The sequence below is a fragment of the Cupressus sempervirens genome, chromosome 4 (assembly GCF_028749045.1).
Source record: "Cupressus sempervirens isolate cs-2001-9-10 chromosome 4, ASM2874904v1, whole genome shotgun sequence".
NCBI lineage: Eukaryota > Viridiplantae > Streptophyta > Pinopsida > Cupressales > Cupressaceae > Cupressus > Cupressus sempervirens.
The window spans coordinates 247980466-248052554 of record NC_143121.1 but is presented as its reverse complement, the minus strand read 5'-3'; positions in this window follow the sequence as shown (position 1 = coordinate 248052554).

Sequence of the window (72089 nt, the reverse complement as noted above, 5' to 3'; positions counted from 1 at the left end):
TAGATCATACTTTAGTCCTTCAACCTAATAAGCATTGTCACATCTAAGTTCATTGGTTAATGAGATTCAACCTTTTCCCTTTATGCAACAAGGTTCATTGTTTCCAAATCTCACACTACCACCATCATAATATTCTATGTCTTCAAACTTTATTTTTTCTACAGTTATATGATGCAAGAAGCCACTATCAATAATCCATGTATCATTTTTTCTAACATGAGAGATAAGTTATATTTTATCTCCATCATTAGATTCATTTTTTACAACAATATATACCATTTCATCTTCACTATTCTCAGAATCTTTAGAGATAAAACAAGATTTCTTACCTTTGTCCTTGTTGTCCTTATAGTTCTTTAATTCCTTCTTGCCTTTGAACTTATCACTTTTCTTTTCTTCTTTGCTTTCTTTGTTGAGAGATTTTGCAATGATGTGACCAACTTCTTCATAAGAAAAATATATTAGAGAAATCTTACATTTGTACTTTCCTTTACCTTTAGAATATTTCCTTACAAGTAGGGCTTCAACAAATTCAAGATCATTGTCTAATATTTCTTCCTTTTTTTCACTTTTTGATTGATTGGCTTTTGATTTCTTACCCCTTTTGAGTGAAATCTTGACTTCAAATGCAAACTCAATACCTTGAGAGCTAGGGACATAGCCATAGTTATCCAACTCTAAAGTTTTCAATCTTCCAGTTAGAGCATCCAAAGTTATATTTCTATTTGGATCACATCTCATATCTTGAATAATAGACACTCTAATTGTATAGATAGGAAGAAGGGTTCTAAGTACCTTGCTTACAACTATTTTTTTTATCAATGTCTCCTCGAGATATTTTGATTGCACTCACACTTGATTTAATTTGCCTAACCTATTTTGCAAAATTTACATATTCTCTCATCTTCATTTGATCAAATTATCTTCTGAGACTTTTGGCTTTAGCTCTTCTTACATTATCAATTCCTCCATATATGGCTTTTAGTGTTATCCACATATCATAAGTTATAGTTCAACTTTTGGCTTCATCAAATTCAGAATAATTAAGAGTAGAAGCAATGTCAATCATCATGATGTTATGATTTTTATTTTCAACAATTTCTTCAACTAATAATATTCCAGTAGGTGTCTTGTATTCACTATTAAGATATTTAGAACTTGAATCACTGATAGTTTCCAAATGTAACCTCATAAGTCTTTGCCATGCTACAAAGTTGTCTCTGTTCAACTTGAAAATCTCTCTTCTATAAGACATCTTGATCTTTACCTTAGGTCCTTAAAACCTTCTTTGTAAGCACCAAAATCTCTAATACCAATCATTGGAAATGCAAGAATAGTAACCGAGAGGGGAGGGGTGAATCAGTTACCACAAAAATAAATCTCAGATCCCTTATATGTCAATACAAATCAAAACTCTGTGTAAACTAAACTTTGTTGTAACTCAGCAAACAAACAGGCACTCAATTTACACTAACAAATATTGTAACTTAGTAAATACTAAAATAACTCAACAAATCCTTAACATGAAAATATTAAGATATTATCGATGGTTAATCTTAGTTTAACTTAGTTGCATACACATAAAAGAAATAGCATGAACACAATTGACACCAAGATTTAATGTGAAAACCCAATTTGGGAAAAGCCACCAATTGCAACTAGTTATCGATCTTCACTCTTCTAAAGTGAGCCCTATTAGGAGCCAACCCTATTAAAGGTTACAAAACACACTGTTAGATGTGACCCCATTATAAGATTTAATCACCCTATTAGGAGTGGCCTTGTTAAAGGTCTTTAGACACTTCAATAGGAATGCCACCTTGTTAGAGAATTTACAAATAGATGTTAAGAAAACTCTATTAAGAGATTTAGATCACTAATACAATGGTTAGAAAGTAACAATTAGATGACCTAATTTTTGATGTAAGTGAATTTCTAATTATAGATCTCATTTTTGGCTTGTATACTTGATCCTTCTCGATCCAATGTATCATTGCAGCTCAACAAGTATATTTTTCGTATCCTTCTAATTCACCTCCTCTTAAGTATTATCAAATTTTTAATTATGTTCCACCCATTCAATCCTCAATTTGACCTTATATTTATGTCTTACAAGTTTTTCATGTCAGATTGAATACAACTAAGAATAATTAATATTTAAATCTTCTCAGTTGGCTAGTACCGACAAATAGATCAATTGAACTCAATATGTCAAGACAAGAAAATTCTTCATTTTCTGACCTTGCTTAGTAGATACTAACTCAAAGTGATTTTCTTATGTTAACCAAGTGAACTCAGTTAACACTACATATTCATAAAGTTCCTTTGGTAACCAAGTGAGCTCAGTTAACACTCATCTTCTACAAACTTTCCTTTGTAGCTCAAGTGAACTTGGTAGACACTATCTTCTAAACTAGGAAAACTCTGGAATGCTTTGTAGACATAGAAAACTATCTTCAATGCCCAAGTGAGCTCGACATACGCTAACTGGAAATGATATAAATTTTTGGTAACATTAAAGATAATACACAATTAATAAATTATTTCCAACAAGATATAGAAAATGATGTTGGGATTGTAGCTAGATTTCAAGTTGATCCTAAAGAGTATCATTATGTAGTAGTAAAGAGGATATTTAAATATTCCAAAGAAACATCTAATTATAGAATTCAGTATGATAGATCAAGTGATTTCACTTTGTGTGCATATACTAATGCATATTAAGAAAACAATATAGATGATAGAAAGAGCATGAGTGGTAGAGCATTCTTTCTTGGATGAAGATTGGTTTCTTGGCTAAGCATAAAACAAGACTATATTTCACAGAGTACAACTAAGATAGAGTATGTCATAGCAGCAAATAACTATAATCACATTATGTGGATAAAGCATATGTTAAAGGATATTGGGATTGAATTTATATAAGAACCTGTTATCATTTACTATGATAATAAAAGTATAGTGAGTGCATCTAAGAATCTTGTATTGCATTCTAAGAAAAAACATATATCTATTAAATACCATGTCATGATAGAGAAGACAGTAGAAAAGGAGATCAAATTGGAGTATGTAAGTACTAAATATCAACTTGCAGATATCTATACGAAGCCTTTACCTAAAGATACATTTGAGTACTTGAGAGGTGTGATTGGAGTTATGCCCCTACCTACTTCTAAGTAGATGATGTAGAGAGTGCATTAGTCTAGTGGTACAAAGCATTATTGTTAGATTGGACTAAATGTTGATGCTTCCCATATGGAGAAGTATCTATTTGGTAATGAGTCATTAAGGACTCTTGGTATTTGGAATTTGGATATTGAACGATATCTTTGGACACTTGAACTAATTGAAGAGTTGGTGAAGTACATGTAACAATTGGTATGTAATATTGAGGCATTTTGACATTGATGTCAATGGGGGAGAATTTACATGAAAAACATCTCCTAAGAAATGGGGGAGAAGAACTCATAAATCTCTTTAGGGAGATTTACAAAGATTCATGTAAGAAAGAAAAAATATGCACTTGATGTGCATTTGATGTATTGTGAATTGTTTAGTGTAAAGTGAACAATTTACATCTATCTAGAAGAAGGATATGTAACTTTTGTGTTGAGATTTTTTAGCATGTGGACAATTGATGCTAGTTCTAGACTCTAGAGGATAGAAACATCAATAGCAATGTATAGTTTGGTATTATTGGACCTAAGATATTTTTCATCTATTTTTCCATCAATTCCAAAGGGGGATATTGTTAGCATGAGTTTTGATGATACTACATTGGGGGAGTATCTTAAGCATTGGAGAGTATTGACATGTTGCATTCATGACTATGTTTGTCATTAATATCAACATAGCATTATTTCTATAAAGATTGGGAGAACACCAATCAAAGATCTTATCGGTATGTGCAAAGGTTTGATTGTATGGTGATGTACAGTGAAGGACATGTTCTAGATTATGACTTGATGACGTGGTTAAGTGTGGAGAGTCTAAGTCAATGGTGTAAGATAGTTGTACCTAATTCATTGAGAGTAGTACAAAAATAGAGTATGGGAGAACAACATTCTTATGTTTGATTGCTATTTTACATCTGAGATTCAATGAAGAAGTGTGTAGTCACATATTGAAAGAGGACAATCATATAATGATGTTAGTAAGTGTGCAAGCCCTACTATCACACATGTGAAGTTTTGTATAGATTTTGATTCAATAATGCTATTGTAATTGTAATTAGTTAATTATCTTATTATAATTAATTGGGAAAGCCTCAAGGTCTACTCAAGAAATTATTATGAAGATGTGGTATAAAGGAAAGTTATTTTCCTTGTTTGTTTTGTGTGAAGTATAGATGTTGTATCAAGTAGAAGTGCAAAGTGTGAAAAAGGAAAAGAGTGCTTATTGAATGCAAGTAATAAATTCAAGGGATTATTGGATGCAAATTGTGTGATTTGGTTACAAGGCCTGAAGGAGTAGAAGTTTGGTTAATACGAAAAAGATAGAGGAAGGAAGTAAATTTTATTTCTATTATTCTGCAAAGAATAATATAGAGATCATTTGGAGAGTGGGTTCATTTGTCTTAATGTTGAAGTTGTTTGGGCAGTCAATCCAGTTGTCTTCCACAACTCTTAATAGGGCTGGAATCTCCTAACAGGGATTGTAAGTCCCCTTAAAGGGACTCATATGTACTAAATGTTGTAATAGACTCCTAATAGGGCCTATCTTCTAACAAGAAATATTTGTATTAGTACATCATCTTGTGGGTACCATCCCTGCTAGGGTTTCCCTAGTTAACACATCTAGTGTTAATTGTGTATGAGTATCTTGTTGTGGTTTTAGTTTATATTTCTCATATAGTTAAAGTTTAATAAGGTTAATAATTGTGAGATTAGTTGGATAACTGATTCACCCCCCTCTTAGTTATATTATTGGACTATATATTCTATCATAAAATGCCCTACCATCATTATGTAAGGCATGAAAAAAAGTAACAAATTTCCATACATTGCATATAGAAGAAAAAAAATGGGAACCACTCAATTTAACTTCTTAAAGAAAAATAATATGAGGTTTCCACTTGGCAAGTAAATCTTTCATTCTAGACATATGTTCAGTGAGGGACATCCCTTTAACATTCCAAGAAAAAACTTTGCAATTCACAATTAAGAAGCTATAGGGAGATTTTCTCTTGCTTGTAAAATATCAAAGCGATTACCAAGGGTGATGGACTACTCCAAAATTCTTGAATCATTTGAATTAGAAGGAGGAGATTTAGATATTTTTCTTGAAGAAGAAGGGGAATACATGGAACATCACTATAAGGAATGAGAGTTTGGATGAACAAATGGTTCAAAAAAGCCTTGAGAAGAATTGAATCTCCTATTCCGTGCCTGAGGCTCATAAGGATCTTTCCTCATCCTTGCTATCTTCCAACCATGTAGGTCCATGGAATTCTTATTTGAAGGAAAAACATCCATGGCCTCCTTATTTGAATATTTCAAAATAGGGTGGCATACGTTGGCTTTGTGATGAAACAAAAGTCAAAGATTTGGATGAGGGTTGCTAAGGGGGATGTCTAGGAAGAGATGAGGATATGGTAGATTTGGAGGATTGAAAAGCCTTATTTTACTAGATTGGAAAATCTCTAATCATATTCCCATCTTGTTAGCAACAAAAAGGAATTAGGCCTATTTAAATAGACTATTGGTTGATAAAATTCAAACCTGAGGATAATTAGCTTAATATTTTTAGGCATATGGTTATTCAATAATTTATAACACAAGCCTAGGAATGATCCATTAAATTAGAAAAATTATTTGAGTTGTTCTTACACCAGACATCTTTTCCAAGTTATGACACAATATTATTTAGAACGGGCTAAAAAGAAAGGTCTAAAATGGAATTTCAACCCACATTAGATACTGTGATATCGAGAGACCTTCCAAATGGAAATTTAAAGTCCATGCTTGGAGATAGAATATTTGGCCACATATTACCTAGGTGTCATGTAGGATCTTGGTTGAAAAGTTCTTAAAGAACCAATTAAATGAAATAAAATGTATCCTAGCAGTAATTGTTTTTGTTCAGAGGTGACTCATGAATTTCTACTTGCACAAGTTGAAATTGGGAAAATCTTACTTGTTACATTCTGTTCTTCACTTTCACGCGTGAAGGTTTTCAAATCTCATTAATATGCAAAATGACACCACCTTCAATAGTAAAATATGCGCCATCGATCCTGAAGATCTTACAAGTTGAAGCTGTGAATATGATGACTTCAAAATCCACTAGACAAGCTGGTCAAAATAACCCAATCATAATTAGCCATGTGTGCAATTCCTCTTTTAGTTGGTGCTTCTTGCTTCTAAGAAATGCAAATGTGCAAGAGCTGTAGATCTGAATTGAATCAATGACCTAAGTTTGTCCCGTGTGTCAAGCTTGCGCATTCCCACATTTCTTATCTTGCGAGCATCTTCATAAAGCGAAAATGCACCGGCTATTAAATTGACTAAGATCAATGGTCGAGAAAGATCTGTGTAAGCTCATAAGGTAGGACTTGATATCACTAGGGACACATGTCTTTACGATGCATTCTCACTTTCCTTAATCTCCCTACATGTTGATAAATCAGGCCATCGCCCTTCATCAATCTAAAGAAGATAAACAATTGATGGAAAACTCTTCAATAACCATTGCATTGTTCCTTTATCACAAAATACATGGCATTTCAAAATGGCATGAGTTGGTCAATTGTGATACATTTCCACAACCTATTTACTCACATTATTAAAAACATATTGAGATTCCTTAATGTAGGCTAATGCTAGCCCTGGATGCTGGCTTAAATCGATGGTGATTCAAGATTTCTATATTTGGCAGCCCACTAAAATGATCCTAACCAATGAGGAATCACCTTTTAATGCACGTACTCTTACAAACCTAACTGCGACATTCAAAACTTGCACGCCCATGACATCGTCACCTCCATGCTTGGTCACACTGCGCCACACATCACAAGGTGGCATTCCCACAATGTTTATCTGTTGTGCATCTTGAAAATGTGGGTATGCTTCATCCATCGATCTCTCACAAATCGACGATGTTCATAACTTGTCCTCTTCATTCGTAAAAATACCCCTTGTGTCTTCACAAGGGACAGATGTCACTTATGCGCTTGCCCACTTTGTTTAAACCATGCTCATCTTCATCTTGTGGGCAAACGACATCCGTTGATCTACCCAAGATCAATGGTTAATTAACCTTTGAATTATTTTAGACCCACGTAATCAAACTATGCTATGTGCCCTCTTTGTGCTTCCTCACATTTTTTAATGGCCTCACATCTTGAAAATGCGGGAATATAGGGTCTGTCGATCTCAACAAGATCAATGATCATTGAGACTTGCATGGTAAGTTTGAAATGAAACTCTTTTAGATTTAAAACCATGTAAACCATGATTACCTTAAACTTAAAACAGATTTAACAAAACATTATTTCATACTTGCCTAAGGTTTAAAAGGCATGCCCTAAGTAAGAATTTGAGAAGGGGCTAAAGGATTTCAAAAGATGTGGTAAATTTGCATAAAGTAATAGGTTCTTGACTGGATTCTGCATATTAATTGGGGTAGAAAGCAGATTTAGGATTAGTTCAAAATAAGACTTTGTCAGATCACTTAGAATGACAATTCATCATCATGGAACGTTTAGGCAAAATGAATGAAAGATGTCAGAAACATTGAACACCTTAAGGGTTTTAAAGGTACAGTTGATTACACAAGCATTTATGGGGCTTGATTTATCAAATTTTGAAATGGGACTAAAAATGAAGCAGATAATTTTTCATCCCAACAATACCAAAGCCTATAACCAAATTCATTAATGCCATATCCAACAAATTCACATTTCTTTGACTTTTCTTCCAGCTTGGTACTATTTTTAGAATTTATATGAGCAAATTCTTCACAACCAAAGGTTTTGAGAAAAGAATAACTCACCTTCTTACTAGTCCATGCTTCTTCTAGAATACCACAACCAAAAGGAGTAGAGGGTCCTCTATTAATCAAATATACACTATTTTTGATAGTCTCTTCCCACATGTTTAAGGGCAACCTTGCATGTAACCTAATGCTTCTTGCATACTCCATTATAGTCCTATTCATGCATTCAACCACTCCATTTTCCTATGGAGTCCTTGGAATAGTTTTCTATCTACAAATACCATTAGTGGAGAAATATTCTTCAAATTCATGACTACAATACTCACCACCATTATTAGATTTGAGACATTTTAATCTTTTACCAGTCTCATTTTTAACAAAGCATTTCAACTTCTTAAAAGTTTGAAATACATTAGATTTATGTCTAAGGAAATAAACCCATACTTTTCTAGTTGCATCATCAATAAATGTAACATAATAATGAGAGCCACCAAGGGAAGATACATGAGCTGGTCCTAGTCCTCATTTGTCATAGTTGCATAATCTTTAGTGTTTCCTCCCATTGACTTCCATAAATCCTTTTGATAGAGATAGTCCTCCATTTGCATCTTCCATAACTAAAAGTTCTGCCCATTGAACTTGTCAACCCTCAACTTAACCTGATCTACCATCACTCTCACTCAACCATGAGACTCCCTCTCAACCATGAGACCTTCCTACAGAGGATTGCTAAAAAAAATGAGGATAGTCTAGCTAAAAAAAAATTGACCATCTAGCTTTGATACCACTTGTCAGGATTAACGTCATACATAAATAACAGTTACATGCAAATATGAAAAATATCAGAAAATAATAGATCAAACATAAGAGAACACAAGATACTAAGATTTAACATGGTTCACCCAATCCTAGGGCTACGTCTAACAACAATAGGTCCAATATTATTATTATCTAGTGATTACAACCTTATTACAATTTGTAATCCCTTACAACTCAAAAACACCGCAAGAAGAAATTTTTACATCACATATTATGAAAATCCCTAACCCTACGCCTTTTTATACAAGCTTTTTGTTGCTTAAAAAATTAGGTCTAAAATTATAGAAAATTAGTAGCTGACAGCTTTTACAATATAAGGTCATTTTTTGCTTCATTCGTAAACCCCCACTGGGGCATTACCCCTTGATCCCACACTTACTATGACAGGGAGCACACTTGGGGTGTTGTCCCCCCACATAAATAATCTGAGGGAAACAACACTGAATAAACCTTTGAGTTTGATTATGCTCCTTATCACAACATCATGCCCATTCACATCTTTGTTGATTCCCAATAGTGGATGCATAAATAAAGGTGGTTGAATTAGAGTGGAATCTAGAAGCCTCCTCTATTTTGTCCCAATATTACATACCATGGGGCTTGTTGGCTAGCCATAATTAATTTTTGTAGAGAATGTGTTTCTTGGACTTATAAATCATGAGGAAGTCTTATCCATTATTGAATTGTTCATTTTTTATGCTTCCCTTAGCTCTCTTTTCTAAAATTCCTTAAATTATTCATAAGTGACCTTCCTAAGAGGCTTAATGTACTCCTCCCCTCCATCACTAACTTCTATCTTCAAGAAATCATAATAATATGTTTGTGTGTCTTTTTCCTTAGGCCTTAGATATAATGGTTCCAATTCCTTCACTACTTAGTATGGTCTAGCCTCATTCTCTCTGGTGATCTCATTTTGAACGCAATCCATAAATGCTTTGAGTTGAATATCCCCTACACATATTAAGGGATTTTATTCCTTTTCATCCATAAAAATTAGATTATGAATGTATAGTTCACACAAAAAATCTCTAATGGTTGTAGAAGATTGTTGAAATGCATAATAGAGTTCATGAGTGTTTAAAGAAGATTTAAGGCCCTAAACAATCCAAGTCATCTCATAATTCAACATTTATTCTTTAAGAAACATAGAAAAACTTATGTTGGAGACCTACACTGAGGAAGCTCAGGAACTAATGTAGTCAAGTAGGAAACCTTATCTTTTAAAATCATAATCTTGTCCTCTTAATCCAACAATTATCCCTGCTGATTATTAATAATTTTTTGCATTTTCTTCTTTTCTTCCATCCGCATAGTCTTTTTTGTTAAAAAATGTTGGTAAAGACTTAGTCCTTCTTCTAATGGCATGAAAATTTATGGTGGAGGCATTGGTCCCTTATTATTCATATCTACCCACCTAGAACCATCATCATTATATGTGTCATCATTTTTGGGCTTCTCTATTTTTGGATTAGCAATAAAATCTCCTTTGCATAATATTGTCTCTCTCTAGATTAATATCTATTGGTTGTTGAAATGGAGGTTCTTATTCCATTTTTTTGTGACCTCCACTGACGTTTCCAAGCCTTCATTAAACATCTTCTCCACAACTTATTCAACAATATTTACATTAATAGCAAGGAAATATTCATCAAGATTTTACATATCATTATTTGAAGGTTTTTCTTGTTCATTACTAGAAACAAAAATGGAATCATTATCATACTCATACACAATTTGATGTATTTGTTTGCTTTGTTTGAAAAATAAATTTATCATGATCCAAATCAAGATCTTTCGAGGACTAACTAGGATCCTATGACATATTTTCTAAACCTTTTCCCAATTCTTAATTCTTACCGTGTTTAGTGATTTCTTCATTAATTTTAGAAATATCTACTTGAGTAACTTCATCAACAAGATTTTCTTTGGGAAAAGCCCTTTAATGATTAACTTACTTTTCCTCGCAAGTGTTTTAATTTTAGATACCTTTTTCTTCTTCTTCAAAGATTCTCCTTTAGCATAAGTTGCAGGAGTCCCTTTTTAGAATTTCTCTCTTTTAACAAAAAATAATGGCATGATATTTTTACCCTCAACATCCCCTAACTCTTTTGTTTGATTTGGGTTACTTTCTTCTAATTCTTGAATTGCTTCTTTTCCACCCTTATAGAAGACATGATTTTTACACTAGTCTATGATTAAGGTGAGGTGGGGTTCTCTTTAGTAACATTTTTTTCTTTTCCTTTCCTTTTAGCAAGAACTAATGGTAGTTTCTCCACCATCTTCTTCTTTTTCTGACTAGATGACCTAGGGCTTCTTGAGGAATCAATAGATATAGTTTGTTCTACTAGTTTTTTGGTACCAATTGATGTAACAACCCTTCTTCCTACTCCTAAAAACCTAGGTCCTCCCCTTATTGGAAATAATTTACTCATTAATAGAAAATCATCCCATGAAAAAGTAGAACCCTAACTTAAGGCCCTCTCAACTATCAATTTGATTATACAATGGTTTGAGACTAAATTTGGCTTACCTTCTTGCACAAATGAATCTCATTTCTACAATAGACTAAATGAGAAATACAAAATATTGACTAGTTTGTTGTCATGCTTCAGACAACTAAGAAGCTTGAAATGAGTACCATGTAACTATTGATACCTTCCCTCATAGGTAGTGCACTTCTATTAGAAAATATAATTGGAACTATTATTAAATTATCATTGATGTCAAACTTTATTGGTAAAATAATTTTCTATTTGATTAGAGTACCATATCAAGATGATTGATGAAGAGGATTTGGGAAGGACATAACAAAAAGACCTAGAGGAAAGGTTAAGTTATGAGGAACTACAATGGGCACTTGATTAGTTATTCTTTGACAAGATAATGTGATTGTTTAATCATAAGAAAAGTAAAGAAGATAGTTACAATGAAGCCTACAAGAAGTGATCAAAGGATGACCAAATGCAAAGGCTTGAACAAGAAAAAGAGAAAAAAATTTAAGAACTTGAAGTTTATTCAAAGTGATGCTAGAGAAACAATATAAGCCAAGAAAATATAGTGTCCATCAAGCAACTGTATTACTCAAGTGATAGTAAATATATCAAACATAAACATTAGTAGTAACTAAGTAATCTAGTGATGACCAAGTGTTAGAAAAGAGTATTGGCTGAGGAACAACATTTGACCAATTATGAGGAAATAATGATTTCTAGCCCACACAATTTATTTATTGGGATATATAAAGCACGTTGAAGATAATGATGGATGACTTAGAGCATTTAAATCAAGGGAAAATCTGTTTGAGCATTTCTATGCAATAATTCAAGCATAAGTTAGGAGAAGTTTGTAGAAGAGAAAAGAGGAAGGCTTCAATGAAGCTAACCAAACCCTAAGATCTATGGTGATTTTTAAGAGACAAAAGATCAAAATTACCTATTTAAGGAGGTCTAAGGGATAACCTAATAAGGTTGGATTAGTTGTTGATTCCGTTGATTGGAAAACTTGAGTAGGAAGCTAAGAAGAGTTTTGAAAAGGTGAAGAGTGATTAATTGAAGGGTTTTCAAGCATATCAAAGATAAAGATGAAAATGGAGGCTAGTCAGTGGATTAGCATATGAACCAAACTATGATCTATATTTTCAAAGGGAGTTCAATTTATCAAATCAAACCTGTTATTACTTTCTAACCATTGTATCAATTTTGAAATCTTTTAACCAAGGTTGACCTAATAGTCATGTATAAATCCTTTAATCAAGGTGAAATTTTACTAGTAGTTTTTCCTAAATTAGGTTTCCACTTCAAATCCTAGTGTTATACTTGTGTGGATTTCATTTGAGGTGTTTTAATGTTAATGATTTACATTGTGGAAGTTTGTTACTATTAGGAATATGGACTGCAAGTTTATGTTATTGATTGTTTTCTATAGAGACCAAGCTATTGAATGTTTAGATCTAAAGTATTTGAAGTGATTAAAACTTTAATTGGTACATATGGAATTGAGGATTATTTATTTATTCCCCCTCTTAGTTATTCTAAATAATTTTAACAACTGGTATCAAAGAATTAGTGCTTGTAGGGAAAAGTTTGAAGGTACTTGAAGGTAAAGATCAAGATGTACAAAAAGGAGGTGCCAAATTTGAACAAAGAGAAATTCCCTTCATGATAGAGTTTGATGAAGTTGCATCTAGAAAGAATTGGAGATGGTGCAATACACTATGTGGAACATGCATATGTGACAATACCAAGTCCTATGATAGTTTCGTAGATGAAAGAGAATCAAGAACACAACCAAGCTATGTTGGAGATTGCATCAGCCCTAAGCTATGCCAAGTTTTATGACATAGAGGAGTGAAAAAATACTAAGAAAATGTGAGATACATTGCAAACCATCTATGGAAGAGACAAAAATGTTTTAAGATAAAATTTAGAAAGCTTGAGATGCATATTTGATGAAATGAGAATGATAGAAGGAGAAAATACTGTGCAATATTATGGAAGAAGTGAAGAGGTGATAATTACTATAAGAGGATTATAAAGAAATATTGATGATGAAACTATGATAATTTCTATAAGGTGGTCATTTATATATTATTAGAATTTCTACAAGAACTGAGATGTAACCCTAGTAACAATCTAACTTTGGAAGGTGTAGTTGGTAGGCTTACTTCTTTTGAATTGTGAAATTTTAATAATTTCACTCCCACTTCTATTCAATCTTCTTTTAAACCACAATTGGTTATTAGTAAGAAAGGAAAAGGAAAGTGTGTGAATAGTCACAATGATGTTTCTAATGATGAGCTTGAAGTACTGATGGCTAGAAGACTTCCAAGAGGTAGAGGAAAATACAAAGGTAAACTTCCTATAATATATTTTACATGTAACAAAGTTGGTCATATTACTACAAGATGTCCTAATAGAGAAGACAAGGATGAGAAAAGGGAAATAAAGTACAAAGGTAGAAGAGATGATCGAGATAATAGAAGAAACAAGAATGATAAAGACAATAGTAAGCAATCTTGTTATATTGCTGAAGAAGAAAATGATAGTGAGTTTGATAGTAATGATGAAGAAATTGTCTATGTTTCTATGAAATTTGTTTTCAATAAAGATGATAAAACTACATTAATTTCATATGTGAGTAAAGGTGATAGATGGATAATTGATAGTGGTTGTTTAAATCACATGACTAGTGATAAAAGTAAGAGTTTTAAACCATGGAACCATACAAAGGTAGTTATGTTAAGTTTGGTAATGATGCACCATGTCTTGCGAAAGGTAAAGGATCAATATAGTTGATTGATAAGATCAAGTGTGACAATGTTAAATGGGTTGAAGGACTTAACTATAATTTCTTGAGTGTTTCATAGTTGAAAAAATTAGGATATAGAGTTAAACTTCATCATAGAAAGGCCAAGATAGTTGATACTACTAGTGAATTGATTGTTAGTGGAGATCAAACAAGAGGTAACTTGTTCTATCAAGATTTATCTGATGAAATATGTTTGTTTGCACAAAACGAAGATATATGGTTATGGCATAAGAGATTATGTCATGTAAACTTTGATAATTTGGTAAGCATTAGTAAGATAAAAAGAGTTTCAGAGAATTACCAAGATTGAAGAAACCTAATAAATCTATGTGTATATAATGTCAATTGGGTAAAATGACAAAGTTTAGTTTTAAGAGAAAAACCTATGCATCTAATGATATTTTTGAATTGGTTCATACTAACTTTTTTGGACCTATTGGAGTGCAAAGCTATTGTAGAGATAAATACTTTATTCTATTTGTTGATGATTAGTTTAGAATGATTATTGTAATATTTCTTAAAGAAAGATTTGATTATTTTCAGTTGTTTAAGTGGTATTTGGCTAGAATTAAAAAGGAAAACATGTAAGAGTTTTAAGTCCTTGAGATTTGATAGAGGAGGAGAGTTTATATCTAATGAATTCAAAATATTTTACAATGATAGAGGAATCAAAAGGTAGATGTCAACACCTAGTGTTAGTATTAACCTTAGACAAAAATAACAATTACATGCAAATATAACTAATATCATGAAATAATAGATCACGCATAAGAGAACACAAGCCACCAAGATTTAACATGGTTCACCCAATCCTTGGGCTATGTACATTGACAACAAGTCCAATATTATTATGATCTAGTCATTACAACCTAATTACAATCTATAATCCCTTATAGCTCAATACTACCGTAAGAACCAATTTTTGCATCACACATTATGAAAAACCCTATCCCTAATCCTTTTTATACAATCTTTTTTTTCTTACAAAATTAGGGCTAGAATAATAGAAAAATTGTAGTTGACACCTTTTACAATATAAGGTTTTTTTTGGCTTCACCCAAAAACCCCCACAGGGGCATTGCCTCTCAACCTCACCTTGTACTGCAAGTCAACCAAATAAACCTTTATAAGGTCATCTTGTAGGTTGTTTTAGGTATGCGATTTGGATTATTTTATTGTATGCGAAATCCTATTGGAGTTTTGTGTTATTTGTCATTTCGAAAGTGAAAGATCTTCCCTACTTGGCTTACCAGTTTCGATGCTATTGAACCCCACCCTATTCCATCCTCTATACTACTTGTTTGGATCTAACAAGTCCAAGTGCCAACTTTGTCTGCAATATAATATTGAGAATTGTCTACAATTTATTACATCTCTATATGAGGCTTACTTTTGGTATCTGGTGAATATTTGGCATTAAGCATCTTCCTTCCTTGTGGCCTTCACCTTCCTTTCCATTGCCTTTAGATTCCTCTTGCATGACCTCAAGTTCCATTCAACTTGGCCCTTGGCTCCCTCCGACGTGGCCTTGAATACCTCTAGCACAGTTTCCCTTTGGTGGTTTCTCTTAGGCACTTGTTCCTCAAGTGGTTTCCCTTGGGTGGTTTCCTTTGGGCACTTGTTCGTTAGGTGGTTTCCCTTAGGCACTTGTTCCTTGAGTGGTTTTCCTTAGGTGGTTTCCCTTAGGCACTTGTCCCTCAAGTGGTTTCCCTTAGGTGGTTTCTCTCAGGTGGTTTCCATTAGTTACCCACTCTCAAGTGTGTCATTAGGAACAATACAATGGTATTAGAGCTGGTGATCTTGCCAACCTGTCAAGTATTGAGTTTAGATCATAGTACCAAGTGATGCATTGGTTGAGACATTGAAGATAATCAAGAAAGATTGGGTGATTGGTGGATGGGAGAGAGACATATCTCTGAAGGATTATATAGAATTATGAATGAAGTATCTATCATCTTAGCACAATAAACTCTTCAACAATGGTCTAAATTAGGAGATTGATAAGTGGCTAGAGGATGAAGTCATGCAAGCATAAGAGGAAAATGAAGAGTCATATGAGGACTAACATGAATCTATTGCTATGCCTAAAAGTGGAAAGCACCTGAAACTCAAGATGACAGAAATGATGAAGATTTTTGCACTAATTTCATCACACCAACACTCATAGATCACATTGATGAAAATTTGAGCCATATTGGTGATCCTTAGAAGGAGCAAGCTCTACCAACAATTGTTCAAATTCATGGAGATGCTACAGATGATTCCTTCCAAGAGAATCCATAATTGGTTGCCTCTAAACCAAATAAATGTTCAAGTCTGATTAGCCTCCACATCACAACACCTAGGACCCCTCCCCAAAATGGAATAGTTGAAAGGAGGAACAAATCAATCATAGATTTTGCTAAAACATTGATGATGGTGAAGAATGTGTCACATAAATACTAGAGAGAATATGTAAGTACAATAGTCTATACTTTGAATTGAGTACAACTCAAGAAAGGTACACATGTTACACCCTTTGAGTTATGGTATGATAATGCATCTAATGTGAAGTATTTTAAAGTTTTTCAAAGAAAATGTTATATACTAAAAGATAATAGAAATGAAGAACTTGATGCTGAAAGTGATGAAGGCATATTCTTAGGATATTCCACAAGAGTGAAGTTTATATGTGTTTGAACTCTAACACTAACAAGTTGTGGTAAGTGCAAATGTGAAAGTTGATGAACATGCAGAAAGAAATGAAGTTGAATGTAAGCCAGAACCTAAAGACTACAACACATTGATATATGTCAATGAAGGTGTTCCCTATACCTTACCTATGGAAGAGAATAAAACTATCAAGAAACAACAACCAGTGAATGTTTAGTTGTAGCAAAAGGCTATTGAGAAACATGCGCTATATATGTGAAATATCAATAGATTAATGTTGAGATACATGAAGTATATATTGAACATAAGGAAGACAATGTCAAGAAAACATAACCAAAAGTAGAGACACGAAAAGAACTTGAAATCAATTTTCAACTTGAACATGTACAAGAAGAAAGAAGAAAGGAACCTATACTAGAAAAGTATGTGAGAAGATACCATGAACCTAAACAAAATATTGGAAACAAAGAATTTGGAGTTATGACAAGGAAAATACTTAAAATTGGTACATGTTTACTTTGTGAATTTGGTCCCAAACCAATGAAAGATGCTTTGAAGAATGAAGATTGGATTCAAGCAATGAATGAAGAAATTGAATAGATAGAGAAGAAAAAAACATAGTCACCGATATGTAGACTTAAGGACACAAATGTTATTGGAACAAAATGGGTATTCAGGAACAAGATGAATTAGAAAGGATAAGTCACAAGGAATATGGCTAGATTTATATGCAAAGGATATGTACAAAAAGAAGGTATTTACTATGGGGAAACATTTTCCCTAGTTGTAAGATTACAAGGAGTTAGAACACTAATTGTCTATTATGCTTATAAAGGATTTAAAATATACCAAATGGATGTCAAATTTGCATTTAGAAATGGAATACTAGAAGAAGAGGTTTGTGTAGAAAAACTAAAAGGATTTGTGGATCCTAGTAAGAAGAAGATGGTATGTAAACTATCCAAAGATCTATATTGATTGTAACAAGCCCCTAAAGAATAGTATGAAAGGTTGCATAATTATTTAGTAAAGATTAGATTTTCAAGAAATAATGATTATAGTAATATTTTCTTGAAGACTAAAGGTGGCAAAAAAATATTATTAGCTGAATATGTATTGATGATATAATATTTGGAGGACAAGATGTATTGTGTAAATCATTTGTAGATGCAAAGCATAAGGAATTTGAAATATGTATTTTTGGTAAGATCAAATTCTTTTTTGATTTACAAAAATGCCAAATGAAGCAAGGTATCTACATTACTAAATTTAAATACATTAAGCAAATACTAAAATTTTTTGGGATGGAAGGCTCAAGACCAGTCAACACACCTATGGCTATAGGATACAAGCTATCTAAGAATTATTATTCTACTATTGTGAACCACACATTGTATAGATTAATAATTGGAAAGTAATAATATGTTGTTTACAATAGAACTAAAATTGCCCTAGCAAGTGGAATTGTTGCAATATTTTTTGTAAACCCTAAAGAGAATCACATGATGGCAGTGAAAAGGATATTGAGATATCTTAAAGGAACATAAGACCATGGTCTATATTACAAGAAGAATTACAAGTTTGAATAGATAGTGTAAATTGATATGGATTGGGAAGGTAATGATGATAGAAAGCATACAAGTGGTGGATCTTTTTTTCTAGGAAAGAGACTAGTCTCATAACCAAGTTAGCCAACAAAATGGTGACTCTATTGGGGATGTATTGAATCTCTCTAATAGGAAAACATTGAGATTATGAAAAGAGATTAAATATAGAAAGAAAGGCATGAGTTTTATTCCTATGATAGTGAGGTTGTGATGTTTGTTCCATTTCCTTGTTGAAGATTCATGTGTACTAGTATTGTCTTATTCATGGCAATAGTTTTTTGAAAGTTGGATGAAAATTGTGTGCTACAACCATTGTAATTTTATGATCAATCAATTCAACTAGGTAATGTTTCAAAGTGTTGTAAAATTTAGAGTCAAGAATGATCACAATCATTTCTCTTCTCCAAGTGTGTAAATATTCATAAGTGGTTTGATGGTCTTCAAGTTTCTACAAATTGAAAGTCTGGTTTAGATTTATCAAGTTATCAACTGTGTTTCTTAAATCTTTCTCACAAGTGTGAGTGGTGACTCTAAAAGATCTTTGTACCCATTCCTAATTGATTTCATATTGAATTTTTAAAGACTTTTAGAACTTTGTGGGAAAATCTAAAACTTTTGATAGTAGTTCTTGGAAAAGAAAGTTATAAGTGCTTAATTTACATGTTTCAATGTTGTATGCATCTGTTGTTTTATGAAGTTGAAGTGTTATAAATAAAACCACAATAGTGATTTCTTTGCCCTCTTTAAGAAGATGGCTTTTGTACACATTTTTTATGAGTGGTGTGAAGAAGTTCATGTCTACACCCATGCAAAATTAACAGATCTAGTTGTAGCATCAACACTTGAAGGTATTTTATTTTTCATAAAAATTAAGTGATAAAAATGGTTGCCTCTATTCGGTGATTTTCAGCATTAAGGGAAGAGGTACAAGTTTTATTTCAAAATGGAGTCAAATTTCATATCTGAAAATGGTTGTTTATCAAGATATGAAGGTGTTTGTGAAGATATTGTAGCATAAGAAAGGAACTACGCGATCATGTTATCATTTTCATAAGGAATGAAATAGGAGATTTTTAAAGTCTAAATGTTATTAAAAACTACCTCAAGTTTAAATCATCACTTATGAATCTTTATGTTTCCTTTAGACCTAAGGAGGCTTTGTGACATGTTATTTTCCTAAATTTTTTCATTCCTAATTCAGTTAAGTAGTCAACAAGATTGAGGATAGAAAGGGTTATTCACATTGAAGAATCCTTCAAGAAAATTGAGAGTTATAATTTGATTGACAATGAATGTTATGCTGAGTATTCTAATGATGAATATGAATCTGTTGAAAATAATAGTGAATGTGATGAATCCATAGATAATGATAATTGCTCTTCTGACTATGAAGAAAAGGATTCAAGTTTCGTAGTCAGCATGAGAAAGATAGATATATGACCAAAAATGAATCATGTGATAGTATGTATGGGAGTGAAGAAAACTCTAGCAGTAGTAGGGATAACTCTTCTTATCATGAAAATGATTATGGTGATGTACCTAGTGTTGAGGTATTGTGTAGAGAACATGAAACAAGTTGTGGTAAGGATTGCAATTTTTTATATTTTTCTACTAATGATATTATTTTTATAAGTATTTTATAACTTTTGAATTATTGTAATAGCCAAGGTGAACATACTTGTGATGAAGACTACCTGAATGCTGATGAAATTTTAGTCCTATTGGCTCGTGACTTTGAAAGGTATGCAAATATTTTTAAGGATGCTCTAGTTTTCCCTTGTCATGTTTTTTCCCAAGATGAAGTCCTTTCCCCAAAGTTTGATGTTGAAAGTAATACAAAATGAGAATACTATGTGTCAATTTTTGGAGATGTATATGATAGTAGTTCAAATGCCAATACACATGATGGCTTATATGATGTGGAAAATTTTGCTAAGGGGAGATTTAATATTGATTCAAATTCTTCTCATGTTGATGATGTTACAATAATTTTTGATTGTTCGTGTAATGAAAAGGAAAGAGTTGAATGTTATGATTTTGATTCTAAGGTTTTCTTTTGTGTTGATGAGTCTCGAGATGATAAGTTTGATAGATTCAAAGTTCATTCCAATAAGTTTTTGGGAAAGGACAATGACAGTAATCAACATGTTGTATGTGAACACTTTCATGGTAAGTTTTGAAACTTGGTAGCTAATGTGTGGTTTGAAGAATGTGAAGGAGTTGTAGAATATATTAATCTGATCAAATGATAAACAAGATTGCAAACAAGGAGTAATTATATTTCATGTACCCTTCATATCCGATTACACAAGTTGAGTTTCAAATTGATGACATATGTAACTCCTTCAATCAAGTAGAGTTTGAAGCCTTTGTGTTTCCATTGGATAGCATGCATAAGTCTTTTGATGGAAAATAATTCAGTATGATCTTGGAATCCAAGAGCATGTTGATCCATACTTTCATAATGAGCAAATTGTAGGCAATGATTCTAGTTTTTACATGCATTATGAAAGTGAAGATATAGAGTTGGTCCTACCAAATGAGCTGATTGAAATACTAATATGATTGGTAAAAATAATAGAAGTGATTTTTCTAGCTTGCCTCACAAAATTAGAAATTAAAATTAGGTCTATGATAGAGGTTATAAGTTTTAAAAAAAAATTTAGTGACCCAGGGCCATTGTTTGTACAATTTAAGAGTAGTTTTCATGCTTTCAATGAAGTTGTTCGAGATAAAGTTTTAGAGTGGTTTACTTCTTCTAGATATTTAAATCCTTGTCACACCTAAAAGGGATATGTTGCCCTAGATAGATCCACTATTGGTACTCAAAATTGAAGCTCTAATTTTGAGTACCATTTTGAAAACCAAGTCAAATTAAGCCCCTATAAGCACTTTTCATGCATATGTACTCAACTATCATTTTGAGGTCTATGATGTGTTTCATGTATTTAACACCTTTCATTCAATATATGTTTTCATTATATGGTGATAATTTTTCATTCCAACCCATTTTTTGAAGTTTCATTTTGAGTATTTTCCAAATCTGCATTTTTGCCCACATGTCAAACAGTGACATGAAGCCTAGTTTGCAATAGAATATCTTGCACTTGGTTAAGTTTCATGACTTGCCACTTTGGGAGAATTTAGTATACATATCAGAGAACCTATATTCCAGATCTCAAGTTGTTTCGATATTATTTGGCTAATTTTTGAATCCCTCAAAGTTGGTTGTTTATTGTTGTCATGTTGATGCATATTGCTTAGAATTTTGGGATGCCCTATTTGACCAGTTATAAATTTGATCCAATCAACCAAAATGTAAAGTTTCTTTTTTATTTACATTTTAGGGGTCGAAGACATCCTATGTTTTAGATTTGAGCCGTGATTCCAAATGCAATTTATGAAGTTTCACCGGTATCTAATATGTTTCCCTTCAGAGTTCCAGAACACTACCCTTCGATGGTAGGGGAAGTGGCCTCAAGGCTAAGACTTGGTTGTTGGACATGAAGCCTTGCTTCACCATGAATCCAGATTCAACCAACATGAGGGCCTGTTGTGCAATTATGTAGTTGAGGGACCATAGATCCATTTGGTGGAATATTGAGAGTTAGAAGATTCAGATCTTTGTTGCTGATCTCACTTACGAGATCTTCGAAGAGAGGTTCTAGGAGAGATTCCTATCTCCTTAGTTCAAATAGGTTCATGCTAATGAGTTCCACTCACTCCAACAGGGAAATATGATAGTGGATCAATACAAGATCTGATTCTTTGAGCTTAGGTAGTATTCTTTTTACAATCATGATGGCTTGCTCCTTGCTCGCCATTTCATTTAGGGCCTTAAGGATGCCCTCATCAGGAATCTCTGCATGCATCAGCCTAGGACTCTTTTGCTTGTTGTAGAGAAGGCATGCATTGTAGAGAAAAATCTAGCTAGAGGTTTCAGTAGCAAATCTAGTTCTCAGAACCAGGGTGCTAGGAATGCAGGGCAGGTTGCACAGTTTACCCAGTCATTAGGAAAGGGTCAAGACAAATAAAAACCAACTAAGGATCATAAACGTCATGGCCCTTAGTGGAAGTTTTTCAGAAAGGGTGGTGGTGAGTCTTCTGGTAATTCAGGGAAGAAAGGAGGTAACCAGGATCAAGGACAAAAGTCCCAACAAGACCAACCTCCTCAGAGTAGTCAGTAGAATTTCAGTAGAGGTAGTGCACCTTTCTCTAGTGCCACCTAGGGTGTTTATGGTACAGGTGCTAGTTTTGGAGGGAACTGCTATAACTATGGCTAGCTTGGCCATAAGTCATATGATTGTTCAATCAAACCATCCATAGGGCATAGTAAGGGTGCAACACATTCAGAGCCTACTGTAGAAAATGCAGGTCAGAACTACAGAGTCTTTACAATGGTGGACAACCATCAAGTGAAACACCAAGGTATGTAGTCGAGGCTATAGGTATGTTTCTTGGTACTTCCACCTTAGTTTTGTTTGACTCTGGTGCTTTATATTCTTTTATTTTTCCATATCTTATTCAATGATGTGGGCTAGTGGCAGTGTGTTAGGTGCATAGGTGGCAAGTTGAGTTAGCCACAAGTTCTAAGGTGGCTGTTGACTCATTGGTCAGAGGTTGTAGTTTAGATTTTGGAAAATCACCACCATAGTGGACCTACAGATTCTACCTCTGGGATTGTATGACATTTTTTTGGGCATGGATTGGTTAGCCACCCCTCAAGAAAATATCGATTTCCATCATAAGGTGGTATAGTGTGTGAATGACACAGGTGAGGAAGTGGAACTTTTAGAAGTTTAGAGACCAGTTTCATTTCGTATGATCTTAGGTAATCAGCTGAAGCAGAGTGTGCGGAAGGGTTGCCAGTTGTTTTTTGTGTCTATCAGTGATCTTGAGGAAACTAAGGGCTGAACAGTGACACTTTATGATCACTCACTCCTTCGTGAGTATGCCAATGTGTTTCCTAATGAGATCCCAAGTATGCCACCACAATGTGAAATTGATTTTTGGATCGATCTTGTACTAGGAGCAAAGCCCATTTTGCAAGCTCCTTATCGCATGACTACTCAAGAGTTGAGTGAGCTCAGATTGCAATTGGAGGAATTGTTGGCCAAGGGCCATATTCATCCTAGTGTATCCCCGTGGGGTGCACCAGTCATCTTTGTGAAGAAAAAGGATGGTTTGTTGTCTTTGTGCATCGAATACCGACAGTTGAACAAGGTGACAATGAAGAATCATTACCCTTTTCCAATGATAGATGACTTGTTTGATCAGATGAAGGGAGCACAAGTGTTCTCAAAGATTGATATGAAGTTAGGATACCATCAGTTTTGTACCCAAGAGGTAGATATTCATCGAATAGTTTTTTGTACACAATATGGGCATTATGAGTTCACAGTTGTAACTTTTGGCTTAACCAATGTGCCATTAGTGTTCATGACTTTGATGAATGGGGTATTTTGCATGTACCTTGATCATTGTGTCATTGTATTTTTGGATGACATATTGATCTATTTGGACTATGGAGGAGCATGAAGTCTATTTACATCAGGTATTGCAATACTTGAGAGACCATCAATTGTATGGCAGCTTGAGTAAATGTGGGTTCTTCCAGTTAGAGGTGAAGTATTTGGGACACATCATCACTCATGATGGTATTGCAATGGATTCAGAGAAGATTCATGCTATCATGGGTTGGTCAGCACCCACTAATGTCTCAGAAGTTTGTAGTTATATGGGACTGGCAGGTTACTACCATCACTTCGTGAAGGATTTCTCATGAGTAGCTCATCCCATCACTTCTCTTCAGTGCAAAGGAAAGAATTTTGTTTGTTTAGACTTTTGCAAGGCATAATTTGTTACTCTTAAGGAGTGTTTGACTAGTACACTAGTCCTTGCAGTGCCTAATCCTGTAGGTGATTTCATGGTTTGCACAGATGCTTTGTTGGCCTAGGTGTGGTATTGATGTAGGATGGTTGAGTGATTGCATATGAGTCTAGGAAACTCAAGGACCATGAACTTAACTACCCCACTCATGATTTGGAACTTGTAGCCATAGTGCATACCCTTGTCCATTGAAGGCATTTTCTTTAGGGACACAAGTTTCAGTTGCATAGCGATCATAGGAGCTTGCAGTATATCTTTACTCAACCAAACCTGAATGCACAACAACATCATTGGATGGAGTTCTTGTGCAAGTATGACTTTGATTTTTATTACATCAAAGGGAAGGAGAACTTCATTGTAGATGCCCTGAGCAAGAGGCGGCATGAGGTATTAGTGATGTCATTGGGAGTGGATTTTCCAAGCCGTATTTTGGAGGTTTTTCCTAGTGACAGTTGGTATCAAGAGGTGAGGATAGAGATTGACTCTGGATGTACCCTTGAGGGGAGATTTGTACATTTTATACTTGAGTCTGATGGACTAATGTGACATTCAAGACATATCTATGCACCCTTTTCAGGTGATCTTCATACCTTAGTTTTGTCAAAAGTGCATCACGTACCATATTTTACACATCCTAGAGTCAAGAATATGCATGCTGATCTAAAATAGCTATACTTATAGGTAGGGATGAGACGTGATGTTGCTAACTTTGTTGCTAGATCTCTTGAGTGCCAGAGAGTGAAGGCAAGGCATCAGCATCCCATGGGTCTTTTGCAACCAAATGCCATTCCATAGTGGAAGTGGGATATGATATCAATTGATTTTATAATAGGGTTGCCTATGTCATCATGGAGGCATGATTGTGTCATGGTAATAGTGGACAATTTGTCTAGGGTAGCACATTTTTCACCCATGAGACCATCCTACACTACTTCTTCTATAGCACATGTTTTCATGGTGGATATTGTTCATTTGCATGGGATCCCTCATTGGATTAGTTCGGATAGAGATCCAATATTTACTTCTGCACTATGGGTGGCATGTGATTGGGAGGCATAGCTACCTTCACCATTGCTAATGAATGGTGTATAGAGATGGTCTTGAGCCTAGTACAACCACTACTAGATGTTTTCACTTGGTACTTCAGTCTTTGGAGTATGCTTCCTTGTGATTTATGCTTTCATTGGGATGCTTGTTTATCATGTGTAGATGATATTAGTTTGATGCATTTTCTTATGATGATGATTAGCATATGTTAGATGATGTTATCTCATGCTTTGCTGCTAGCATGTTAGATTTCCTTATGATTGTTGTAGCATGTTTAGTAGTGACGGTCCTATTATGATAGCATCAGTGATCTGATCAGTGGCTTGGGAAGTTATGCGTAGAGGATGGCTAGGACCCACGATGGTCTTATGATGTCATTGATGGCTAGGAGGAATTGTGTACTTAGTTGTTTGTTTAGTACTTTGCGATGTTATTTCTATATATTGTGATGTTGCTTTCAGTACACTGTGATGTTCCTTCTATTCTTTCCCTTCAATGTATGATTTAGATGGTTAGATTTTAGCATTTTTTCATTCAATTTGTTGAGTGTTTTTGTCTCGAGATGTGGATCCAGTACTCCCTAGTGTGGAGGTTTTTATCTATGCTTTAGTTTTTTGTTTGTCCTTAGAGTTTTCTTTCTTTTTCCCTGGGCAACCATGTGTCAGCATGGTGCGATACAATATAGTGTCACATGCCCATTTGAGGAATGTCATATGATACTTTAAAGTATCACACACCCTCAGAAGAAATGTCATATGATACACTTCCAATATTGCACACCCTTTGGAAAAGTATCACCCAACCCCTAATTGTGTCGCCCTCCTTTTGGAGAAATGTCATGCAACACTGGTAAAGTATCACACAGTGCTGATAAAGTGTCACATGATTTTTATAAAACCTATGTAGGTGGGTAGCAAGCACTTTTTTGTCTGATCTGAACTTTTTAGGGATGGTTCGGGGTACCCTTTTAGGTGTTCTTGAATCCCTTGGCGGCAAAGTTTGAATTTCAGTTGTGTCTTTTTCATAGTTCGTTCTTCGAAATTTAAAATATATCGTTTAAGTATAAGAAATTATATTTAATTTCTTATACTTAAGATATATTTTAATATATGCAAAAATTCATTTGAGATGGGTTTCAAACCTCTACGAGCTAAGATAAAGATTTTAGGAAATTTTAGGGCTTCAGTTTTCCAGACTTAGCCTCTTTTCAAGAGTCAGCTTTTTTCTTTCAGCTTGTGTGATCTCTTTTGTTTTCTCATTTATGTTTTGGTTAGTGGTGACATTTGGAGATCCGTTGGCTACTAGGATGGTCGTTAAGTCTTCCATTACTATTTGTGTGATCCATGTATGTTGTTGTCTTGTGAACTCCCACTTGTTTAAAAAAAAAACATTCTGGATTGTATTTTCATCCTTGTTTCCAAGGATCTCCCGACAGGGCATTACATGATTGGTAGCCCTATTTGTGTTTTGATAATTTTGAAACTATGATAGATGAGACCGTTCATGGATTGTATTATTGTGTTCTATTCTAAAAAGAGTTCAAGTGTACCAATTTTGAAGTCTTGATGAATCCATATGCATACTTTCCCAGGTCCATTCCATTGGCAAAAATCCTTATTTTGCTAGTGTACCCATTTTTGTAATTCCAAGTAGCCAATTACATATGCTTACTAGATTTTCTTTGTTATTCATCGTGAACCTAAATCACAAATTGTACTCTCCACATGACAATAAATTAGTGCCCCATATTTCATCCCCACAAGTATCAATTTGACCTATTTTCAAAGTCAAATTCAAATGCAATTTATTATTTCTAACCTGGTTGTTTGCAAGATGGTTTGATGCGAGAAAATTTGACTTTCAATATCCTTTTACCCTGAAGTTGGCATGAGATGAAATCTGATAGGATAAAATAATGTAGACCAAGGAATAGATATGTTAGATCTCAGGGCCCTGTTATTTGATTCAATGATTTTTTAAGACCAATTCCAAAGCCTCCAGAAACTAAATTGGTAGTTCTCATAAAATGGTAGAAATGAGTTTAAAATGATCAAACAATGATTGATTTTAGATCTAATAAATATGAGGAGTTGAATGGATCAGTTTGAAATGTTAGTTGTTTGAAAATGATTTTTTTAAAAACTAGACCCACTTTGGGGCCTAACTAATTCTATTAGACAAATAAAGTTTGGGAGGTGGAAGATGGAAGAGGCTCATGGTTTATCAAGGTGTGCCAAAGCATGCCTATTGAGTTTTAATTCTAGAAGTGCCCCCTCTATAGAGACCAATGTTTAGGACCTCTCTCATTAGATAAGATATTATATACTTTTCTCAAATGAGGTAGAGATATGGCTCCATATTATGACTGGCCTCAAAGTTATGATGCTCCATTATTGAAATAATTACCCATTTTCATATACACCTAGCCTAACCTAACACTTGTACATACAATCATACACACTTCTAAATGGTGGATTACTAAAGATGTTGTCTAGTTTAGATTGCATGAAGAGAGTGTGAGAAAGTGAGTCTTTGATGAAGTATGCACGCATAGAATTTCCAATGAAAAATCCCCATTGTTTGAAGATTAAATAAATTATTTTGGCTATTTGATTCAGTATAGTGGATGCTAACTGAACCTTTCTATTGACCAACATATTGTGAATGAATAGACATTGGGAATGAGAATCATGTGAAATGTATGTGTTATTATTTGATTGTAGAAAGAGCCTTGATGGTCATCATTTTGCATTATTGTTGAATAGTCTTTCCTCAACTTGGTATACATAAGAAGGGGCACATCTCTTCAAAAATGAATAGATGAGATGCATTTACTAGGTCAAAACTCCATTTACAAATCCTCCAACCCACATTAGAGTCAAAATTATTGAATTACATGGAGATGTAAGAGTCTTTCACAAATTTTGGAGAAATACAGAATGAATGAAATTGCAATCAAAGGGGATGCATGGGTTTCTATTCAAAGAGGATTATACCACCAATTGGCTCGTGAAATCATAGGAAGATGAATCAATGTCCATCCTCTATTATCCAGTCTATGTAGTAGAATTTGGAGATATAAATACACCCGATTGATAGTGGTTGACCCAACTACTCCTAAGTATGTTATGTTTCTTATATGGAAATGTACACACATTTTGTGTTGAATGTTTGACCCAATCATGGCTAAGGAAAGCTTATGTGAGCACTATCATTCAAAACAAGGATATATGATGAAGATTTGAGCATCTGAACTATAGGAGTTGCACTTGTTCTAATATATCACTAAGATATGATTGACATTGACTTCACGTAGGGAGACATCACTAATGATTGATGGGGGACTAATTAACAAAGTCCATTCTTTTGGGGGATATAAAGGAGCGAACTAAACGTAATAAGGAGGTCTCATTTTCTCATGCCAATTGCATGAAGATGAATATTTTGAGGCATTGAAGGTGATTATAGATTGAACTCATTGCTAATCAAAATAATATACCTTCATATCACTAAAACAAGTAAAATAAATAGGTTCTTTTAGTTATTTCTAGATGGTAGCCTTTTGCAAAAATTGATTTTTCTTGGGGATAAGCATAGACCAAAGGTGAAACATGGGATCACTAGAAAGGAAAACCACATAGTAGAAATATTCAATGGGATATATCCCACATTGAAGTGATAGATGATTTGCTATGTTTTTCTATGTAACATGGTCAACATGTTAACATGTCTTAAGAGCTAATGCTTTAAGACATAAAAATTAGCTCACGTGTAGGGCCCTGCGGACTAATTGAGTTGTGATTGTGCAAATTTTGACCACTAACACATGTCATGTTGTTGCATTATCATGATGATGTGGCATAAATCTAACTATGCATGTGATAAAGCGAGAGATCAACACATGGCAGTAGGTGTTGAAGTGGTGGGTTTTTAGATGCACACACAAGATTGTGCCATGTGGCACAAATTGACAATTGTCATAATGTCACTATGAGAACTTTCTCACTAGTTAGCTAAAGTGATATTGTGACAAACAATGAGATGGTGACATGTGGTAGTACATTAGAAGAGAGGAAGTAGTTTTCGGGCCAATAAGAAGGTGCTAGGTGGCACCTAGGTGCCAAAGGTGTATGGGGTGCTAACGAAGCAGGATGAAAAGGTAATATGGACCAATCAAGTGGTGAGACATGGTGATGACATGGTAGAGGTACCTAGTGGGATAATGATGTGTTCATAGCTATCTAGAGAATAGACCAATGACATGTTGTCTTGTGTCAAGGTCAGTCAACAAGGTTTGACTCGAATAAAAAAGAGAGGGAAAAATTCAAAGGTCCCAAAATTTACTTTTTTAATATTTTCCTCAATATGCATGCTCAAATTTTCTACAATGAAACTAGTTTATTTTATAAACTTTCAACTTTAACATAAAAGTGATATATTTATAAAATTAAGTGGGTCTTGAATAAGTTGTTGAACCTAGTTTTCAAATGGCTACCGTGGGCATTTTTCTTAAGAAAGTATAGGCTTATCATATATCGACGAAAAGTCTCGGAGTCTACTTTCAAGATTTTTTGTTAATTTCTACATAGGTATTAGTGGGTAGAAGTTATATTGAGTTCTAGTTGAGGTGATTCTTATGTAACTACATTCTAGTATGGGTAGTTCAAAATCAATTTCTAGCAAAATAGTGAAATGCATAGGTGCCAAATTTGGAGAGGGTCTTAGTAGGGATATTATTTTTCCTCTAACGTATTTCAGTGTGAATTTTGGAAAATTTTGACATGAAATTTGATTGTTTATCAGAATGGGGCTTCTCTCATCACTCTTGAGATATTTTTAGATTTTATTGGGCATAATGATGGGATTTGATCTAGTTTTCAGTTCTAGAGAGACGAAAAATATTTTGCAACAAACATTGGATGGAGTTTCTAGTAGATAAGTGCCAATTTCAAATCAGATCAAGTATTCCTTCCTCATCTATATCTTTCTTTCTTCTCTCATTATATAGGGTTGGTTCCCAAAGTTTTGAGCAAGTTCTCAACTAGGCTTCCACCATTTTTTCAACATTTCCCTTTCGTATGAACAACAGTTATAAATTTGAGTGGAAGCTCTGATCTATTAGTTGTTTCATGAGTTATTTTCGTACATCTTTAATATATTTGTTTCAAGGAAATGAATGAAGAGCATCAAAGTATTTTAGTTTCATTCTAATTCTTGTATCCTATCTCTATTGTCTGTAATGTTTTATGATTTATGAGCAAAGAGCTTAAATCTAGTTGCAACTCCTTAATGTTGTATGTCTTGATAGGTTTTTCTGCTGATTCAATGAATCATTTGAATTCTTATTTATACTAATAGGGTTGCAAGCTTGATGAGAAGGATATTATGAGTATGAGATTTATTTTGAGCACAGATGTCTGATTTACAAAATGAGAAGATAGATTGCCAATACCTTATGTATGTTCTGATTTGTGGAATACCCAATAGATAGGGCACTGGTCAGCTATAGGAACAATCTAGTTTATTGTTGCATATGTGGGGTTTTTTTGATTCAAAATCAAATATCATATATCTATTTTCCCTTTCTGTTTAGGAGCTGAAAGGGTACCCTCACTCAGCTTGTGGATTTCATAGGTTTCTGTAATTTGCTATTGTATACCATTGTTATTGCATAAGTATAGGAGAAATAAAGGTTTAATCTACTTTGTATAGATTGAGATATATGCTTTGAAATAGTACCATATAAATGAATCTGAGTTCTAGCCACCTAAGTTTTGTAGAGCTTGAAGTAGAAGAAGGAGTTCAGTCTTATAGTTTGCTCAGGTTCTTGATAAAATGTGTCTATCATATTAGGAGATAGTTTCCCTTAGATGCAATCATGTCTTGGCTACCTAGTAGTTAAATTATTGTTAAATTATGAGCCAACACACAATAGTATCCCTTTCTTCTTATTTTAAATGTCAAAGAATTACCAGACCCTAAGAAGATCTCAATGCTACTAAACTTTGTTCCAGCACACTCTGAATGAACCTTCTCCGAATTTTATCAGACTTTGATAATATTTAATAGTAAAATACCTTCTCTTCCAAATTCAACCATGAATCCATAATCACAAAAGTAACCATTTATGAATTCAAAACATAGTTCTCCATTCACAACATGATCTATTTTTTTCTCCTCTTCCATGAAACATAGAATGAAGTATCTAGAAGAACAACATTATCTAGTTCTAATACCCAATCATCAAATTTCCAATTCCAAAACTGTTCCCTAAAATAATCATCCATTATAAAGGTAATCCCATGCATCAAAATGCAATTATGTAATAGAGGCTCTCCTTTCCAACTTTGCCCACGGTAATCTCGTTCCAATGTAAATTGATTTTTTTTGGGTGGTATCTCGAGTGACATTGGTCCATCCTGGCCTTGGATTGGACTTTACAAGCATCGAACTACGTTCTGTGTTATCAACAATATCTTCATGTCCAAAATCCTAAGGGTGGAGCTCATGAGGTGGGAAAATAGATTTAGTCTTTTTTCTACACAGAAAAGAACTTTGTTCCACACTAAAAGGTGTCTAATGTTGCATTCTCCCCTTTTCCTCTGCATGTATTAACAGAATGTGGGGTTCATAATTATGTTCGAGTCATCTTTGAGAAGTTATAGATGGTTGCAGAGGACCATAAGTCTATAATATACCCAATTCATCGCTGGGTAGATGTTTAATCATGGTTACTACTTTGTTAGCATAATCTCCAAACACTCATGCAGGTATTCATACTGTGTCACTGTAGCTACCGCTCAGTGGCTAGTGCGGCTACAAGATTCGATCTTAGAATTTTTTCCTCAACTATCCATGAATCGTTCAATAGACTCACCTTTCATTATGATCACTTCTTGTCATTTCCACTCTGCATCATCTTTTCCAAGACCACACAGAAGAAGAGAATCATGGTCTTCGACAACCTCACCCCGACTTCCAATGAAATGGCAGAAGACTTCATCATAGCCAAGCCTTTTTTCATCAAAATTAAAACCTCTTATGTATCTAATATGATGTTTGTCATTGCTCTTCTATATAAGAAACCTCCCAATAATGATGACTTATGCAAAGGTGTTTCTTCACTGTCCATGTTGCATGGCATTTTATGGGAAGCATTAAATGGGGACTCTTGGCTGTTAGTACTCATTGTAGGAGTCAAAGTTGTGCCTGAAATGGGTTGTTGTAGAGTAGAATCAATATACGATGGTGTAGAATAAGCGGCACACTGATAGTCAACAAATCCTTGACCATCATAGCTTCTTTTAATAGATTCCACATCACTGTGTGACTTAGAAATTCCTTCCCATCTACTGCTGAAAGAATCAGTGTGTGGTTGTTTGTTGAAAGATGGAAAGTACACAAAGGAAATTATTTATTATCCCCTAATTTGGGGTTGCCTAGCAGATGCCAAGTCTTGTCGAGGCTGGATGGCTTTTTCCACCACAAATTTTAACTGTGTGGTAGGGAGTGCATTGGGTAAACTATTGTCATCAATTGTGCTTGGTGTGAACCATGGTCCATTGCAAGAGATTATATCTACAACACTCTGCATATTACTTGTCCCTCCCTTCAATGAATTACCTTTTCTTTGTTTTTCATTTCTCCTTCTTCTATAATGAACTTCTTCTTTGCCCCTTCATCTTATTTTACAAAAAACTTCTCATTTGTGCCTTTATCTTCTTCTACAAAAAAATTCTTGTTTGTTCCATACTTTTTTTCTATAGGGACATATGTACAACTTTCCTATTGCAACATCTTGTGCACTTTGAATGCATAAATATCTAGATCATCTAGTCTGAAGCTAGAAATAAGAGAAGCCATGATGTAAAAGGCCAAAACCAATTGTTTTACAGACTCTTAAGTCTTGTCCTCTTTTTCTCTCTTCTACAATTCTTATATGATAACTTCTTAATTTTTTGCATTATCATTACCTGTGCACTCAAGAATTGCATTAAGCTCAGATTTAAGAGTTTTAAATTCTTCTTCCACTTCTACTTCTAGCTTATCTTCCCAACCATCTCACCAATGCACATGGGAGATTCTTTTTCTCTTTTCATGCACAACCTCACTCTCTACTGAATTTAAATTCTCAAGAAATTTCTTAATAATAGAATCAATTTCATCATCTTTCATCTATGCTCTAGCCTCACCTCATCTCTAATACCAATTATAAATATAAAAACAAGCAAAGAAAAGATGAAGAAAGAAACTTTGAAGACAAAATACAAGGACACATATTTATTATGGTTCACCAAATCTTGCCTATGTCCACACTTTGATAGGGAATCCTTATTAATGCTTAACTGATAGAATACAAGACTATACAAAGTCATTTATACAAATTTCTCTTTGGATAGAAAGAGATGAAGGGAAATGAAAGGTTATCATGCCCAAAAATTAGGGCAAAAATACACCGACAATTTCTTTTTAAGATAATTACAACTAAGTTTATTACATTATAACATTGAATTCATCATCAAATGCATTGGAGAAAGATAAAGATATGTGTTAAAGTTAATTTCAAGTCTCGAGGTTGCACGATTAGTTTACTAGAGTTCTAGGGATGGACATACAAATAATTTTGATTACACTTTATTATGATGTAGAGTTGATATAGAAATATATATATTTCACTAGTTTGACTTATTAAACTATAAGTCATGAAATAAAGGTGCATCATTAAGCCAAAGAGTTATTAGGGTTTTCAACTTATTATAGTCAGCTCAATCTAGTTAGGTTATAATTCAGAAAGGTTAGGTTCACATGTTTCATTTTTCTAACACGAGAAAGAAAATTTACCTCTATATTGACTCAATCAGTTTAACCCTAATTAAATTGTTAATGAACCTTACTTAACTATATTAAATCATGTATCAAAATATAAACTAACATAGGTTACATTAGGTCTTATTCAATAATCATTTACCTAATGCAACTTCCTAAAGCAATCTACTAGAGAACTAAATCTGCACTATGTTATTGAACAACTATATTACTACCTATTAAAATCTATCAAATACTATTAGTAAAAAATTAACATTATTGAATAATAACCAATTACTAAATATTGACAAAAAGAACATTTAGAAACTACCAAACTAATATTCTAAATTCCAACATACCCTTGCACCCCTTTCCTATAAAAATATACTAACATGAACACGTGCAATTTCTAACCAACCACTCTTACAATTTAATATTATTACTCTATAATCATTTTCCTTATAATGCTAATAAATATCAATCATGATTTAAAATATCCTAACACTAATTATATATAAAATTTCAAATTACAAATTACTAGCCTAAACTCTATGCACAAACTACTAATATAAAATATAAAATAAACTCTCTTTCCAATATTAAATTTTATTGCCTTAAAAATAATTTCCTAATCACAATTAATAAAAAAAAATCATCATAATATTTCTAAACACTAATTCACTATCCTTAACTATCTCCTAAACCTACCTTAAAACCCTACTGATCTACTCTGCAAACTTGGACACTTGACCCCAATCTTCCCAAGGCCTTGTTGGTGCTTCCACAAGTGGTAGCTCATTGATCAAGCACTAATACGTGCTTGCCCTTACTTGGGCAGTGATCCATCCCCTTAAGATAACGATGAGTGAGTTTGGAATTGATACGGAAGGTGCGTATTTAGGAGAAAAGGTAAGTTGACAAGGTATGTTATTATTAATATTTTATTTATCTATCTTGTTTCATTTCAAAATCCTAAACCAGCGTGCCTTTTGGGGTGAGGAAGGGGATGAGTGGGGTGTGGGACTCCCTTCTCCCACTTGTTCATTAATATCCCTTTTTTTATTTTACTCATAAATATATGTAATGATGGGACTTTTGAGGGAACCCTTTTCTAATATAAATTTGTATTTTTGTTCCTTGCACATTTAAATTTGTAAGAATTTGCCTAAGGGAAAAATTCACTCAGGAACTAAGAACTCAAACACAAGCACATAGTAGACCAAAGAGAGAGGGAGAGTATGATTAGAATGACAATGTATTCAATATGCCATAATTAATCCAATGTAAAAGTACACTAGTAGTGCCTCTATATAAAGGCCTCTGAGACACATCTAGAATGCATTGTAATCAACACCATGATGTGTCATACAACCAGCCACATGTCCACCAGATATGGGTTATCCTCCATTAAGCATGAAAGTAAGTGTGGTGATGAGAGGATAAGCCTACAAGAGTGTGACACACAAAATAATATTGTAGACACCATGTGTTTAAATAGAGTTGTGTACTCCTATGTTGTCAACGTGACAACTCAAAAAGGTGTACAAACTCCTAAGTGTCTCACAAATAAACATAATAAAATAATGCAAAATAATAAACTAATGCATTACCCTAAGTAAACTTAAGTAAGTGTAATAAGTAAATACTTATTTACACCAACACCCCCTCTTAAGTGCAACTTAGGAGAATGCCCTTAAAATTACAAAAGCTAGGTTCAAGATGCATAATAGGTCCTAGCTACTAGGCCATATTAGGTACCCATGTACATAATGTAAATGAAAATCTCCCATAACGTGGGGAATGAGGGAAAACCTCATGGGAAAAACCCTCCTCCAAAAAGAGAGATAAGTAAGGATGTAGTGATGGATGGACTAATCAAGACCCCCCCATTACGACATACATCTAGTATATACATAAGAGAATGAAAGAAGGAAGAGAGACATAATAGGCTCCCACCCAAAAAGAAGAATGTCAACAAGTGAAAGCTACTCTGATGAAGAAGCTGGTCCACGAATGCAGAAAGGTGTTCCTCCCCTTAGGAAGAAACAATGGCAAAGGCATACTCCTTAAGATGTATGCTAGCCCTAAAACCTGCTCAAGTACCCTTGTACTAATGTTGATATTAACCCCTTCCAACTATGCTGAAAAGAACAAATGTAGATTGGTCAAGGATGTCTGTTGAACCTATTCCACTGAACCATCTATCTCCTCAACTAACAAAGAGACCTCCACTAATTGTTATTCATAAGGATCTACAATCATGCCAACCTCGAAAGATTGATCATGTAGAGAATGGACATGAGGGTCAGAGTGAGCCCTCACAACAATTGTAGAAGAATCATCATCATCAATGAGAAGATGTAAATCCTCAAGTCTATCTCCCAAGTCAACTGAAGCTGGAGTTGGAAGACAAGATGTATCATGCTATGATGGACCTTTCACTGTGGCAATGTAAGCATGTGGACTAGACTGATGTGACCTCTCACTACAACTATTGATAGAACCCCACATGTCTAAACCTGTTGAAGCACTATCATTGGTGTCATTATTAGTTTCCACTATGTATGATATTTGGAGAAGAGTAGAGGACAAGCTGGGAGAACTTTCCTCAAAGTGAACATCCTTCTCCACAAAGATCTTGTGTCTCTGGATCCATAAGTCTATAAGCCTTCACATTGTCTTCATAGCCGATGAAGGTACAAGGCTTAGGTGTTGGTTCCTTGCAACTCCTGTAAGATAGGTTTGCCCATGTTGGACAACCAAAGACTCTAAGGTGACTCATAACTAGTTTTCTACCACACCATGCCTCAAAAGGAGTCTTGCCATCTAAGGTTGGATGAGGAGACCTGTTAAGTATGTGAGTAGCATTGCTAATGGCTTCAACTTCAAGTGTAGGATTGAGAGACTTGGCCTTTATCATGCAAATTTCCATGTTCTTGAGAGTCCTAATCCTCATTTTTGCAACATCTATCTTTTGCAGAGTGAATTCTGGTGAGTTCTGAAGATCAATCCCCTCAATTTTGCAAAAGTTCTTAAGTCTTCTGTCAACATATCTACTCTTATTGTCCACCCTTATTACTTTGATGGCTTTCCTTGACTTGTGTTCAACATGAGTCTTGAAATCTTGAAGCTTATGAACCACTTCATACTTATGATGAAGGAAGAAGACCCAAGTGAATTTTGAAAAGTCATCAACAAATGTGAGTATGTAGCAGCCTTGGTAGATTGAAGTCACTGCAAAGGGTCCTACTAATACCATGTGAACAAGCTAAAGAGCACCTGGAGCTCGAGAAGATTTCCCTTTATCATACTTCTCCTTGAGATTCATATCCACTAAACAAGATGAACATTCTCCCTTAGAAAAGATGATATTAGGTAGACCTTTGACCTTGTGTTTTAAGAAAAGTTGCTGAAGAGAGAAAAAGTCAAGATGAGCAAACTGCTCATGCTATAAGTTGATGTTTTAAGTAGAGTGAGTCAACAAGGATTGGGAAGGACTCTTAGGCACAATGTGGGAGAAGGAATAAAGCCTCTTGTCATCATTGAATTTCCCAACTGCTACCAATTAATCATCTTTGAGACTTCACACCATCACTAAATTTGGAAGGAACTCAACCTTATGACTATCTCCAAGGTGACTGATTTGGTAAATTTATAGGAGATTGGAGCTTAGATTTGGAATGTAGAGAACATCTTTGAATTCCCCATTTTCCATTTCCACATGTCCTTTCCCTTCAACTTCTATTTTAGCATCATCTCCCACGAAGATTTGTGGCACCTTTGCCTGCTTCAATGAAGAAAAATATTCTTTTGAAGAACCCATATGGTAAGAGGCACCTGAGTCAAGTATCCATTCCGAAGAAGAATTTGTGTTTACCATAAGTACTTGACCTTTACCTTTTGAAGAGGTTGGATTTGAATCCTTGAAAGTACCTGGCACTTGTATCTTATTCTTCTTGAGTAGATTTTCTAACTCATTGATTCTTTTTGTCTTGCAATGATGCTCATCATGATCTAGCTTTTTATAGTATGCACAAAAGAGATTCTCCTTCTTTTCATTACTTCTATTTTTGTTTGAAGAAGAATTTCTTTGGTGAGAGGAGGATTGTTGTGTCTCAGATTGTGTTTTCTGCTTCCACTGCTTCTTGTTGTTGTTGCTTTGCCCCCTTTGACTTGATTTGTGATCATCACTAGCCACCAAGGCTTTGGTCTTGGATGACTTGAGAATTCCAAAATCCACCAAGTGAGATTGTTCAACAATCAACATGTCTAAATTTCCATCAAAGGAAGGCTTCTAGTAAGCAGATCCCATGGTCAACCTGTGAGTATTGAAACTCAAAACAAAGTTGGCATACTCAGAAGGTAGCCTCTTTAGGATGTGATGAATCAACCTGTCATCTTTCATGGGATTTCCACACTCTTTAAGAAGTGTCCTATACTCATTGACTTTGATGATATAATCTTGAATTGTGTCATAATTCTTAGGATCCAAGAAAAGTAGATCATCCTCAATCTGAAATCCCTTTTCTTCATCCACTTTACCATACAACTATTCAAGTTTATCCCAAGCTTCTTTAGATTCTAAAAAAATTTTAATGTGAAAGAAAAGATCCCCATGTACATAACTCTTGATAACACCTAAAGCCTACTGGTCTTGTCATTGCCAATCAATGAGTTCTTTAGCATCAGTAGGTCTGGTAATTGTACCATCAACATAAAGACTATATCCTTTTTTCATTAATCTACTCCATGCAATATCTTTCCATGTAGAATAGTTGTGTGAAGTTAAAGGAGGACATTTAAAACCCATGACACTAAAATGAAAAGAGCACAATAAAGAGACACAAAAACATAGTACACCCCCCCTATTTTCTCTCAATCAAAAGACCCCCTCGAAAGAGATGTTGTTGGCACTTTATAAGAAGTATGTTTACAATGGGCCACTTGTCAAAATGAACAAAGTGGACTTTCTAATTTTTATCTTACAACTGCCTTATGAGGCTGAAATCTATCATTTAAGCACTGTAGCTTAATTTTACAACAATTGTGAAAAAGAATCAAAGCTTTACAATGTTGAAAAAGGCCTAATTCTAAAAATGAAAAATTGGTCCACACAACCCTAGAATATAACTTTTGATCTAGAAAGTAGATGAAAAAATATGCACTTTCAAAAAAAATAGAACCTAGAAAAGTGACTAGATGTGCCCATACGGAGCTTCTGAAGTTGCAAAATGTAGGATTATGTAGGTATAGTCGCCAAAAAATGTAATTTCTACAAAATTTGTGCACCAAAATTGGAAAAAAAACACCACCATTGCAAAATTTAGAAAATTTTACCTAATTTCAAAAAAAAATTACACCTGAATTGGAGTCTAGATGTCTAAGATATGGGCTCGCAAAGTCAGGTTGCCAAACTAAAAAGAAATCTAGATAGGGGTCAGGAGGAAAAAATGGGAGTCTAAATTTGATGGTTAAATGACCGTCACTATAGTTATAAAATTCCTAGTTATGATGGTCAAACGACCATTAATTTTAACCTTAGGAAAAGATGATGTCAACAAAAAATTTGTGCCCTACTGACGTGCCAGGATGATTGGATGCTGAGTCAGATTTTGGTACTATATGGATGAACATGTGGCGAGTACCATATGATGATGTGGCACTGTGTCACATTACTGATGTGGCAAAAAGGTAGTTTCCACATGATGATGTGGCAGTACTGGATCCTTAGTGTGGGCAAGTTTGATGACATGGATGATGTCAGAGAACAAGTCGCATGGTGTGTGGAGGGAGTGTCATGTGGCAGTAGGCAAGTATGTGGACTATCCACCATGGCAAGCAAGATTGTATAAGATGAATCTGGGTAGGAAATGCTATAGGGATTTTTAAAAGAAATGAGACTCGATATTTCAAGGATGCCAAAAGTAGTAATGTCGATTGTTGAAAACAAATACTACGGGCATGAGAAAAGATTTTGAAACTCACTGAGAATTGTACAACATTGCTAGGAACCACACAACATCGCTAGAATTTTTTGTTGATGCGGCTAAGAACTTGAGCATGCATCAAAATATCAAAATGCATAGGTTGTAGACTAGAAGATGGCCATTGGAAAGGAGACTTGTTACCGAAAAAGGACTGTCATGCCGGCGAATGGGGATAATTGCCAAAAATCATGTAGTGAGGTCCAACAACGTTTGCAAGTGCCAAACGGAGCTACTCGTTGCCAAAATCACATGCTTGTGTCGGATTCTTAAAAAAATGCTAATATTCCTTGCAAGAAGAACATGCTAGAGGGTTTGAGAAAACCACAGGCTAAGATAGCAGATATGACTGTCAAAAATCTTCCAAGCGTGGGGGTACAACCAACTTGCAGGGCCAAAGATCATATAAATATGTGCCAAAATTTCGTGGGCAGGATTTTTGAATGTCAAAAAATTAATTCGCATGTAGAAAACAAATCTCTTGCTAGGAAAGAGTACCAACGGGCACTGAAATCTTTAGACAGGTGGTGGGTAGTCATATAAATAATCCCACATTTGATACGTATCAAACTACTGAGCTATTTTATAAACACATACCTACAAGGGCTTTAACAAAGAGAAGCCATGGGTGCTGAGCTTTGATACCAGAATTGTTGGATTTGGGTGTGGCTAGTTGAAGTGTTCAACGAAATTTGTACAGAGGACCCTCAACCAGTGTAGAATAAATGTTGAATTGCAAAAAAAATATACCTCCAAAAATGAAAGAGCAACAAAAATATACCTCCAAAAATGAAAGATTTGGGGTGTCACTACTCAGGTCTGCGAAAAAATTTTCTTAGCCTAATTCATTAAAAAATTCGTGAAAACTAAATTCAGAGAAAATTGCAGAGAGTAGATCTGAAAAATAATTAGTCAGATCAATGAAATGATCATACCTAAATTGCAAATCAAGGCCTTCGAGTTTTGATTTGCAAAATTTGTTTGCCTCACGATCGGCTTTAGGCCAAGATAGCCAAGTTTATAGTCAATTTTCACCATTTTAGCATTTTGAACACAATAGCTAGGTTATATTTGGCTCTAGATGCTCCCAATTTCTGCAACACTCCAAATTTAGGCTGAGGTGATGAAGCAAGCGTAGTCTCGAAACAGTTGTGTGATGAGAAAATCTTCAAGTTGCTCTGATACCATGTAAGAATTTTCCTAAGGGAAAAATTCACCAAGGAACTAAGAACTCAAACACAAGCACACAATAGACCAAAGAGAGAGAGAGAGAGAGAGGGTATGATTAGAATGACAATATATTCAATATGTCATAATTAATCCAATGTAAAAGTACACTAAGAGTGTCTATATATAAAGGCCTTTGAGATACATCTAGAATTCCTCATAATCAATACCATGATGTGTCATACAACCAAGCACATGTCCACTAGACATGGGTTATCCTCCATTAAGCATGAAAGTAAGTGTGGTGATGAGAGGATAAGCCTACAAGGGTTTGACACACAAAATAGTGTTGTAGACACCATGTGCTTAAATAGAGTTGCATACTCCTGTGTTGTCAACATGACAACTCAAAAAGGTGTGCAAACTCCTAAGTGTCTCACAAATAAACATAATAAAATAATGCAAAATAATAAACTAATGCATTAACCTAAGTAAACTTAAGTAAGTGTAATAAGTAAATACTTATTTACACCAACAAAATTTAACTTAAAATATATTAAGAGAGCATCTATAAGGAATATTCTATGTTGTAAATATTTTGAGTTGATTTAATTGTCAACTCCATACATTTTATAGAGAGTTAATAGGCTCTTTGAGAAATGTATAGATTGCCAAATTTATTCCTCACTAATAAATTTCTAATGCAATGGTTCCCATCTTTCTTTCCAATTGGTCTTGCATGGATTTTTTTTTAATGAAACTATGTAGGGTATACCATTGTATTGTGTGAATTTTATTTAAAACTAAAATCTTATTCCAATGAATTTATTCAAGAAAATTAGAAAGAAATTATGAATTACATGTATCAAATTGAGTATTGAGTTAATCATGAACTTAAGAAATCCTATTTACATTTGAATTTAATTTCCTCATGAAATGCCATGATCATAGTAATGTCAAATCTTCCATTCTTTACTATTGAAAATAAATGACAAGGAGTTTGAATTATGATGTAAATCAACATTCAACCACTATGCTTTTTATCTTCACTTCAAGACAAGAATTAATTGAAATTACTGGTGTAACACTACAACTAAACCATGCATCTTTTCTCATAACATGAACTTCTTTCTTATTATGAATATGCAATTACAACTTTCAATACATTTCGCAGATCACAATAAAACTACCATTTCTTCCTTCAATACATAAGTGCAATAATGCAACAAAAAGGGTAGGACAAATGGAGAAGTCTCCAAACACCAAATGACCTAAGAACACCATTAAGGAATCCATTCCAAGCTTGCTCCATCCTTTGAATCTGTCACAAATATGTAAATAAAAATGGCACACCATGGAGCATTCACCTCCCAACCTATGCCTTAAGGAGGCAACCCACTGAGCTAGGAGAAACAATATCAACTAGGTTACATTCAAATTCAACCAAAAATTGCATAAATACAACATGGAACACCCAACCAAGGTATTTGCAAATGGGTTTCACCTTTGAACCCATGACAAGGTGTGAAGGTGTAACATCCATGTAGGAGATACCAATGAAAACAGACAATAACATTCCTCTAAAAGACTAAATTTCACATACATCTTCCATACTCATTTCTACTAATCTCCCCCGAACAAGACCAACATGATTGCAAAACAAGAGCCCATGCATCTTTCATTTTTCCCTCTTCTCCAGGAGAAGAGACTCTACACTTTCATGGAGTCACAACTAAACCATTCATCCACACATGGACACTTCTTCCCTATCGAAGGGTGAGTAATGTTATCACTCTCATTAACAATTCTCTCAAGTGAATTCAAAGAAAAGAACAAGAACAAGATTGAAAACAATATCAAATCTCATCCCTCACAATACAATACCATAATACATGAAATGCACAAATGTAAGAAACTTATGAACACATATTAATCTATTGAAATCCATGGCAATAACAAGCACCAACGTTGACAACTATTATGGAAAATGAAGTTTGAGAAGAGCCGTATTCCCTTTGTTGCTCCAATTTCAATACTTAATTTCTATAAAGATAGAGATTGGGTGAACACACACTAAATTATCTAAGGGCCTCTAAAAAGGTATCCAAATCCCAACACTTAATAGGATCAAATTTTAAATTGAGCCTAAGTCCATTGGCCATCAACATGTCCCCTACCATTAATGCAAGTATAGGGAAAGATTGTGGGTTTGGAAAATGTCATAAGACATTCCATTTTCTAAACATATGGAAAATGGAATATTTAGAAGGTTACCAAATCTACTTGGGACTTTTAGTAGTGCTAAAAAGGTCCACAACCCATACCCCTACCACTTCAGTACTTAGATTCCACTAAATTTTATTCCTAGGACCATTTTTTGCCTCTAAAAGTGTCTTGAAATTTTGAATTCAAAAACCTTATTGTTAGGACTTTACAAGTTATATCTAACCAAAGGGGCTTTAATTAGGCTCCTAATTAAGTAAATTTTAGGCTAAGGGTTGCATTTGCAACCCTAATTGACATGTCATTTTTCACATGCATATGCCAAGTCTCAAGTGGCACTATAAAAATCACATTACATAGACATTTGACATGTCACTAAATGCAAAATGAAATAATGTAATACATACATTCAGATTATAATTATGAATTGAATCACTTGACAATGAGGTTCAAATCTATTCATTAGATTTAATCTTGGTTTTATAGTTTACACATGGGGTTGGTTATTGTTTCTCCAATTAATTCCATGGAAGCTTTGTTGCACACTCAATTCGAATATCAATAATTTAATAATAAAAAATCACATTTATATATAAACTAAACTTGTGTAATCAAATTGACCAAAATATTTGAAATCTCATTTTAATAAACTTTTCTCATTTTTGCACATTGATAAAATATAACTAATTTACATAATTGAAATATTGACATATCCATCAATTCTAATTACTTATTGAAATAAGAAATCATAATTCATGCATATATATAAAACATCAGAATAATCATAATTAAGCATACTAAAGTAATCATCACATGGTATAAACAATATTGATAAATGTCTATTCCATCAAATAATATCTCAAAAAAATACTGAATGATAATGTATTAAAATAAATGTATCAGATGAGTTATGATGGGTCAGGGTGGGGCCTCACAAAGGTCATGTGACCATTGAGCTTCATATCCCAACATCCACCTCTTTTTTTATCTTCTCCTACAAACAAAACCTTCTTGTTCCCTACAAAACTATTAACTACTTTTAAGTGTTCCCCTTCATATGGTAGTGCCTCTTCCATTTGACTTTTGTAAGTTATCCCGATGGATGCAACCTTGTTGATCTCTCCTTGAAAAGGGATCGTGATTGGGACCATGAGTGGTCTACATCTTTGTGGTGATTGGATTTATGTTACTGTATCAGTTGCTTTGATTATGCTTATGGCTGATTTATGAGACTATGATGTGTTAGATGGTTCACTGAGTTTTGTGACAGTGGTTACCAGGACCAATGTGTTATCATGATGTTTTTATGTGATTACCCTGATATGTGTGCAGAGATTGCACTGTGTATTATTATCTTGCTACATTGGACTAGGTTCTTGTAGTAGTGATTAGTCATTTATATGACTATGTTTTCTTATGTGTTTTAAGTTCTTTTTCATGTGTAATCAACCATTATTAAATGCGTAAATAATTAGAAATGGATTGTCCATGTTGGATTCACTGGTTATGTATTGCAGATATTTACCTTGCTATACTTTGATTTCAATATCATAAACGTTAGACTACTATGCTATTTAGTTGATCATATTTGCATGATGATGCCATTTTGAGATGATGGTATTTTTTATGATGATATCTAGTTATCCAATATGTGGACATATCTTTGACTATGTTATATGTTGGATTTAATGCTACGATAATTTACTTCATTCTTATTTTCTTATGCTTTATGTGAGTGTGAGTGATGTAAATGGATTATTTTAGTATAATTGAATAAATGGTTAAATTAGGTTATTTAATACATTTATTACTTTGGCTATGTTATTATATGCAATTACACTTGATCATGTATTTTAGTGTGCAGGATTTATATCCTTGGTAGTGGTAGAAGGAGTTAGTGATTCAGTTGGTCATATTTAAACAATGTCGTCCCCATATGGTCAACATATACTATTTAATTGTTAAATTAAACCTTCTAGTGATTTGATAAATCTTGACTCATTTGTATTATATGATTAGACCTGTGCATTTAGAGGTTCACATTGTCACAAAAGTTGTTAAAGAATTCTATGATTTTGGTTTAAGGGAATTTTGCAAAAAGAGGGGTAAAAATTTATTAAGATAGAAAGGAATACAACAAGGAGAGCTCAACAAGGAGCTCGATCCTAAGCAACAAGATCATCAAATTCTTGCACCATCTCAAAGGACAGTTGCCCCCTATCCCTAATATTCCAACCCGGATCATGACTAGAAGCCCATTTGGCTAAACAATCAGCAGGTCTATTCCATTCTCGTGGAATATACTTGAACCTAATGAACTAAAAAGAGGAAGAGAAGAAAAGAATCTGCTTAACAACAGTGGCCAGCTGCCAACTAACATCCTCAAGCTCTTGTGAAGAAAGCATGTTCACCACCACCTGGGAATCAGACTCACAAATAATCTTACTCCATACGCACAAGAAAAACTGTTCCACAGCATATAAAATAGCCTGAGCTTCCATGAGATTGTTAGTATAATCACCCTTATGAATTGAGAAGAAAAATTTAACATTCCCAGAACTACAACGAGCCACTCTGCCAATACCAGCCGGACCAGGATTCCCGTGAGAAGAACCATCAGTGTTAATTTTTAGAACTCCACAGGGAGAAGGAGTCCAGTGCCCATCCCGATTAACCCAACCCTTCCTCTGATGGTGAAGCTGCCTGGACATAGAAGGAAACCTATGAGCCACAACCCCAGCCTGCAGATGAAAATTGAGGCGATTACAGATAGCAAGATCAACCGGATCCATACCCCCATCAAGCTCACACTTCACAAGAATACTTTCCTGGAGAGAATGTGATATTTTCCACCAAAGATGCAAAACACCAAGCTGAACATCTTGGAATATGCGACGATTCCTCTCCAACCAGATATGCCAAAGCATGAAAGATGGGCCAGCAATCCAAGCAGCATGGAGAGAAGAAGACTTGGAGGGAGCACTACCCAAGCGAGCCCAGAACTCAGGCAAAGAGGAAGCATGCCGACAAGAGCAACCCCAAGCGCTCCACCAAAGGTGCCATATCTGAGTAGAATAGGAGCAATGGAAGAACAGATGGGAGACAGACTCCTCTCCATTACCACACAAAACACAATAAGAGGGGCCCTAAAATCCACGTTTACAAAGATTATCCTAGGTAAGACAATGGTTGTGAGACACTAGCCACATGAAAAAATTGCACTTGGACCAAGAAACTTTATTCTAGACTTGCTTCCACCAAGGGACCTCAGCATCCCCAAATAATTGTCTAGTTATCTCCTGATACCCAACAGAGACATGATATTTACCAGACAAGGTACCGCCCCAAGCTAATACATCTGGACCAAGCAAAGAGGAACACTCTCTAGAGGCCAGAATTTGAGAAAGCTCCTGACGATCCATGTCTGTACCTCCAGGAGGCCAATCAGAGGAATGCTTCCATCTATAACCAACAACAGGTCCCAATTGATAAGGAGTCTTGTAATGAGCCACTTTATCCCATCCAGTGGCCAGAAAAGAGTCACAAAGAGGCTGAAGATGAGGGTATATGGATAAAATGGAAGGGAATCCATCCCAAGCATCAGACCAAAACAAACCCTGAGAACCTCCTTTACATATCCAGAATAGACCCCTCTTCACCAACATTGCACCTGTCTTCAAAGTATGCCAAACCATTGAGCCACGACCTTCAAGAGGAAGTGCAAAAATAGAGCAAGGATCAGCACCATAAAAATATTTATGAGTAATAATACGAGCCCAAAGTTGATGCTGTCCAGAGCACCATCGCCAATAAAGTTTAGCAGCCAAAGCTTGTCTACTCAATAGAGCATAATGAAGACCAAGACCACCCTCCTTTTTAGGCCTACAAACAGTTTGTTAGGATAAACCACGGACAGAAATAAAAACTACATGCAAATATAACCAATAACAGAAAATAATAGAACACACAGAAATGAACACAAGGCACCAAGATTTAACGTGGTTCACCCAATCCCTGGGCTACGTCCACCAAACAGCAAGTCCGATCTTATTACAATCCAGTGATTACAACCTGATTACAATCCGTAATCCCTTACAGCTCAATACCGCCACAAGAACCAATTTCGTATCACCACATATCAAAAATACCCAACCCTAAGCCCTTTTTATACAAGTATTAAACCGCTTTAGGATTATAACATGTCGGCCATATGTCGGCCATAATATGTCGGCTACCATGTCGATGTCGGCTACTTCCCAAAAAAATTTTTTTCGGGGCGATGCCCCGAACCCCACTATTTATGAAGTATGTACAGTACTTTCCTGATCAGTCACCACAATCTAACAATCTCCCACTTGGGGACTGATCAGGCTCCACACTAAACAACAATCTCCCACTTGGAGACTGATCCTGTAGCAATACAACTACCGCATGGGGCTCCCACTGGATCAAACCACCCTGGACTCTGCTGTTCTTTTATTCACATTTAGTCTAAAAGACCAACTGAAGCTGAAGAGGAGTTCAGCTGCTCCCTTGTGACAACCTTTGTCAACATATCTGCTGGATTTTCATTGGTATGTATCTTCTCCAGCTTTAACTGTCCATCCTCCAAAACTGACCGAATGAAATGGTACCGCAACTGTATGTGTTTGGTCTTAGAATGCAGAGCTGAATTCTTAGCAAGATGAATGGCACTCTGACTATCTGTGAACAAAAAATTATCCTTCTGAGGATGTCCCAATTCTTCCAAGAAGAACTGAAGCCATATCATCTCTTTGGCGGCCTCTGTAGCAGCAACATACTCTGCCTCTGTAGTGGAGAGAGCATTAATCTTCTGTAGCCTAGAAACCCAGCTCACGGCTGCCCCACCAACAGTAAAGACATAACCTGTAGTACTCCGCCTGGTATCAATATCCCCAGCCAAATCTGAGTCAACATAGCCCTGTAAATCAGTAGTAGAGCCCCCAAAGTGTAAACACTTATTGGATGTTCCTCTCAAATATCTGAGAATCCACTTGACAGCATTCCAATGCTCAAAACCTGGATGACTCATATACCTGCTAACGACTCCCACTGCATGTGCAATATCTGGCCTAGTGCATACCATAGCATACATCAAACTTCCTACAGCTGAAGCATAGGGTACCTTGGACATCTTATCCTCCTCTTCCTGTGTCTTGGGACACATCTCCTTAGTCAATTTCAAATGACCAGGTAAAGGTGTGCTGACAGCTTTAGCATTCTCCATAGAGAAACGTTGCAACACCTTCTCAACATAATCAGCTTGAGATAGCGTCAATGTTCTGTTCTTCCTATCTCTGCAAATCTTCATACCAAGGATTTGTTTTGCTGCCCCCAAATCCTTCATAGCAAATGCATGTGCTAATTGGCGTTTCAGCCCCTTAATATGATCCATGTTAGACCCAGCTATAAGCATATCATCAACATATAAACATAAAATAATGTAGCTATCATCATCCAACCTCTTAAAATAAACACAGTAATCTGAATGACACCTATTATATCCATGCTCATGCATAAAACTGTCAAATTTCAGATACCATTGCCGAGGTGCTTGCTTCAGGCCATATAAACTTTTCTTCAATTTGCACACTAAGTTCTCCTTACCTTTGACCTCAAAACCCTGTGGCTGAGCCATATATATTTCTTCATCCAAATCACCATGAAGAAAGGCTGTTTTAACATCCATCTGCTCTAAATGCAAATCTTCAGTAGCCACAAGACTTAAAACAGTACGAATAGAAGTCATTTTAACAACAGGAGAAAATATTTCATCAAAATCAATTCCTTTTTTCTGTGCAAATCCTTTTACAACTAACCTGGCCTTAAATCTTTTCTTACCTCCTTCCTCTTCTTTCAACCTGTAAACCCATTTATTCTGTAAAACCTTTTTACCTGCAGGCAACTTGCACAAATCCCATGTCTTATTTTTCAGCAAAGAGTCCATTTCATCTTTCATTGCAGACTCCCACTGAATCTTAGTATCCACCTGCACAGCTTCATCATAACTTTCAGGTTCACCAGCATCAGTAAGTAAAATAGAATACAAAGAGGGAGAAAACCTTTGTGGAGGTCTAATTGGCCTTGTTGACCGTCTAACGTTCACTGGTGTATGTGGTATTTGTTGTTGCGGTTGTTGCACATCATGAGGAATGGCTGGAACAGCAGCTTTTGGAGTATCATCCAGCACTACATAATCATCTTCTTTCTTCTCATGTTGCTGCAACAGATCTTTGTACAACACTTTTTCATTGAATATGACATCTCGGCTTCTTATAATTTTATGATTTTCAAAATCCCAAAGCCTATAACCAAATTCATTAATGCCATATCCAACAAAGACACATTTCTTTGATTTAGCTTCTAGCTTGGTTCTATTTTCAGAGTCTATATGAGCAAAAGCTTCACAACCGAAGGTCTTGAGAAAAGAATAACTCACCTTCTTGCCAGTCCATGCTTCCTCTGGAATACCACAGCCCAAAGGAGTAGAGGGACCTCTATTAATCAAATATACTGCAGTATTGACAGCCTCCGCCCACATGTGTAAGGGCAACCCAGCATGCAACCTCATGCTCCTTGCACGCTCCATTATAGTCCTGTTCATGCGTTCAGCCACTCCATTTTCCTGTGGAGTCCTTGGAACAGTTTTTTGTCTATGAATACCATTAGTGGAGCAATAATCTTCAAATTCATGACTGCAATACTCACCACCATTATCAGATCTGAGACATTTTAATTTCTTACCAGTCTCATTTTCAACCAAGCATTTCCATTTCTTAAAAGTTTGAAATACATCAGATTTCTGTTTAAGGAAATAAACCCATACTTTTCTAGTTGCGTCATCAATAAATGTAACATAATAATGAGAGCCACCAAGGGAAGATACCTGAGCCGGTCCCCATACATCTGTATGCACAAGTTCTAATTTCTCCTTTTTGTTTTCCTTCCCTGTCTTTACAAAACTCACTCTCTTTTGTTTTCCATACACACAACTTTCACAGAAATCCATATTCACACATTTTAGACCTGGTAAAACTTTTCTTGAATGAAGTACTTTCATACCTTTCTCACTCATGTGCCCAAGTCTATTGTGCCACAGCGCTGTATCAGAATCCACAGCAGCTATTTGTTCTCCCTGCTCATCTGCAGTAATTGTTCCTGAATATTCATTTTTCTCTGAAACAATCAAAGTAGAAGGAACAATATGACCTGTACAAAGATATAAGGTGCCTACTTTCACACCTTTTGCTACTACAAGGGAACCTTTTGAAACCTTCCAATTTTTATCATTAAAAGTAACTACACAACCCTCATCACCGAGTTGCCCTACTGAAATTAAATTTCTACTTAGTTTTGGAACATGTCTTACCTCATGTAGTAGCCAATGATTCCCATTCTGCAACTTAATCTTAATTTTTCCCTTTCCAACAATCTGACAGGGTTCATTATCCCCCAAATAAACAAGCCCAAAATCCCCTTGGACATAATCAGTGAAATAACCTCTATGAGGTGTAGCATGAAAAGAAGCACCAGAATCTAAAACCCATGAATCATCAACACTCTCTAAAGACAGAAGCAAAGCATCCTCTTCGGATTTGTTACTTACCACATTTGCCTCTTTGTCTCCATCTGATTTATCTCCTTCATTTTTCTTTCGAGTCCAGCAATCTTTCTTTTTGTGCCCTGGTTTCCCACAGTACCAGCAATCATTTGGTCCTCTCGATTGAGACCTCCTCCCCTTTGACTTTCCTCTTGATTTCCCACGATTTCCAGAGTTACTTCCTCTTTCAGTCGTTCTGCCCCTGCTTTGCGCATTTAAAGCACTTCCTGATGTAGATCCACCTGAGGATTTTCTACGAGTTTCCTCACTTAAAATAACACCGATCACATCATCATATTTTAGGGTACTAGATCCAGGAACAGAATTACTCACCGCCATTACCAAGCCATTCCAGCTTTCAGGCAAAGAACACAAAATCAAGAGAGCCCTAATTTCTTCATCAAAATTGATACCCACAGAAGATAATTGACTAGTAATAGTATTAAACTCATTTAAATGATCTGCAACAGATCCACCTTCTGCCATTTTCATATTAAATAAACGCTTCATGAGAAATACCTTATTTGAAGCGGAGGGCTTTTCATACAGTGTCGCTAGGGTTTTCATCAAATCTTCTGTCGTCTTTGCTTTTGTAATATTAAATGCCACCGATGGTGCCAAGCATAACCGAATGCTTCCAAGTGCCTTTCTATCCAAAAGATCCCATTCAGCCTCTGACATAGTTCCCTGATTCTTGGCTTTTCCTTCCAACGGCTTCCACAAATCCTTCTGATATAAATAGTCTTCCATTTGCATCTTCCATAACTGGAAGTTCTGCCCATTAAACCTATCAACCCTCAGCTTACCATCATCTGCCATTGCTCCCACTCAACCGTGAGACTCCCACTTAACCGTGAGACTTTCCTGCAGAGGATAACTGAGAAACAACTAGGCTCTGATACCACTTGTTAGGATAAACCACGGACAGAAATAAAAACTACATGCAAATATAACCAATAACAGAAAATAATAGAACACACAGAAATGAACACAAGGCACCAAGATTTAACGTGGTTCACCCAATCCCTGGGCTACGTCCACCAAACAGCAAGTCCGATCTTATTACAATCCAGTGATTACAACCTGATTACAATCCGTAATCCCTTACAGCTCAATACCGCCACAAGAACCAATTTCGTATCACCACATATCAAAAATACCCAACCCTAAGCCCTTTTTATACAAGTATTAAACCGCTTTAGGATTATAACATGTCGGCCATATGTCGGCCATAATATGTCGGCTACCATGTCGATGTCGGCTACTTCCCAAAAAAATTTTTTTCGGGGCGATGCCCCGAACCCCACTATTTATGAAGTATGTACAGTACTTTCCTGATCAGTCACCACAATCTAACACAGTTGCCCAATTAACCAAGCTCCATTTAGTACTACGCAAATTACCACTCCAAAGGAATTGTCGAGAAAGAGCATCAAACTCCTTGTGAAAGTAAATAGGTGCAGCATGAACCATGCTTCTATAAGTAGGAAGAGCTTGGATAACAGCTTGAAGAAGAGTAACCTGGGTAGCAGTAGAAAGCCATCTATGAGTCCAATGATTTACCTTATCCTGAAGCTTGGTAATCAAATTTTGCCAGAAGAGACATGGCTGCCTGGAAACAGCAATAGGAATGCCAAGATAAGTCAAAGGAAGTGAACCTATCTAAAACCGTAGGATACCAACAATCCTGTGCTGAATAGAATCGGGAGTGTTAAAAAAGTAAATGAAAGATTTGTGCTCATTAACTTTCTGGCCTGAAGCTGCCAAATAAATTTCCAAAGCATGTTGAAAGGCTTCAACTTCCTTGATCCTAGCAAGATCAGCAAGAGCAGAATCATCAGCAAATTGAAGATGGGAAAGAGAAGGTAAGCCATTACCCCACCGCCAGCCTTGAATAGAATTCTGGGACACCTGATGCTTAATGAATCTGCCCAAGCCTTCAGCCATGATGATGAATAGATATGGGGATAGAGGGTGACCCTGGCGAAGGCCTCTAGAAGCACCAAATAGTTGTGAAGGTTGACCATTAATAAGAATAGAAAAAGAGGCAGAAGTAATGCAACTCATAATCCAACTCACCCAGTCAGAGCTAAATCCAAAAGAAAGAAGAATACTCCTTAGGAAGCTCCATTTAACTCCATCGTAGGCCTTAGCCATATCTAGCTTAACAAACATGGTTCTCTCCCTTGAAGTAGCCATAGAGTGAATAGCCTCAGTAGCAATAACCACCCCATCCAAAATTTGTCTTCCAGCAACAAAACCACCTTGTTCTTCTGAGATAATAATAGGAAGCCACCTTTTCAGTCTCTCAGCAATCAGCTTAGTAATAACTTTGTAGACCACATTACATAAGGCAATTGGTCTAAAAAACTCCAATTGATTAGCACCCTCTCTCTTAGGAATAAGAGTCAAGAATGTAGAGTTCAAAGCTTGAAGCATCTGCTTGCTAGCATAGGATTCTTTAACCACCTCCAACAAATCATGATTGATGATGTCGCAAAATTCCTGACAGAATTCAATTGGAAAACCATCAGGACCAGGAGCTTTCCCCTTAGGCATGCCAAAGACCACCACCTCCAGCTCTTCCAAAAAGGAATTTAATTCCTCACTTCTCACTTTTGAATTAGAAAGTTTGAAAGTAAAACTAAAAATCCACTTCATAAGGAATTATTGTTGTATTTATTGTATGAGCTATAGGTATGGGATCGTCGCGAGATCAGTCTCATTAGATCCAACTCGGGGAGACCTTGGATTGCCATAATTTTTAACTACTTCTACAAGATTTTTATTTTATGGTTTAGATTCTCATTTTGCCCTTTCTGGTTGTGATGTAGGGCTCTTCCATTTTAACATTTCAGCTCTATTTCTACTTCTATTTTTGGTAGCCATTTGTTAGGAGCTAAGAACTAGTGTTCACCTCCATTTTTGAGTTCTAGCTTTACCCAATTGGGCGGGTATGGGCATTTCCCTATTTTCCAAGATGAGGGTTTTGGGTTTTGCACTGTTATGCTGGTTGTTTTTGTATATGGATTACAAATCCAAATTTTATTGGATTTTTGTGGATTTTTTGTCCTAAGACCAAATGGGTTTTATTTTCAATGTTTTCTAATTTTGGGGGTTTTAACTCGATTTGTGTGCCACCCTATTTTCTCAAGTTTTCTTGGTATGATGTTGGTCATGGACTTGGATCATCCATTGGGATGCTATTTAGATCATTGTTGCGTCTTTATGTTTGCGTTGAGATGCATGCTACATCTATACTCTTGACGTTATGTCTAGTTGAGTGATTTTATTCCTAGTGTTATTGTTCTTTTGGACCCTTGTTATTATTTCATGGACACTAGGATTCGTGTAGAATCCATACTCCCAGATTGAGGTCAATTGAGTGAGTTCATGATGTTTGGTCTTCCTACATCATTGAGATTCATGTAAAATCCATACTTCTGGATTGAGGTTGATTGAGTGAGTTTATAATGTAAGGTTTAATTTTTCTTAGGGATTTGTGTAGAATCCATTATCCCTAGTTATTTTTAGTTGTGTGTTTTTCTTGTGTTCTCATCCAACCCTTGTGTGTTGATATTGTGATGGTGGTGTGCACACTAATGAGCACATTAGTGTGTAATTATTGGGTGAGTTATGAGGCTCAAAATCCTAGTGGTAATGTGGTTGAGTTATATCTTTTGGGTTGGGTTGGGAATAGGCATGCCTATGGATGTTCATCACGAGATGACTATGGGTATTCATTTGAGATAGGTTCTAGACCTCTCTAAGATAAGATAAAGATTCTCAGATATTTTAGGGCTACAAAAATTTAGACTTAGCCAATTTTTAGGATATTAGGATTTTAGGCTTAGTTAAATTTCAAGATTCAACATCTATCTTTTAGTATGGTCTTTAGTAGATGAGTGGTGATAACTTTGGGCCCTCATCTTCTACTTGACCATTGTTGGTCTCTACTTGTGAATTGTGATTATGATATGTCTAGTAGATATGGACTTGTATGTATAAGAATGCTAGGATATTTTACCTTGGGATTGAATGATAATATTTCCTTGGTATGTTCTCATGATTTGTGTGTCTTGGTTTTTGGTTTTGGGTTTTGAGCTAAGAGATCTTTGGAAGTAGTTATAAGACTTTTGGTAGTGTAGGTGAACATGTGAGTCTTGCCACGTTCCCTCTTCTCATCACCTTGTCCTGGTGTTTTTCTATTGTGCTTTGTCACTTTATGTTGTTGTTAAGTAACTTATCTTAATAAAAAAAATATTCAATGCATAATTTATCCTTGTGTTCCAAAGATCTTTGGGTGGGGCATTACACATATGGTGAACTAATTTTGTGACTACATAGCCACTGTCATTGATCCAACTAATGGTCTTCACACATTTTGTGTCACTCCAAGTGACATATTTCTTTTGTAACTACACCTACCATTTTTTCTTTTCTCCACTTCTTCTTGTTAGAAGAAAAAAATCATTCAATTATACTTTATTCTAAGGGCTAACTTGACAATTCTAAAACAATTCCAACACTATCCTTTTCTTTATCTTTTGTTTAAGTTGAAAATGATAACCCTTTTTCTTGAGCTGAATATGATAACCCTTGATGTACCAAAATTCACCTCATAAAATGAATTTTCTTGATAATTCTTGAAGATGGAGATTTTAATTGTCAAAGTTCACTACACTTTTTTTCTTGTAGCTTGACTTGTTAGAACATGACATATTGCAAAAAGATACTATGAATATAAAACAAAATTTATTTTTAATGCATTTTATAATATATTAAAGGTAGAATAATATATTACACTGTTTCTAGGAATTAATTTGTGCTTCAAGATTCTCTCTCTTCTCTTTCTCTCACTCTACCATAGCTATCATTTATTCTAAAGTTTTAGTAGCTATTTTCTTCAAAAGTTATCAATGCATTGTCTACTATTTTGATGGTATGAGAATCTATTCCAACATGGTTAGGAATTAATTTTTACTCCGAGACCCTCTATTTATCTTCTATATGATCTATTCTATTGATGCAGGAGCATCCTGGGTTGCATAGTACTATCCTGCATGTTTTTAGTTTTTACTATGCTGCTAAAACTATATTTTTTGATTTCTAGGTTTCTATTGCAGACCTTGTAACTAATTTTTCATAATTAATGAGAGGTTTCAAACTTCAAGGATTGAATAGGGCCTAGATTAATATCTATTATCTAGAGAACAAGTTCTAACTCCTTATTAGTTAGGAGATATGGCAATTCTCCCAGAGTATCAATTTCTAGCAGTTCTGTATGATAGTTTTCTGTGCTTGAATTTTTGAGTAGATGCACACTTTTCCTTGATGAATCATCCTTTTAAAATTTAAGGGGTTATAGAGGACCTAAATTAGTACCTATATTTAAAATAATAAATTCTAATTCAATCAGAGCCAAGAGATATCGTGATTTTTCTTAGACATTGATTTCTGGACATTTAAGTGTTGTTGCAGGCTGACTCATGGCTCTTCAAGTATTTAATTTTCATGTTGGATATTAGATATCTATTGAGGGCCAACTTGTGGCTTCTCTATGTTCTAGAATGATCTATAAGCCATTTTGGTTAGTATAAATAGAGTATTTAGGCTTAGAGCTTGGCATTTTTACAGAGAGAGTTTTGAGGGAGGATTGGAGAGTAGAACTAGAATGTGTGAATTTGAAGCAAGATCTTAGATTTGAATGCAATTGTATCTAACCATAAATTAGAAGGCCTTATAGCTAGGCATGTATGATAATATTTTCATGAATCAATAAAGAATATTATTCTTTCTCTGTGTGGTGTTGTTCTCTTTTGTGTTTTCTTCTATTGTGTTAACTCTTGTAAGGTTGGTTTGGATTACATTGGGTGTGCCTTTGGCACTAGTTTATTTAGTCATGCCTTGCATCAGGTGGTATTAGAGCTTGTGGTTCATCCTTGTGATGATTGGATCATGTAGAACCCTATTTTAGATTTGGTTATAGGGTAGCAGATCTATGGATTTGACCTATAACTTGTAGAGGGTTAGAATCTTGTAGGAACCTAATTCATAAATATAGTTAATGGTAGAGGAAATTTTGAAAATGATATACTAGATCAATTGGGATAAATTGCACCTAGATTAGATGTTGTGGACATAGCTTAGAAGAGAGGAGCACATCTTGATGATCTAAGTGATGATGAAGAAGCAACGCCAACCATAATCTATACCCTCAAGAAGATCAAGATGCAGAAAGATTATCGAGAGTGTTGTCTAGAGAAAATTCAAAGCATGTTTTAGAAGTTGTTCCTTATGATGGAAAATTGGATACCAATGATGTGTTAGATTAGATATCAAATATGGAGAATTTCTTTGAGTATGAAAACACTCCTAATAATAAGAAGGTGAAGATTTTAGTTACTAGGTTGAAAGGTTGTGCTTCACTATGGTGGGAAAATTTACAAACTAATAGACAAAGGAGAGGAAAGAAGAAGATCAAAACTTGACCAAACATGGTGAACAAGGTAAAGAAAAAATTCCTTCCTACTAATTACCAAGTTAGCTTGTTGAGAAAAATGCAAAAAAAAAGACAAAAGGACATGACTGTGAAAGAGTATACTAAGGAATTCTATAGATTGGACATCAGATCTGGACATGTGGATGTTGATGTTGAGAAAATTGCAAGGTACATAAATGGATTGAGATCTAGAATTCAAGATGAAATAAGATTTGTGAAAATGGAAAGTGTGGAAGAAGAAGATCAATATGCCTTGAAAATTGAGGAGATCTTGACAAAGAAACATGAACAAAGACAAAGATGTAGAGATGGTAGATTTTAGAGAGGCAGAGATAAATCTTATAGTGAAGGTAGCAAATCTAACAATTTTGTGCAAGATAAAGGAAAATCAGAATGGAAGAATGATGACAAAGACAAGATCAAATTGAAAGGTGGCAGTTATTTTTGAGGAGGTACTAGATCTTATCGAGGAAGAGGCAATTCTTATTGTAGAGGTAGTTTTCATGGTAATTATTTTAGATGTGGCAAAGAAGGGAATATATCTTTTAAATGTAGATCCTATGAAAGTGGGTTGAATAATAGAAATGTTGTGATTCAAGAAGACATTGAGAGTTCACCAAGTGGATCTAAAGCTGGAGAAAATATGATGGTGAGAAGAACCTTATGTAATAAGGGAAGTGATGAGGAACCTATCCTTAGAAGAAGTCTTTTCAAGACCAGATGTAAGATGGATGGAAAATGCTGCAAGATAATCATTGATGGTGAAAGTTCAACAAATTTGGCATCAAAAGAGCTTGTTACAAAGTTGTAGTTGCAGAGTCTAAAACATCCCAAACCTTATAATGTTTCATGGATCAAAGATGAGCATAAGATATTGGTAAGTGAGCAATGTCTTGTGAAGTTCAAAATTGGACATTACTTTGATGAAGTTTTGTGTGATATTATGCCCATGGATTGTTGTCATATTTTTTTGGGTAGACCTCGGCAATATGATAGATATCTTGTACATGATGGAAGATTGAATCAATATACTCTTTGGGTAAATGGGAAGAAGCAAATATTGTTGTCTTTGATTGAAAGTCTAGATGAGGTAAGTTGTACTACAATAAAAGTTTGCATGGTTAATGGAAAGCAATTTGAAAAGGAAGTAAAGAAGAATCAAGTCCATTTGGCTATAATTCCTACAAGACCAAGTGTTGGTAGTAATGACTGAGCAGCAGAAGTTTGCAATGACAGAGTGACAAAAGAAATTGTAGAATTGTTGAATGAGTACAAAGACATTATTGCTGAGGATATTTCTAATGGTTTACCTCTAGTAAGGAGTATAAGTCATTGTATGAATCTAATTCCTAGAGCTAGTTTTCCAAAAAAAGCACCATATAGATTGCCACCTATAGAGAATGAAGAACTTAATAGGAAAGTGCATAAATTGCTACAAAAGGGAATAATCAGAGAAAGTTAGAGTCCATGTGTTGTACCTACTATATTAGAACCTAAAAAAATAGAGAATGGAGAATGTGTATTAATTCTAGAAATATTAACAAGATTACAATGAAATATTGGTTTCCTATGCCGAGGATGGATGACATAATGGATTGTTTGAGTTAGAATCAGAGAAGGTGATGAATGGTAAAATGCTTTTAAGGCAAAATATGGTTTGTATTAATGGTTGGTTATGGCTTTTGGTTTGACTAATGCACCTAGTACTTTCATGAGGTTGATGAATGAAGTTCTTAAAAGATTCTTAAATAAGTTTGTGATTGTTTATTTCGATGACATTCTGATATTCAGTAATACTAAGGAAGAACATCTTGAGCATATTAGACAAGTATTACAGAGCTTGAAAGAAGAAAAGTTTTTGATTAATTTGAAAAGGTGTTCTTTTATGCAAGAGGAGATTGTGTATCTTGGATTTTTTTATTTCAGCTGATGGATTGAAGATGGATCCTAAGAAAGTTAAAGCAAATTTGGAATGGCCTGCACCTGAGAATTTGGGTGAGGTAAGATAATTTCATGGTTTGGCTAATTTTTTTTGAAAGTTTATAAAAAAAAATAGTTATATTAGTAATCCTATGATCAAGACAAGAGAAGATAAAAAGGAATTCAAAAGGACACATGGAGCTGATAAGAGTTTTGAGACTTTGAAACAAAAGGTTGTTGAATTACTTGTATTGGCTTTACCTGATTTCAACAAAGTATTTCAAGTTGAATGCGATGCAAGTGGTAAACCAATGCTATCTTTAGTTAAAAGTTAAATGATGCTAAAAGGAAGTATTGTGTGCATGATCAAGAATTTCATGCTATTTTTCAAACATTGAAGAAGTGGAGACATTATTTGATTCCTAAGGAGTTTGTGTTATATATTGATCATAAAGCTTTAAATACTTGGGAAGTCAACATAAATTAAATCAAAGACATATAAAGTGGGTTGAGTACTTGCAGAATTTTACATTTTTCATTGAGCACAAGAGTGGAGTTACTAATAGAGTTGCTGATGCATTGTATATAAGACATTCCTTGTTGACTAAAATGAAGGTTGAAGTTCTTAGCGTTGATGAAATGAAAGAGTTGTATGATGTTGATCCTAATTTTTTTGAGGCATGCAGAGAGTGTAGAGCACCAAATCTGATAGATCACATAAGTAAGTATGATGTGTATTTCATTCAAGAAGGTATGTTGTTCAAAGGCATTCAATTGTATATTCCTAAAAGTTTTATGAGGTTGAATCTAATTAAGGAAAAGCTTAGTGGTGGATTGTGTAGTGCCTGCCCCTAGTTCACATTTTGTTTTAATTGCCAAACTCTTTTAGGCCAGTTTTATACTTGATGTTTAGTAGCATTACTTTCAGACTATCAGATGTTGTTTTACACTCAATTTATTATATGATGAGATTACTTGGTACTCTATATTTCATGCATGTATGATGATTATTTAGTGCTTTCAGTTATCAATGATGATTAGTTAGATGGCTTATTATCACATGTGTTTTCTTATGGATACTTACCCCATACTACATGTGTATGGTGTGTGTGTTTATTTTCTTTATGTATGATGTTTCTGATGTGGTTAAGGAAGGGAGTCGTAGTCACCTACTAGTCGGGATCTACACGATGCACCACTTCCTGCCATTGTTTGTTTAGCTTAGAATATTGTGTCTGTACATGCATGAATTTTATGCAAATTGCAGGTACCGGTTATCAACTTCGCTGAATTGCCAAGATGAGCGTACCCTATCGCATTATCTCAATGGTAAGAGAGAGGAGCTAAAATCTTAAGTCGAATTCCTAAACCCTTTAGCCAATTGTCCTAATTGATAAATAGGACAAGTATCTGAGTTAAGTACCCTCTGAAGGCATCAAATGATGTTATTTCATGATTATAACCCTTTTGTTTGATTTAGTATGTGTTCTTTTATGATGGGTTTTCATATGTTGTCTTTATGAGTCTTTGGCGTATTTTTCTATTAATTAAGTTTAATTAAAAAGATTAATTAATGATTTAATTTAATAGAAGATTATTATGATATTTTAATATTTGATTATATTTAATTAATTGAGAAATTAATTAAACAAAAAGAATTGAATTAGGAGATAAAGTTTTAAGTATAATTTTATAATGTGATAATATTTATTTAATTTAATAATAATATATTTAGAGTTCATTTTTAAATAAATGCTAAATATTAATATTATTTGAATTAATAAATATTTTATCAATTAAAGTTTATAAAATAAATTAAAAAGTGAAAATATATTAATTATTAAAAAGTTGTAAGATTGCATGATGCGAGCATGTGTTGAAAATAAAAGAAATAAATTAAAAGATAATATAATAGAGAATAATAATGTTATTTTAATTTCATAAAGTGCACATGAGATTAAAGTAATAAATTAATTTAAAATAGAAGCCAAGTGGAATATTGAATAAAGTTATTTAATAATTCAACTTAATGTGCATGAAAAGATGAATGCAAAATAAAAGAAAAGTTAATAAAAGATAATTTTGAGTTAACTCAGTGGAGCAAAGAGTCCTCTCGGGTGAACACACAATTAGTGCCCCAATTTAAGGAGAAAACTCCTTATCACAACTTTGGGGGTTCATTTTTGGGAGACACACAAATTTGGACAGGGGATTTGGTAACAAATTTTGAAGACGAATTTTGGAAGTGAATCTTCTCTCAATTCTCGGAAGGTTGCGTGTTAGCATCAGGTTCAGGTAGGGTCTTGTGTTTTGATCACTGATTGAATTAAGCAAGATGGTGTTCCAGTCTTCTTTGTGATTGTTGAAATCAAGTCTCTAGATCTCTTTGCGTGAATTTCTTATTCTCTTGTCCTATGTGTTTGGTATCTCGTTTGTATAATAGGATTGAAAGAAAAATAATTCAATTTGAAACCTCGTCTGTAGGTAAAAGAAATTAGAATTATGTTCCACAAGGGTTTGAATAATATGAGAATTTTATATTGAAAATTCAACTGGTTCGTTGTGTTCTTCCCATCAGAATACAAGTACAATTTATGTCAAAATATATATATATATATATATATATGTATATATATATATATATGTATATATATATATAATAATAATATATATTTATATTTTTATGCACATTGGAGGGGGGAATTAATTTCTTTTAATGTTTTAATTTAAAAAATATATAATAATAAAAAAAAATTATATATATTAATGGGAGGGGGTGGGAATACCCACACCCCCCTCGTACCTATCCGGCAGCTATGCCGTCCCTGCCCGCAGAGTACTGTGGCAGTAGCAGTACAGGGTACTGCCGGCGGCCGCAGGCCTCTGCGGCAGGGCGCAGGTGGCCTTATGATTAAGCCGACGGGCTTATAAAAAAATATGCGATTTTTTTATATTTGATTTTCAATTAAATTAATGTTAATTATAAAAAGGTTTTATTAATATTTAAAATTTTTATTAATAAATTTTAATATGTTTTTATTTAATAATGTTTTAATAATAATCTTTATTAATATTTAATAATTAAATATTAATGCATTTAATATAGTTTTTTGTAATTATTAATTTATTAATAATTTTTGGATAAATATTAATAAATTAGTAATTAATGGAGATATTAAAATAAGTAATTAGAACAATAATTATTGATTAAATTAATTAAAATTAATTTAACTAAATTTAATTAATAATGAAAATTGTTAATAGAACTATAGATTTATATAGGATTATTTTTAGTTAAATTGAAATCTCTTATTTAAAATAATAGGTCATTATTTCAATAATTAAATAAATAATTACCTTCTAATTATATTGATTAATTGACTTAGAATCAAAAGTAAAGTAATTGTACAATTTTATTCGAATATCTATATGGGTTATATTTATATGTTAATTATGAGACGAATGGGTTAACATGTAGGTTAAACTATGAACTTATTTTCATGAAAACATACATTAAACTAGAAACAAAAATATTACACTTAACCTGATTACTTATGTTCAAATCAATCTAGCAGTGAGAATATGAACTATATTGTTTTGTTATATTGTCTATGTTTTGAGGTTTTGGGGTTTGTTCTAGTATTGACCAGTTTAGGTTGTTACCAGAGGCTCAGGGTTGTGAATGTGACGTTATGATGATTTGGTCTCGATCTTTCTTAACCCGACCATGGTAGTGTGATGGAGTTCTCTATGACATGATTGTATTTACTAGTTGTTATTGCTTTCAGTCTTCTTGTGTGAAGCTGAGGTGTATGTTTATGAGATACCTGACTTAACCATTTTCGAGTCTCGATCAGTTATATTTGATAACCATTTTTGAGTCATCGATCAGTTATACTTGGATTTCCTTTCGGTCGCTTGAGAGGACTAAAGTGTTTGTTATGTTCTTGATGATGTCATGTGTTGACTTGACCATTTTGGAGTCTTTGATCAGTATTGTGATTTATTATTGGGATACTTTCTGGTTGCTCATTGGAGAACCATTGGATTTTGTGATTTATCATTGATGCCTTTAGTTGCTGATAGAGAACTGTTGTGATCATATGATTATTATTTGATGCTTATCTGTTGCTCATGAAGAACTAATGTAATTTTTGTGGCTTATCTTTTATGATGTTTTTCAGTCGCTTGTATAGGACTGAGGTGATTTTATTATGATTCTTTGATTCATGATTTCATGAGCCTAGGGTAGGTTATCTATGTGTAGTGTCGGGAAGTGGCTTGCAATGGAGATCGGGGCCCTAAGAGGCTGCCTGGAGTAACCCATTGTAAGTTGTTTTAACAAGTGAAAACATCTCACCTAAATACCGACTTAAATGAACCTAATAAGATAACTGTATGTTCTCTCCCATACCTTGAGTGCTAGTACAGGCTAGGATGGGGTAGAGAGAATGCTTGGTTATGACCCTGTATTCCATAGTATGCCTCGTCAGTACAAGAGGATACTAGTGGCCCTAGGGATCACTAGGGACCCGAGATTCCTAAGGGATTGTTTGGGTAACTTCTACATGACTTTTGCGATGACACTTTCTCGCTTGCATAGCAGGTTTCCTACGTATCTTTGTGGTGCCTCTGGGTCTAGATGTCTTTCTATGTTGGAACCTTTGAGTTAGTATACTTTTAGGATTTCCCAAACTTAGAGAGTACTTGTGTTTTGTGTTTTGATACCTTGTTTGGGACTTGAGACTATCTCCTCAGTGCGGTGGGAGTGGACCATTTAGGTTCCACGCAGTCGGGTGGTAGTGCTTTTACTCTTACCATTTGAGATCCATCTGGTGCTACCCTGGCTGGAGCTTCTTGGGTTGCTTGTTCATAATGTTTAGGTGATGTGTTCTACTTTGGAGGATCATCTTATGCTTTATTCTTGCATGTTAGAATTCTTTATGCGTATGTGGTAGCATGTTAAATTTCTTTATGCATATAAGGTAGTATGTTTTAGGAGTGATGTCCCTATTACTATACTACCGATGATCTCTTCGGTGAGTTGGGATGTTACGCGTGGGGGATGGCTAGGGTCCATGATGGTCTAATGATGTTATTGATGGTTGGGAGGAACCACGCACTTAGATTAGTTGTGTTTTATGATAGATGGTTAGTTGTATTTCATGTTGGATGTTTATATCTTTTACGATGGATGGATGTATCATGTATGGTATATGGTTTCATTTATTTTACTGTACTTTGTATCATGGATTCTTGGAGGATGATGTATCTTTATTTCTACTTATGTATATTCTTTTGGCCTTTCATACCCTGTGACATCTACAGTGGATGATTGAGCATTCTGAATTAATTTGCCAAAAAGACATTCAGAACAAATGTATATTATGGACATTGGACTTTCTTATTATTCTTTCATGTGGATGTAGTAGTTGTTAGACTTAGAATTAATTAAATTTAAATGTGACTCAACGTCTTGGGATCCTTAAGGTGTAACTTGTGATGTATGTTTGTTGATGATTACATGTTATTGCTTCCGCTACTATGTGTTTGATGTGTATGTTATACTTTTTTACTTTAAAAAAAAATGTTTAGCAAACTTAGTGAAACTTTAGGTTAATTCTTTTGGATCCCTTGGCGGGTTGTTACAAATTGGTTGGAAATTTTGGAACTGATAAAACATTTAGTTTTCTGAAAGAGAAGTATTATTAAACACAAATGTATAAAGATGTTTAGAAATTTGTAAAGAGTTGTGGAGTTTGTCAAGTTGCAAAAGAAGTGAGTCAAAATACTAGTTTGTATACCCCTATTATTGTTCTTGAGAAACCTTGGAATGACATCAGTATGGATTTTTTTCTTGGATAACCTAAAACAATAAAGGGGTATGATTCGATATTTTTAGTAGTGGATACATTTTCTAACATGACTCATTTTATACCATGTAAGAAGAAATTAGATGCTGAGCATGTTGCTAAACTTTTCTTCAAAAAGATTGTGAGATTGCATGGGTTACAAAGAAGTATTATTTTTGACAGAGATAGTAAGTTTGTTGGTTATTTTTGGAAGACTTTGTGGAAGAAGATGGGTATTGAGATGAAGTTTAGTTCTACATTCCATCTGTAGATAGATGGATAAATAGAGGTTGTGAGTAGAATCTTGGTTAATTTGTTCAGATGTTTAGTTGGGAATAAGACAAGTGATTGAGAGATGCTATTGGCACAAGCTAAATTTGCATATAATAATTTTGTGAATAGGAGTACAGGGAAGACACCTTTTGAGATTTTTACTGGAATGAAACCTAGAGGAGTATCAAATTTGAGAGATATTGTTGGTGAAGGAAAGAGATGTGCTACATGAGAATAATTTGTTGATTTTATGAAATCTTTGCATAAGGAAGTAAAGTTGAGGTTAGAACAAAGTAATCAAAAATATGAGAATGTTAACCAGTCTAGGAGACATCATGATTTTCAAGTTGGTGATGAGGTGATGGTTCATCTGAACAAAGGAAAATTTCCTATTGGAACATACCATAAGCTAAAGATGAAGAAATTTGGACCTTGTAAAATCTTGAAGAAATTTGATAGTGGTAATGCTTATGAAGTTGAGTTATCTGATGACATGGACATATCTCCCATATTCAATGTTGCTGATTTATACAAGTATCATGAGTTAGATGAAGAAATTTTTGTATCAGAGGATTATCCTAAGAAGAAGATCAAAAATTTGAATAGATACTGGATCATAGAGTTGGTAAGAGTACAAGGGGAAAATATTAATATGAATACTTGGTGAAGTGGAAGAATAGACCCATGGAAGATGCTTCATGGATTTCTCAATCTGATTTGGATTCAACTCAGGTTGTGACATCTCAATGATTCAGGAGAATCATTTCTTCCAACCTTAGTTGTCTATTGCATGATCATCTTGAGTTGTACTACTATCCTACATGTTTTCAATTTTTACTTTTCTTGTTGAAACTATGTTTTTTGGTTTCTAGGTACATGTTACAAACTATGTAATTAAATTTTCATAACGAATGAGAAGCTATAAAATTCAGGAATCTAAGACGGCCTAGAGTTCTATCTATGATCTAGAGCACAAGTTCTAACTCCTCATAAGTTAGGATATACAACAATTTTTCCAGAGTATCAATTTCTGGTAGTTTTGCGTGACAATTTTCTATGCTTGACTTTTGGAGTGGATGAGCACTTTTCCTTCATGAATCAGCCTTAATTAATTTAAGGGGTTGTATAGGACCTAAATTAATACTTTCAGTTCAAGAGTGATGTCTAATTCAATCGAAGCTAGGGGATATCGTGATTTTTCTCGGACATCAATTTTTGGACATTCAAGTATTGTTGTAGGCCAACTTATGGCTTTTCAATTATTTAATTTTCATGTTGGGAATTTAATATCTATTAAGGGCTAACTTGTGGCTTCTCTATGTTCTAGAATGATCTATGAGCTATTTTGGTTAGTATAAATAGAGTTCTTAGGCTTAGTGCTAGGTAGTTTTTGGGAGAGAGTTTTGAGAGAGGATTGCAAAACATAACTAGAATGTGCGAATTTGAAGCAAGATCTTGGATTTGAATGTAATTGTATCTAGCCATAATCTAGAAGGCCTTATATTTGGGCATGTATGATGATATTTTAATGAATCAATAAAGAATATTTTCTCTCTGTGTGTGTTGTTGTTCTCTTTTGTGTTTGCTTCCATTGTGGTAACTCTTGCAAGGTTGGTTTGGATCATTGGGTGTGTCTTTGGCCCTAGTTTAATTAGTCCTGCCTTGCATCATCTATCTTATAGTAGTTACCATTTCTTAAAAAGTTTTAGTAGCTATCATTTCTTTAAAAGTCTTCAATACATTGCCAAATATTTTGATGGCAAGAGAATCTACCACACCTTTGTTAGGAAGTAATTTATACTCAAAAACTTGATTATTATCTTAATTGAATCCATTTACAAACAATGAAAATTGTAATAAACTAACTTATTAAATGCATAGTCTAAATTTACCATCAAACAACCTTAGGAAAAAATATTCTATTCTTTCAACCTTTCTTTATTCGACCTCAATCATTCGATAACTTTCTTATTTTATTTTCTTTCACATCGTATAAATACATACACTTTTATATCATGTTAGACTTTATATTATTTAATAGTAATAATTTAATCTTAAAAAAACATTAAAAGAAGAAAAGAGAGAGATTGGTGAGAAAGTTTCATGATCTAATAATGCAGAGTGTAGAGCCACGAGACAGTGATGCCAATGAGTTTAACAATGCTCTTGTTCAAGCTCACATTGATCAAGCTTAACTAAGAGATAGACATGTTGGATAACAAAGATGGTCATCAAATACATTTTCATCACTTTGCATTGCTTAAGTTTCTCAAGCATTTGAAATCTTTGTTGGTTTTAGCAGCTAGTATGTAATCCCCTTTCCTTTTAAAAAAACATTATGATGTGAATTTTTTAACTCTTAATTACTACAAAATGGACTATTAGGGGCAACTTAAAAATATTTAACAATATTAAATATTTATTGGATGGTAACTTTAAAATATTTAGTCTCTAATATATAGTGCTAGATATTTTGCAAAGATATAAATACTTAAGTATGAGGTATTTTTGTGTATATATTTTTTAAATAGTTTTTATTTATTATCAATTAATTCTAATACATCCATTTTACTATTGGTGTAATATTCTCATATTTACTAAAAATAGTTTCTAATAGATTTGAAAAGGGAATTGTAATTAATATAAATGTTTTAGTTTATAAAGTTAGATATAATTATAAATTTATTTTTTATTATTATAAACTAATGAATCTAATATAATTATATCAATTTATATTTAATTTTGATGCATTTATTTTAGAAATTGTGTAAGACAAGTACATAATGAAAAATAATACTATCTTATGTCAAATTGGATTTATTATCATGGCTTCTCTATTCACACTTATTCTAACATATTTGATCCATATGTTATGTATATTCACATAACATTGCATTGTCTTTCTAAAAATTGCAAAAAATGAATATTTGCAAAATGAAAAATGAAAAAGAGAGGGGAAAAAAATAGTTTTGGTTTAGAAGATCTTAATTTTTTATTTTTTAACAACTATTGAGTCTAGGACTTCTTCAAATTATATGTCAATTTGATTGAAATATAGATTATATACTTCCCATTTAGTTATTATTTTTTCTATTTATTCTTTTACTAACCATGATGTTACTAGGTACTTAGATGTGGCAACTTTCATGAGTTATACAACACTTATAACTTTTAAGCAATCAAACAAATTGATTATCTATTCTTGGATTATATGCATTAAACCAAAGAGGCAAGTTATATAGAAGGAATTAAATAAGAGTAATAGCTAAATACGAAGAAATATTGTACAATAGTATTGGGCATGTATGAAGTGGATGTTCTAAATTGATTTGTGTAAGAAGGTATAATGTTTCAATATAAAATGGGAAGGTTATCATGTCCATCTTAAATCAAATGAGAAAAAAAATGCATCTTAGCAACCATGGAATAATTTGCTTTAGGTTGGAACACACAATGTTTCCAAACATTAGTTGAAAGTGCCAAAGAAAAAAACCCAAATCACTAGGAATTTTTAGGTGCCTCCATTTGAAGGAATGTGGACATAGAAAACATGGAACTTTTATCTATCACCATTGACAAAAAAAAGTCATTTGAAAGACCTAAAAAAAATGATGTTTCTTTGAAAATGCTCTAAATTTACATTTTATATCAAGATATGGGAATTTTCTTTAACTAAACATAGAAGATGTGGAAAAGTCTATTTCATAATTTTGAATATATTACCTAACCAAAATATAAAAAAATGAAACAATGTTGGAAAATACAGTGTGTTTTTGGACCAATGCTAAAATATACATTTTACATCAACATAGAAGATGTGGAATAAATCTACATTGCCATTCAAAATAAAATAATTTTGAAATGATTGGATATTTTGGGCATCATTTAGCTTATGATAACTGATTCAAGACATCTTAATCATGAGATAAAACTCTGTTAGAGCCAAGATAGGCAAGACATCATGTTATCTTCTCAAGTGGGCCAACATGTCTTATGTTTTCCCAATTTTTCAATTTTGCAAGGGAAAAAGAGATATATTTGTAAAATGACCAAAATTTTTTCCATTTGTCATTTCTTTCTTTCATCTCATTGAAACTAAGTGCAAAATTTAAAAATTTGTCACTATTTTACATTTTCTTCTTCCATCTCACTAGGGTAAAGTCAACACGTTAATTCCATGTGAATGGGGTGGCAAACACTTTGTGTTTGCCAATAATATAATGTATTGGCCCTAAAAGAGTTTTAGCCCATGATGAAGATGTATTAAATTGGTTATATGTGACGGGCTAAATTGTATCAAGGGGTTTAGACTTCAATATTAGAGGTACAATGTTTAGGTTATTTCATATGTTAATATTTCCCTCTCTCTCACTCTCTTTGCTAATTGGTGGCAAGGGGTTTAGAGTTGAAAATGATAGGTACAAGTTTTATAGTACATAAGGTTGAGGGCTCTCTCACACACACACACACACACACACACACACACACACACACGTACAAGTTTTATAGTACATAAGGTTGAGGGCTCTCTCTCTCTCTCTCTCTCTCTCTCTCTCTCTCTCTCTCTCTCTCTCTCTCTCTCACACACACACACACACACACACACACACACACACACACACACACACACACATTTCTAAATATTCCATATAAACTTGACGATATGATCCTAAAATCTTGTAAATTAGCAATTTTAAAATCAATTTTATCATTAATTCATATATATCAAATTTCACACACACACACACACACACATAATTCCAAATACATTTGATGATATGATCCTAAAATCTAGTAAATTAGTAATTTTAAAAGCCATTTTATCATTAATTCATATCTATTAAATTTCATGCTACTACCTCATAACCAATGAAAGGGATGAGATAGACAAGTTGTATGGGGATTTTTTTCCTAGAAAGGAGAAAATGAGAAAAAAATTACACTTGATAACACACCCAACACAATAAAAACTTTGTAAAAGAGGGAAATAGAGAAAAATAATGGAAAAAACCCTACTCTAAAAGGACAGAGAAGAATGTTAAAATAATAAGTAGAAGGAAGGAAGGAATCGTCATTAAGACCACATTAGGACAACTTGCTTCACCTCAATCATAGAACATAGTAAAGATACTATGGGGATGCAAAAGGTTTCATAAAGATGTCAACAACTTGCTTTATAGTGGGAATACACTCCAAGCTAATAGAGCCATCTTGAATCAAAATCCTGATGAAGTTCTTATGAAGCTCAATGTGCATGGTCCATAGATTCTCAAGTAGGTTACGGGAAATGTGTATAGCACTCTATTTGTTACAACTTGAAAGAAAGGTTGAAGGAACTATCAAGAGGGAAATCAAACTTTGATAATGTGTGAGCATTTTTCTTCTTGTAAGACAATGTGATAGGACTAGAAGCAAAACAAAAAATAAAGCCAGAAGTAGACCTTTGATCATCAATATCACTAGCCTAATCTGAGTCTGTGTAACCAACAATGTGAGGATCACCTGATGTATAATGAATGTCATAATATGTAGTACCCCAAATGTGCCTCAAGAAATGTTTTTTTAACTTGCCAATGACTCTCATGAGGATAATGTGAGAATCTAGAGACAACTCCAACCATAAAGAAAAGATTAGGATGTCTATGTGTTGGGTACAACAAACTACCCACAAGTTGTCTATATAAAGTGAAATCCACTATAGGAGTAAAGGAAGTGGTAGATAAAAAAAATTTGACTAAAAAGGTGTGGGGGTAGGCTTGCAATCAAGAATGTTGAATCTCTGAAGCATATCAATACCATATTTCTCTTGGAGTATAACTATCCCATCTGAAGATTGAATAACCTATAGGCCCAAAATAATGAAAAAGTACAAGGTCTGTCATCTCAAATTTCTTTCTAAAAGCTCATCAAACACTCTGACTCATAGTGGGTGTTCTTCCTATAATAATGATATCACCAACATATAACACAAGTATTAGTAGATCATCCCCATGATGTTGAATGTATAATGTAGGATTGTAATGGCAACATGTGAACCAGGATGCAAGCAAGAAGGAATTTGTATTTTCATACCAAGTCTGAGGGGCTTGTTTAAGACCATATTAAGACCTCCTAAGTCTTCATACCATAGAAGAGTCCTACAAAAAACCATAGCATTGAGCCATTTAGGTCTTCTCATGTAGGTTTCCATGCAAAAACATACTCTTCACATCCATCTAAAATATTGTCCATCCTTGATAAGTTGTAAGATAGAGTACAAGGTGAATAGAATTCATCTTGGCGATGGGAGAAAAGGTCTCAGAGTAATCAATACCTCCACCTATAAAAATACCTTCACAACAAGATGTAATTTGTAGCTATCAATAGAACCATCAACCAAAAACCTAGTATTATAAACCCACCTGCACCAAACCAACTTTCTTCCTTTTGAAAGATGACAAAGATCCCAAGTGTGATTCTTAATTGAAGAATAATACTCACCATCCA